Source organism: Antechinus flavipes, chromosome 1 (genome assembly GCF_016432865.1).
Source record: "Antechinus flavipes isolate AdamAnt ecotype Samford, QLD, Australia chromosome 1, AdamAnt_v2, whole genome shotgun sequence".
Lineage (NCBI taxonomy): Eukaryota > Metazoa > Chordata > Mammalia > Dasyuromorphia > Dasyuridae > Antechinus > Antechinus flavipes.
The window spans coordinates 484,130,160-484,202,248 of record NC_067398.1 but is presented as its reverse complement, the minus strand read 5'-3'; the positions used below and the strand labels follow the sequence as shown (position 1 = coordinate 484,202,248).

At 33.1% G+C, this 72,089-nt stretch overlaps 1 protein-coding gene across 1 annotated transcript; it reads left to right on the top strand.

Moving 5' to 3' along the window:
- Positions 1-22,399: 22,399 nt before the first annotated feature.
- On the top strand, positions 22,400-56,096 carry DSG4 (desmoglein 4). The gene is made up of 15 exons (XM_051970293.1): positions 22,400-22,432; positions 24,324-24,455; positions 27,544-27,699; positions 28,557-28,701; positions 34,747-34,913; positions 35,255-35,389; positions 36,940-37,125; positions 41,450-41,721; positions 43,133-43,272; positions 44,637-44,855; positions 45,934-46,239; positions 47,969-48,108; positions 48,311-48,374; positions 50,096-50,313; positions 54,888-56,096. Exons 1-15 carry the CDS (start codon positions 22,400-22,402, stop codon positions 55,650-55,652), a joined length of 3,078 nt encoding a protein of 1,025 aa, XP_051826253.1. The 3' UTR covers positions 55,653-56,096.
- Positions 56,097-72,089: the final 15,993 nt, after the last annotated feature.

Below are 72,089 nucleotides of genomic sequence, written 5' to 3'. Positions count from 1 at the left end.
TTATACATCACCACAAAATCCAACAGCAAGAGATACAAAGAGAAATTCCATTCGAAATAACTGTTGACAGCATAAAATATTTGGGAATCTCTCTACCAAAGGAAAGTCAGGAACTATATGAGCAAAATTACAGAAAACTTTCCACACAAATAAAGTCAGACTTAAATAATTGGAAAAATATTAAGTGCTCTTGGATAGGCCAAGTGAATATAATAAAGATGACAACACTCCCTAAACTAATCTGTTTATTTAGTGCTATACCAATAAGACTTCCAAGAAAATATTTTAATGATCTAGAAAAAATAACAACAAAATTCATATGGAATAATAAAAGGTCAAGAATCTCAAGGGAATTAATGGGGAAAAAAATCAAATGAAGGTGGTCTACCTGTACCTGATCTAAAACTATATTATAAAGCAGCAGTCACCAAAACCATTTGGTATTGGCTAAGAAATAGATTAGTCAATCAGTGGAATAGGTTATGTTCACAAGACAATATAGTCAACTATAACAATCTAGTGTTTGACAAACCCAAAGATCTTAACTTTTGGGATAAGAATTCATTATTTGACAAAAACTGCTGGGATAACTGGAAATTAGTATGGCAGAAATTAGGCATGAACCCACACTTAATACTGTATACTAAGATAAGATCAAAATGGGTCCATGATTTAGGCATAAAGAACGAGATTATAAATAAATTAGAGGAACATAGGATAGTTTATCTCTCAGACTTGTGGAGGAGGAAGAAATTTGTGACCAAAGATGAACTAAAGACCATTACTGATCACAAAATAGAAAATTTTGATTACATCAAATTAAAAAGCCTGTGTACAAACAAAACTAATGCAAACAAGATTAGAACGGAAGCAACAAACTGGGAAAACATCTTCACAGTTAAAGGTTCTGATAAAGGCCTCATTTCCAAAATATATAGAAAATTGACTCTAATTTATAAGAAATCAAGCCATTCTCCAATTGATAAATTGTCAAAGGATATGAACAGACAATTTTTAGATGATGAAATTGAAACTATCTCCACTCATATGAAAGAGTGTTCCAAATCACTATTGATCAGAGAAATGCAATTTAAGACAACTCTGAGATACCACTACACATCTGTCAGATTAGCTAAGATGACAGGAAAAAATAATGATGAATGTTGGAGGGGATGCAGGAAAACTGGGACACTGGTGCATTGTTGGTGGAGTTGTGAACGAATCCAACCATTCTGGACAGCAAACTGGAATTATGTCCAAAAAGTTATCAAACTGCATACCCTTTGATGCAGCAGTGCTACTACTGGGCTTATACCCCAAAGAGATACTAAAGAAGGGAAAGGGACCTGTATGTGCCAAAATGTTTGTGACAGCCATGTTTGTAGTGGCTAGAAACTGGAAAATAAGTGGATGCTCATCAATTGGAAAATGTTGGGTAAATAGTGGTATATGAATGTTATGGAATATTATTGTTCTGTAAGAAATGACCAGCAGGATGAATACAGAGAGGACCGGTGAGACATATATGAACTGATGCTAAGTGAAATGAGTAGAACCAGGAGATTATTATATACCTCAACAATGATGCTGTTTGAGGATGTATTCTGATGGAAGTGGATTTCTTTGACAAAGAGACCTAACTCAGTTTCAATTGATTAATGATGGACAGAAGCAGCTACACCCAAAGAAAGAACACTGGGAAATGAATGCAAACTGGTTGCATTTATGTTTTTCTTCCTGGGTTATTTTTACCTTCTGAATCCAACTCTCCCTGTGCAACAAGAGAACTGTTCGGTTCTGCACACTTATATTGTATCTAGGATATACTGCAACATATTTAACATATATAGGACTGCTTGCCATCTAGGGGAATGGGTGGAGGGAGAGAGGGGAAAAATTGGAACAGAAGTGAGTGCAAGGGATAATGTAAAAAATTACCCTGGCATAGGTTTTGTCAATAAAAAAGTTATTATAATAAAAAAAAGTCAGAACTCTGCAATATATTGTTTATAGGAAACACATTTAAAGCAGGGAGATACATACAGAGTAAAGGTAAAAGGCTGGAGCAGAATCTATTATGCTTCAGGTGAAGTCAAAAAAGCAGGGGTAGCCATCCTTATCTCAGATCAAGCAAAAGCAAAAATTGATCTAATTAAAAGAGATAAGGAAGGAAATTATATCTTGCTAGAGGGTAGCACAGACAATGAAGCAATATCAATACTAAACATATATGTACCAAGTGGTATAGCATCTAACTTCCTAAAGGAGAAGTTAAGAGTTGCAAGAAGAAATAGATAGCAAAACTATAATAGTGGGAGATCTCAACTTTGCACTCTCAGAATTAGATAAATCAAACCACAAAACAAATAAGAAATAAATTAAAGAGGTAAAAAGATTATTAGAAAAATTAGGTATGATAGATCTTTGGAGAAAACTAAATGGTGACAGAAATACTTTCTTCTCGGTAGTTCATGGAACCTATACAAAAATTGAGCATATATTAGGACATAAAGACTTCAAAATTAAATGCAGGAAGGCAGAAATAGTAAATGCTTTTGTTTCAGATCATAATGCAATAAAAACTATATTCAACAAAAAGTTAGGGGTAAATAGACCAAAAAGTAATTGGAAAATAAATAATCTCATCTTAAAGAATGATTGGGTGAAACAGCAAATTATAAACATAATTAATAATTTCACTCAAGATAATGACAACGATGAGACATCATATCAAAATTTGTGGTATGCAGCCAAAGCAGTAATAAGGGGAAATTTTATATCTTTAGAGGCTTACTTGAATAAAATAGAGAAAATGATAAATGCAATTGATTCCTTACAATTCATTTCTGACACTAAATTTGGAGCAGTGTGTTGATAATTACCCAGGTCTTTCTCCTGCTGTTTTTATAAATTTATTTCTCAACAACTTTAACAGAAACCTAAGAACTTGTAGAAATTTTGAGGGATATGGTCACTAGCTATTTGAAAAAGGCCTTTGAAATTCTCTTTTAAACAAAATATTTAGCTAAGTCCAGTGAGACAATGTTATCTGTTTAATAGAAAACCCCTCTTAGAGACTGGAAGAACAGTTTTAGTCCTGGTTCCATGACTTTGGACAATTCCCCTTTCTAACCTAGCAACTCTCAAGCTTTTAAATTGCAGAGCAAGTACCAATCTGGGTTGGTAAAAGAGTTTCCTCACTAGGAAATTACTTACAACAATGAAATCTGATAGGATAGGTCCTGTCCAAGATATCCTTAGATACTTGGCAGGATCTATTGTTATCTTGTATATTCCCTCAATTGATATAAAGTAAAATCCATCCATGCCTGCCCCTGCCTATAATCATGATTCTTATCCATGGTTTCTTATAAATCCTCTTAAAAGGACTACCTAATATGCTGGTAGCCTTGCATTCACACTCAAAATCTCTTGACATTTTATGGATAATAATAGAAAGTAAATACTATCTTTCTGTTAGCTTTTATTCTCTCTGAATGAATGACTCACTTTTTTTCCAGTCATAGTAAGCTAAGTACTAACTTTATTTTCTTTTGACCCAATATTCTCTATCAGTGCCTTTGCACATATGTATTAGATGCTCAAGAGTTGTTAAGTTTAGTTGATTTGATACCTGTTTAATTCTTTTTCTTAGCTAAGTCTCATTGCAATAGAGTATACCAGTACATCTAATAAGGCATATTATAATTTGATTCCATATCTAAGATTGTTTAATTTATATATAAACTAAGCTTCAAACCATCTGAACTTCACAGTTAGCTCTTAGTTATTTCTCAAATAAATTTGAGATAATAAATAAGCAGATTGTTCAGCTGTTTACTCTTTCCACTATGATTATTCAACAATCTCAATCATCTAACTCTCTATTTTAACTTATTTTCTTTTATTGATTCCTTTTTCATTCTTCTTTTACTTAAGGGATTTTTCAAACTCTATAACATTTTTCAAGCTTCAACACAAAGTTCAATTTAGTACATTGTTTGCTTCTGAGAATAATTTGCTTGCAATTTTAAAAGTTGGTTTGTAATTTCCAAAGAGTTTATATTTCATGCAATAAAAATAAATTAGCCATACAGATCTCTTGGTTTTTGTTATGATTTATGGATGTCTAAAGCTATCAAAACTACAAAAGAACCCTTGTTGATTATTAATCTCATTTCCTATGACCTATCTCCACTCTATTTCAGTCACCTATGGTAGTATATTTTATTCTCACTCCTTAACTTTTTGATTATCTTTATTCTCAATGTCTCAATATTCTCTTGTCTTAGAAACTTAGAAACTTCCATTCAATAATTCTAGCTCTGCTTTTGAGAATCCAGTAGAGTAATTTTTTCTCAAGACTATCCTTCAAATACTCTTCCCTTTCCTAAATCTCTCCTCCAGGAATAACAGCTTCATTTCCATCAACCAACTCTGATATGGCATCATCTCAAAGCCCCTTACCAACTTAGATTCTTCTCTCTTGAATATTCTCCATTTTATCATTGTTCTTCCTGAAATGTTGTGTCCAAAACTGAACAACACTCCAGTTGTGATCTGACTAGAACAAAGCACAATGGCATTATCATGACCCCATGAGGGATAATGGAGGAACAGTTCAAGTTGCACTGGTATCCATAAAAGAGAAATCTCAAGGATAATTCCCAGACTTTTAAAATAAATCTTTATAAAGGATCTACAGGAAATTGTCCTTCTGTTTACTTTACTGAATTCCACCCAGTATTCTAGCCTATTAAGGGGTTTTGGGTTTTTTTTGTTTTGGTTTGATTTTTGGATCCTGACTCTATTAACTGCAGTTAATTACAGTTAATACATTGAATTGTATTGGTAGTTATCTCTCACCAGCTCTTTTCAATTTAATAAGTATATCATCTGGGCTTTTAAGGCAGCTATCAATTTAGCAATTAGAGTACTGGTGCTAATGGGAGTTCAAATCCAGCCTCAGACACTTACTGGCTGTGTGTGACCCCAACCAAATTACTTAACCTATTTTTGTTTCAATTTAATCATATGTAAAATGAGGATAATAATAACACCTACCTCATAGGATTCATTCGAGATAATATTTATATGAGAGAAACATTATCAACTCAATATTTCTCTTTTTTTTTTCATCTAAGCTGAATCAGTTCTCCCACTTCACCTACAATAAAAAGTTTTCCAGTATAAAAAAAATTTATTGAGGATGAAGACTAATAATTAGGGATTTGTCAGGTGTTTAGAAGGAATTTCCTAACAAATCAGATAAATGGCTGGGGCAAAAGATCTCAAAAGAGGGGAAAAGTTTATGCTAATTTGGAACCGTTGTTGGTTGTGATTGTATAGCCTAAAATTATGTGGCCTCAGGCAAAGCCCAGGACTAAAGTAGCTTTAGCTCTGGCCAGAGGAGATATTTCCTAGCAGATATATCTCCAGGTGACTCAAGCAGAAAACAAGATGGCATTACGGAGATAACACAATCAAGGACCAGCAGATGGTAGCAGAGAGTAGCTAATACCAGAGACCATTGTAAATACAATGATGTAGCATTTAGTGGAATATAACTTGACACCCAACAGAGTGTCGATACAGTAAAGACAATGTGTGTCCAAAGGAGAATTTAGATACACAAGCCTTACAGAGAGAAGCAGAAAAATACACACTGACATCATCCACTGAAGGCTCTAGGACCTCAGATAATGTGCCAGTTGTTTCTTGGTTTGGGAAATTTTGAACAGCATTTGTTCTTCTCCAGATCTAAAGCACCTCTTTCTCTCCCAAAATCTTTTCAAAGATTACTGTTGTCAGGAGCCCCATTCCAAGGTCACCTCCTCTTTTTACTATTAGAAAACACTCTTTTCCAGAAATAAACCTAGCAAGCAAACTGCACTGAGCTTAGTATAACAACAATTCTTTGTACCACACTCTGGATGAATTCTGCCATAGCAAAACCCCAGAATTGTTTCACACCAGTACTAGATGGTCCCTGAGATCAGACAAATACCTGCAGAAACTATGCTTCAGTCATGAAGTTTTGCTATGACTCAAACTTGTCACATTGTTGTTACCCCTCATCATCAGGGCTCAGCTCACTAGGGAGTCACTGCCATGTGTATGAAGATTTGACCTATCAAAGGGGACTTGCTTCTACAGGAGACTCCAGAACATGTGTCTAGTTTACATCCTCCAGCAAAATAAAGCAAGTTTTATGCTTTTGATTGCTATTAGCTCTTTGGTTTTATTTTATTTTTATTTTATTTTATTTCTTGGAATTAACTATGACTGTGTGAGTTCTTTGGTATTTTTTAAAGTTAATAGTGGTTGCATAATCTCTGTGACTTTTTGGGCTTACTAATTTGTAGCTTTCCCCAACACCTAATACAACACTCTACACAAAGTAGGGGCTTAATACATGTTGAATTAAACTGGATTTCATTTCTAGTAGTGATGGAGAATATATCAGGCTAAAAAATAACAAAGGAGGGAAAAAGTTTCAAAATTTCAAGAAGGCTCAAAATTTCATAATCAAAATTTTTCCTATAATTTATTGGAATATAAGCACAACTATTCCTTGATCTTTATTAGTGTATCTTCACTCCACAGTTATATTTTTAATTTCATAACGATTCCTTTCTTTGTGATTTTTTTTAATTCCCTGCAAAGCCTGCAAAAGCTAAAGAAGTTTAGAGAAGGGAGAAGTTAGCATGTTAAACATTAGTAAGCAGGTGAGACCTGAAAATCAGGTAGAATGTTGACAGAACTAGAGAAAATGGGAAAATATTCCAATGGAGGAAACAGCTTAGTCACAATCACAAGAGTGAAAATGAGTATAAAATATTTAGAGCACCAATCTGTCCATAACGGAATGGGGAGATAAAGAGGACAAAATCGATTTGGCAAGTTGAATGCTTGAAAGATACCTTCAAATCATGAGGAACTACTGAAGTCTTCCAAGGAGGGCAGTAAGTGATTAAAAGTGTATTTTTAAAGATTCATCTCAGGAATGCTGTATGTAATGAATTAAAGTTGAGTGAGAGCATAGGCATGGAGAAGTTAGAAAGTAGTTGTAATAATAGATATGTGAAGTGATAAGGTCTTGAACTAAGTCTGTGGTAGTTGAAGTAGAAGAAGAAAGAAGTATTAGAGAGACAAATAAAAAACAAAAAAAGATGATCATATGGATGTGAGGGGTGAAGAAGACAAGAGAATCACAATATTTCTATTCTGGGAAACTAAAGAAAGGTGATACCATTAAATCAACAGTTTTATTTTAAACCTATCACATTTCATGCCCTGGACACAAAGAATGCAGAGACAAAAATGAAAAGATTTCTGTCCTACAGGAGCTTTTGTTCTAATTGTTATTTTTTTTCTGGAAGGGAAAAAAGTTTGTTGTTGTTGTTGTTTGTGTTGTTGTTGTGGATTTCGTTGTTGTTAGTGAAATAAGATGATGGCCATAGGAGAAACTGAACTTGAAGTGATAAGATATTGATATGGAGATGTCTACTAGAAATAAGACAATGTCTTAAACAATAAAAAACTAGAGACTTGAGTTATCCCCATAGTTAAGCCAAGTGAATCCACAAATGAAAGCAAGAGAATGAATAAACTCTTTTAAAAAGAGAGAATTAAGGGGAAAAGAATAGGGACCAAAGACTGAGTCCTAGAGGAACACAGCTCTAATTATGGATGGGGTAGTGAAATGGTTAAAGAAGTTGAAAACTTCTTCAACCACCAGTTTCTGCATCTGCAAAATGAAAGAGTTATATCTGATGATTTTCAAAATTCCTGCTAATCTTAAGATTCTATGAGTCTACATGAAACAGAAGTCTGGTATTTTAGAAGCTAAGGAAAAGTTTTAATATGGAGAAAGTAGGCAAAAGCTTCAGTGATATCAAAGGGGAACACAGATTGAAAGAAAACTACCTTTTCCTGCTATCTTCTTTAGAGATTGTTGATTTTTTTTAACTGTAATATGAAATTCACTTACCTTTTCACAAGCTGAGCTTACCAAGAAGCAGATAACAGTTCCCCAAATAGCCAATATTCCATCAGAGTAATTTTTTTAAAAATAGGGACACTTTCTCTCAAGAGCTAAAGATTTATGATTCAGACTAATCTGAAGAGGCAATATAATACTATAATCTTATATTCTTATTCTGTCAGGCCTCTTTTAACTCTAAATCTATTTTTTTCTTTTTTTTACATTAAAGCTTTTTATTTTCAAAACATATGCATAGGTAATTTTCAACATTCACCCTTGCAAAACCTTGAGTTCCAAATTTTTTCCCTCTTCCCCCTAGATGTCAAATAATTTAATATATGTTAAACTTTGCAATTCTTCTATATATATTTCCACAATTATCATGGTGCACAAGGAATATCAAATCAAAAAGGAAAAAATGAGAAAGAAAACAAAATGCAAGAAATAACAACAAAAAGTGAAAATACTATGTTGTGGTCCACACTCAGTTCCCACAGTTCTCTCTCTTGGTGCAAATGACTCTCTTCATCATAAGATCATTGGAACTAGCCTGAATCATATCATTGTTGAGAAGTAGCTTTAAATCTATTGTTCTGTGAACTTCTGTGCAAACCATATGAGTTCACCCATGTGATATGATTTGGGAATTCCAGGAAATCCCCCAATATGTCTCACACTGTTCTGTCACATAGTTCTTAAAATATCATTAAAGATTCATTCCTTTGGGGTCAAATATTGCTTCCAGAAAATCCTCTTTTAAAATGTGGCCTTAAGAGTAATTACAATTAACTCCTAAAATATGGCTCATTATTTTCTTTGGTCAGATTTTTATCATATCATTGTTTTCTGGATAGCATGAGAGCATTGGAAAATTGCAGAAGAGTAAAAGAAATAGCTTTAATAGTGTGGGGGGGAGAGAGCAGATTACAACTGAAAGAGGAGTGCAGTGAAAAAAGGAAGTGGGAGATGCTAAAGATACAAATCTCACTAACTTAGCCTGACCCTGTCAGTGACACTAATAGCCTGACCCTGCCAGTGACACTAAGAATAAACAAAGACATATCAAATTGTGGAATCTGATGCTTGTCTTAATTATTGTAAACCTTTGGATCAAGTCGGATATTTCTCCATGACAGTCTCTGAGATTAGATCAACCTGCATATAATACATCACATGTGGCATAGATCCCAAAGGTACCATAGTGAATTCTCAGCCTGATTTAACAAGGTTATTTCCTAATGTGTAAGTTTGGTTTGAGGTAGGTATAAACTAAAATTATCCTCGTGGGTATTAACATCACTATCCTTAGAAAAAATTTACCTTAATCTTTGGTGTCTGCTACCACTCACTGACTAGCCAGGTTTTCTCTCTATCTGCAGCTAGAAATCAATTGGCTTCAATGAAGAGACAGAATGTTTAACTTTGGGACCATTATCTCAAATTGTGCAGATAGGCAAGTATTCACAGCCAGTGCTCTAGGTCAAAAACAACACAAGCTTTATTGTTTATATGTCAGATCTTCTCTTAAGGCCTGTGGAAATGAGAGGTTCTGCATCTGCAACATTTTATGAAACCATTCAACAACCAAAGCTGAGGGCCATGAGTATTTTATATTCCTTCTATATTTATATTTTATATTTATAGTTATATACTTTCCTTCTAACATCTAAATAGTTTCTGAAGACCAGCATGCATCCTTAGAAAGCAAAGAGCTCCAAATATATCATAAATAGCATCAATCAGTTAATCAAGAAGCATTTATTAAACATTCTACTATGTATCAGGAACTATGCTTTGTTGTTATATTTCAGTCATTTAGTTATGTCTGACTCTTTGTGACCCCATTTGGGTTTTTTTTTTGGCAAAGATCCTATAAAATTTGCCATTTCCTTCTCCAGATCTTTTTACAGATGAAAAAAAAAATTGAGGCAACAAGATTAAGTGACTTGTCCTGAGTCTCACAGAAAATAAAATGTCTTAAGCCAGATTTAAACTCAGGTTTTCCTGATCCTAGAGCCTGGATTCTATCCTCTGTGCTAGGTAATTATCCTAAGTATCATACTATACCCCAGGAATGAAAAAAATGAAACAGTTCCTGCTCTTAAAAGACTTACATTCTATTTGCTGTTTTTTTTAAGTTTCTGCCAAATAAAGCGATATTCCAAACGCTAACTACAGGACATAATAAAAAGGCAATGCAAAAATATTTGAAAACTTGATATGTAGAAGAAAAAAAAGTACTTATTCTACTTGTTAAAAGAGGAAACAACTAGGAAATGCTGCTAAAAGATATAACTGGAAGAAGTTGCTAAAATATTAAGATTTTCCTTGCTATAGAGGGAAAAAAAAACTACCAAAAATTTGGAAATATCCAAAAATGAAATGGGATGCTTAAGAAAATAATGGTAATCCTTACAAAATAGGTTCTAAAACAGAGGCATTATGACATCTAGGATAGTATTTTCTGGAGATATTTTAAAATTTTGTTGTCATGTACAAATTTGGACCTCCATTCTCATTCTTAGATTCAATGGAAATATTCTTCAATAATGGGATAATCCATGGATTCAACACCTAAGTATTCAGGTATGAAAAAATGTTAGCAATTCAGCATCCAATTATATGGTACTGACATTTTGGATAAAAATTTAATGTAAAATGGTAGTCACTTGACATTACTATGCAATATATATATATATATATGTGTGTGTGTGTGTGTGTGTGTGTGTGTATACATATATGTGCATATATTCCCTAAATATTTATCATAAAAGCATTAGATTATCTTTAAAAGAAAGCAATCTATATCAGAGAATGAATGAGTCTACAGTGCCTGCTATCGAAACAGTTGGATATGATTTTTCATTATACTTTGCTATCTATTGATTTAAAAAAAAAAGGAGGAAGCAAGAACTTCTCAAACAGAAGAAAACAAAAATAGATACAGATCTAACTGATGACTGGGTTGAGAATGGGCTAGGGAAAGAAAATATTCTTGAAAATACTTCATGCCAGAGTATTCTTATGTAAGGTGGTAATCAAGGCATCATATAACTAATATTTCTGTATCCCTTTTCTCTCAATATAGTGAAATTCATTAAAAGTAAATGTAAATAGGATATGATTGATAGTATTATAATGAATTTTCAATAGGTATTTTGCTAATTTCTACTAATGAATAAGTAACATTCTGGAAACTGATCACCAAAAGCTATGAAAATTTGGGATAATTCTTACAAATAATATTATTAACATTTCTTGAGCTAGTGCTACTTAAATTGCAATGAAATTTATCCACACCTTCAAGAGACACTTTTCTTTACTATTTGGTATACTGTTCCTGAGACAAGTTAGGAAATGACTCCTGAGTTTGGGTGCTCTCACCTTACAATGGCAATACTTCAGATGATAGTAGTAAACTTCTATGCAGAGTTCCAGATCCAATTCAATTCAACAAGATATTTTAAAACATCCACTATGTGTCAGTTGTTGTGCTAGAACAGAGAATAAAAAGACAAAAATAAGGTAATACATAACTTTCAGGAGTTTATATTTTACTGGAGCCCACTATAATTTAACATAAATCATAAAAATCTTAGATTTAGAGACAACAAATTATCTAGTCCGACCTGAAACATGAGATGAATGCTCTCTACAATGATAACAGCAAATTATGGGGAACTCAATTCCTACTGAAGCAACCAGATCCATTTCTGTATAACTCTTTCTTTCTCATAGTGAACTACAATTTGCAATACCTTATAAAACATTCATTTCAACCAAGCCATTGTCTATTATATGGTTTCCTATAGGTACAATGATGATTCCTAATTCTGAGAATTTGTAGTCGCCATTTACTTGAATCAAAAACATTTTCAAATTCAATCAAGGTATTTTCTTTACATAATGCTGAGCTTTTAAAGCTAAGATCTGTAAATATTTGAATTATGACTGCATTTTTTCACTGTAATTTCAAGTGTTTATTACAGTATGCCCAACATCTTAATGATGCCTCTACCTAGGAATTAAGTTTTTTTCATATTTTAAAATAATGCCTTTTTCTCATAAGTTGGCACATGTGCCCATTATCTTACTCTTTTATTTTAGAACACAATGTCAATCCTCTAATTATTTTAATTCTCCTCCCTATATTCTCTCAAATGTATACATTTCTTTCTAGTAGGAGATTCCCAGAAGACAGGAAAGTACTGTAAGTACAATCCACTTCTATATAGAAAATGCCTTTTTTCATGAGCAAAGGAACTTATAGAGAAGATGTACCAAGGACTCTGAATAACCCCAACCAATTAATATTAGCTTCATTTCCAATTCAATTTCCTTGCGAGATATTAGCAACCTAGTACCCCTTGACCTAAGGAAGATAAATGACTATAGAACTTCTTAGGATGCACATCTTGTTCCTTGAACTTGGTACTCTAGTAGATATGTATATTGGTAGACAGTATATATAATTTTGCTTTTTTAATGCTTACAGTAAGAAGAAACCTACTAATTTTATTCAAGATGATGATAGGTGCTAGCATTTTAATTATTTTTCATGTTGTGAGTAATTTATTATTCATTGGGTATCTTCACTGTAAATCTTGTCCTCACTCTGTAAAATTTTCTCTTTGGTGTCCAACAAAGGGTTTCGTTGCAATAAGAAGCAAGGTGTGTCTACGCTTTTACCTGGAGCAATAACGATGCAAGTCTTTCAGACCAGCCCAGGGGTTTGGGGTGGAGAAACAGAGTCATTATAGAGCATCTTTAGTTTTTCACTCAGAGGAAGTCAGAATGAGCTCCAATGCCCTCTTGGAAAAGCATCATTAAGTACACCTTCCTCTTCAGCAAGACATAGGGTCCAGGTTCCCAGGATTAACAGTGAAAATCAGGTGGATTTGTATGTAAGAAAAAGCAGAAGCAATGGACTGGCTCCTTTTCAGGACTATTGGCATTTTAATCATTTTAATGGTAAGTAGAAAATTAAGAGGAAGAAAATTACTATAGACACCTGCATCTTTCAGGTCAGTCAATGATCTTTATTTATTGAATTGGCTCAATATTCATTGTCTTTCTGAAGAGTAACTTTCACTCCTAAAGGCTCTAAGAAATTTCTAAAGATGTTCCCTTCATAGAGAGGCTATGGAAATGAAAGGTAGAAGAATAACAAATTTTTTATGGATTCTATTTAAAGATCATTGCCAAATGATTTATACTATAATTCAGATTATTATGGAAATTTCATACTATTAAAAATGAAGGTAAGGGCTTTTAAAGTAAATATTTGCAAAAACTGTCCTTACAAATGTTGCATGACCAAAGAAAGAAAATGGGACCTACCAATTTGGGAAATTACTTTGATTCTCTCAGCCTGTAAAATTTTGTTTTACAAAGTGAATTTGGGGTCTTTAATGCCTTATGAATAGTTATTTTTTTCATATTATTTCATTATTCTTCATGTATAAACCAGTATATTATCACATTTTTAAAAACATAAAAAATTTCAAATATCCCAATTTCAAGAAAAATGTCAATTATTTTATATAGATGAGATATTTATTTTATAATTTTATGAAAAGCAGGATGTTAATTCTGTGTGAGCAGAGAAAATATGAGAAAAGTGATTGTATGCTATATGAGGAAAAATAATCACATTTATCCTTTTCTTATATTTTTTTTTACATAACTTATATGGGTAACTAAACTATGTTAATCATTTTATTATTCCTAAATTTTCTGTTCTTTGCTTTAATGAGGTTTAAATTAAAGACAAAGGATCGATACCTTTAAAGAATTTTTTTAAAATAACTCAATTAAAGTTCTAGGAGAATTGTTAAGTTATTCTAAAGTTAGTTTGTGTAGATTTCAAAAGGATTTTTTGAAGAGTATTGGTTATTTTAAAAAGATATTAAGAAATGAAGAATCCTAGTTTCCCACTCGTTAAAAAAAGGCCTGCTTATTTACAACATGTGTTTGGGAAGCACTGTAAAAAACCTTATGATCTGGCAAAGAAAAGAGGTATGATTAAAATTAATGGGCAAAGAAGCAGGCATTATGCCAAGTCTCCAACTTCTCAATATCTGGGAACCTATTTATGTTTATTTATATAACAAATGATCAACTTCTGATCTTTCGGGTTAAGCTTAAGATAAAATACTAAATAAATAAAATGAACACCAAAAAATACCAAATATGAAATATTTCTTTCAGTCATAAAAATATATATAAAGTCACTTTCTTTGAACCCTAATTTCTGAGAGGGCTGGACTTAATTTCTGTAGCAACTTACAGTTTTAAACCTTCTTAATCCTTTTTCATTTTTTTTTAATTTTAAAGCTATGATAGTTCAGTTATATCATTAATAATAGGCTTTTGTGGGCTATCTTGGAAGTCTAATTATAATTTACAATATGATTTCTATAAGAAAATTCCTAAAGTGAAGGTACTCTGCATTGGAGGAAATGTGTTTGTCCTAACTAGTGATCTTCAGACAGTAACTAGGTGACCTTTTTTTTTTTTTTTTAACCAGGGTTCAGATTAGGAGGAAATTCTTGTTCAGATATATATTAGACTAGTAGCCTCTAAGGTTCTGTGACTTTTTAATCAATTTTTCTTGATATTAAAAATAAGTAAAGCTCTTATGTTTAGATTCACCCATATTCTCCTTTTTTTTTTTTAAATTGAAGGCTGAGAATTACATTTTGCTCTAGGCAAATTATTATCATTTGTAAAATTGAGAAAATAAATTTTTAAAGATATTAATTCTTGGGTTTCAAACATTGCACAAAGCCGCATGAAAGAATTACTGATTCAATGTCCTGCAATCCTTAGACCAGAGTTGTCAGAAATACAATCTCCTGCTTGGGGCTCACAACCAACTGTAGAACTACAAAACTAGATTAAGTGCAATTGGGAAACATTTTACAAAATAAATAAGCTTACAATAAAAATTCAGTCAATGTTAATATGTAGTTTTCTAAGTCAATATGTGCCTTCATGGATTCTTATGCATGCTTTAGTAGCTTCCTTTTCAACTTGAATTTGATCCCACTTCCCTAGATTATCATGAAAACCCTTTTAAAAAATTGTTTCTATTTTAGTGATTTATTTTCTATTTATTTTCAAAATAGCAATGATTCAGCAACGTCAAAGTTTCCAATCATAAATGGGTAGGAGGTAAAAATCTGTTTTTAAAAGTTACTTTTGTAACTTGGATCTTTTAAAAAGCACAGGGGAAGAGGAAGAAAAGAGAGAAGATTGGCAAAATGAAAATATGATGAAATAAGAACTATCTAGTCCTATCTTGAACATTTCCAGCATCAGAATAGTGGGTTCAGTTTATAGATTTGGAATTCTAGCCCCTTAATTTACAGTTAAAGCAATTCAGGCACAGAGAACTTGTAATTTTCAAACAAGTAGAAAGAAGCAGAGTTATGATTTGAAGGAATCTCTCTTTTATTTCAAATCAAACATCTTTTCCTTACATCCATGTTGCTTCTATCAGAAGGCTCATTAACTATAAGTTTAGGTATAAGGAACCACTTGATTCTGAAGCAGTCATCCCCCTGGGAACCAACTACAAATAGGAATGAAGTGGGCAACCCAGAAGTGTGATCCAATTCTACCACCACTTACCCCAAAGTAATAGGCAGAGTATGAGCTCCCAAAAACTCACAGGCAATCCCTCTATAGGGTTTTTGGGAAAAGGGAGAATGGTCTCTATTGTAATCAGGCACACTGAAAGAACTGTGCACTATGTCAAAGTAAAATCCTAGTCATACAACATTGAAAAATATTAAGGATGATGAAGAAAAAGTAATCGATTGTTCTCCAAATCACAAAACCTTATCCCTATTTTGCCAAAGAGTTTCTGTGACTTCAAAATCAAGACAGAAGAGGCATTGATAATACTCACTTAGATTAATATTGGAATTCAAAATGAAAAAAGCCAATTTTCTCCTTCACGCTTGTTTCACCCTCTTGAGAGATCTATTTTCTGGCTTGTTCTGCAGTAAAAAGGATTAATTACTGGTTCATTACTTTGGACAGTTGGGGGAAGAGCTATTTCCATACTATTGGTGCAAAAGAGTTTTCAGTTATCTGTAAGGAACTCTATGGTAAATGGGGTTTGAGAGCCAAATGAGCAGTGACTTTTCCCCCAGGGTGGTCTTTGCACAAACACATTTTCATGTTAATAGCCTTCTTAATTAAATGGCTAATCTTCTCTTCTCCTAGGGACTTGTTAGATTGTTTAGTACAATTACAACTCCCATTTCTATAACACTTCAGGGTTTACAAATACAGCCTCATGAGGTAGGGCAGGTACTACAATCACACCCATTTTTCAAATGAAGAAGGTAAGTGATTTGCCTGAGGTCACAAAACTTGTAAGACTAAAATTCTGGGACTGAAGCCCAAATCAGCCAATTCCCACATCCAGGGCCCCTTCCATGGCATTATACTGTCTCTACCTCTACTTCATTATCACAATTGCTAAATTTTTATGAAATTCTTTTTGCAATTTCACTTTCTACTTCTTGGAAAATTTAGTTTTGTCCAACTGGATTGGATGTTACTTTGTTTTTCACAGTCTTAATCATCATAACCTTTATGATTCCAAGACTTTTTCACTTTAAAAAACATTTAAGCCCTTTCCTAGGCTGTGGGAAAGATACAAATTTATTCCATTCAATAAGTAATGTCAACAATAGTTAAAATCATAAGAACAGACTTCTGGCATGTTTCAAGACCAAGAAAACAAGAAAGAAATTATTTGGGAGGGGCAATACTAGGGGTGTGTTGAAAATAGGAATATTACTACCTTTGTAGTTAAATTCCTATGCTTGAACTCTTCCACTGTTCATTAAGATCTAAATCAAAGACCATTTGTGCATTATTAGAGTTTCTACTAACCTGGGAGTGGTTCACCTTTCAGTCTGATGGGCACTTTGTATAATGTAGATGCCAACCACAAAGAAATACTTTGAACAGAGTTATGGCTGTGACTTCATCCAATAAAAAAGTGGCCACTGGAAGACAAAATGGTGTTCTTTTTGTATTATCTGATGATATGTGGTGTGTCATGTCTTACTGTTTTAAAAATTCCAAGACATAGTTTCAAGTCTTCATTATCTCAACTGAATGTATCCTTCAAAAGATGATCAGATGGCACTGATGAAATACAAAAACATTAAGTCTAGGTTTTGAGGTTTATTTTTAGGGAGTGCTATGATTTATGTAATGTACTAGGGAGTACATTAGAGCAAGCCATAAACAGGATTTACTTAAGGCTTAAGATCTTTGATGGAGATGGGAAACACAAAATAGACATTTTGTATCTGTTAGATAAACAGTTGAGTCAATATAGCAGTGTTGGCTACTACCTTGTCACCAAGGATTGCAAAAACTTCAATCAGACATTCAATTTTTTGAAAAGTCTAGTAAGTAGATGTTTACAATGCAGTAATTTGTCTATTTTGAGGAGAAAATACCAGCCACAGGTCATATGCAAATACAAAAATGAAATATCCCAGGACCTCAAGGAACTTACAATTCACTAAAGTTTTTAAAAAAAAACAAAATAATTTTGATAGAGGAACTAATTAGTGGGGGAATCAACAGAAGTTTCTCAAAGAAGGAGGCTCCAGAGATGTCTCAATGGAAGCAAGAAGTTCTGTGAATTAATGAAGAGTAGGGAGCGTCTGGGTGGAAGATGGAAAACCATATGATGGGGAATGTTAGCAAGTGGGCCATATCACTTGGAAAATGGAGGTCAAATGTCAATTGTGCAAGGACACAAAGGTAAACTAAGTTTCTTGGCAAACCTCATTTTGGCTTCAATATTAACCAAAAGATTCCACATAGGATCTTTTGGATGGTGTCGGGATTACTTATCAAAGAATTTTTATAAGTTGTAGAAGTTGCATGGATGATGAAACTTCAGTTGTACTTTACCTCTTTATTTATTTTAATTGATAGTAGTTTTGAACTCACCAAGAATTTTTAAGCAAAAGTGTGAAAGTGTACACTTGCCATTTGGATAGCCCACAAGAATAATTTGTCTCAAATCAATTTGTAACATTATAGATCTTGAGTTGGAAAGGACCTCAGAAGTCATCTAGTCTAACTTATTTCGCAGTTAAGAAACTGAGACCCATATAGGTTAAAGGAATTGCCCAATGTCACAAAGGTATTGAGTGGCCAAGCCAAACTTGAACTCAGATTCTTTTCTCTGTACCGTGCTAATATTACATATCTTTTTCAAAAATGCAATTAGAGAGTATTTAGTAATAACATCATAACAAATAGTTTTGTCTGAACTCCTCAACACCATTCATTAGCCAGTTAGAAGCAAGGTGAGATTTATTCTTTCTTGATTCCAAAGAGCAGATCTGGGTGAAGATTCATCAAAGGACAAATTCTAGCTCCACGTAAGGAGAACCTTCTGAAAACTGCAGTCATCAGTAAATGGAATGAGTTAATTTAAAGAGTAATGAACTCCTTCTTATCAGAAATCATCAATCAGAAAACATCAATCAGAAGTGAGTTGAGAATTTTTTAAGAATGGTAGAGGAAAGATACACACTTCAGGTATAGGTTTATCTAGACAAACTCACAAGTCTTTTCCAGTTCAATTATGACATAATTCTATAATATCATATAATTTACATATTGATTCATACATTGAGTAGCTTAGAATAAAATTCTGGACCTTTATGAAATTTCATTATTTTAAAAAGTTAGGAAGTTCACCGCAACTTAGTGAGAAAAACATGGATTTTCTCTTGCGTTTAAGAGCTCAATGACTTGGAGAATGAATAGTCAGCTTTTCTCTGGGATTTAAAGACACTAGGAAGATTTCCTTTTAGACTAGAGCAATGAAACTAAAGGACTAAATAGCAGGAGCGTTTACAAAGGGGAACTGTTGAGATTCTTTAGTCTCTAGCTATTCATACTGATCACAGGTTTGTGAAGGAGTGACTGGAAGAGTATCCTTGGGATATTGCTTGGGCTGTAGATTTGTTGCGCCTCCCCTTTTAATGGAATAAATTATTAGGCTCTCCAACTTGGATTCCATCACGTACTATACGTCCCTTCAATTATACAGTAAATAGGTATAATTAGATTTGAACTTGACACTTCTATAACATCACCATATGGATACCAATTACTTTACTCAACCATTTTATAATTATTATTCAGGAGGAGGAGGAAACTGGTTGTTAATAAACTTATGGGTAGTGAGAGCACTAGTGACTTCAAAAACTTATTTCAAAAAGAGAAGTCAGATGAGGAAAGAGCCTGTGTCCAACATTTGATGCTTCAAATAATCCAAATGGAATAAAGAGAATATCATATATGCACATTCCTCCTAAAGACATACAATGATTTTTCAACCAGTCACAAGATCATAGACTTATGTCTAGAAAAAACATTGAAGGTCAGCTAGTTTATGACCTTAATTTTATTAGTAAGGAAACTGAGACTTATGAAGGTTAAATGATTTTCTAATGGACATCAGAATTAATATATAAACCAAGGTCCTCCAACTACAGAAGTCATGGTTCATGTACTATAAATACAACTGTACCCTAGATCAACTTCCCACAACTTTAGTGAGAGGTATATTTATGGAGAAAGAACAAAGAAGCTTATACAATGATCATAGTTTTAAATTAAGTTCTCCAAGGAAGCTTAATGATATATATATGTTTTAATAGAGATATTTAATAAAGTTTTATTGATTAATGAACCAATGTAGTACAGAGAATATTCAGCTAACAGCCAAGAGACTTCTGGATTCAACTTAATTCAATAAATGATTGTTAAGAATCTGTGTCCTTCACTTTTTCCAAGTTTCAGTTTCTTCATCTTTAAAAAGGAAATAATATTTGTACTGTCTTATAAGGCTGAGAGGAAAGTGAACTGTGATTTTTACAATGCTTATAAAGCAGCGTCACTACATGATATTAAGTATAAGAGTCATTGTATTATTGAAAGACAAATGGAACATCCAAGAGTTAGAAATGATGCATTTTTCACTTTCATGTGTGTATGAATAGGTATGGATAGTGTGAACTTAAACTTGAACTTGGCATCAGGAAATGTAACATCTAAGATTTACATAGCACTTGAAGGTTTATAAAGCTGTTTGCATATGTTAATCATTTGATCTATGAGGAAGGTGTTCATATCTATATTTATTATAATATTCACAATCATTTTCAGATGAAGAAGCAGACTGAGAGAAGTTAAGTAACTATACTTAACCAAGTTACAAAGTTAATAAGTGTCTGAAGCAGGAATTCAAACTAGGATTTCCTGATGCCAAGTTCAAGTTCAAGTTCACACTATCTATACATGATAGTAACATAAGCATTATTTCCATTTTTCAAATAAAGTAAACTGGAACAGCTTTCAGAGCATATATAGCAATATATTACCTATATACATATACCTGGACACATACACAAATATAAGATAAAATATGAATAGAGTTTTTTCTGACATGAAGCTTGTCTTCCGCTCATTATGCCATACTGTGTATGTCTATAGTAGCTGTCACATAATAAGTGTTTAAATAATGCCTTTAAAATTTATTTTAGATTTATTTTATACTTACTTCAGACATATGAACACAGAGAATCCTAAATTTATTAACTGTTACTTTCAAATCACTTAAAAATGCAGACACACAATCATGTAAAATTCTCACCTACACACACAACTTCTGCTAGAATTATAAATATCAGGAAAAGAAGCATCAAGGGTACAAGAAACTAGACTAAGGACTTTTCTATCCATTTTTAATAGGATAGGCACCTATTGATTTGAATTTATTTTTCCTTAAAATGGATTCCCTAAAAAACAGAAAATGCCATTTTTTTCCTCCAGCTCTCAAAAGCATCTGGAGAACAGTCTATAATGATATTGGCAAGAAGTAAAATAATTTTTGGCATATTCTCTTTAATAATACTGATATGGACTAGAAGTATGATAAAGGTTAAGGAGAATACACACACATACACACACACATACAAAGACATACATACATGTGCATACACATAATACTCTATTTATCAAATACTAAAGAACTCAATTAGTCATTGAGTAGAAAGAGGAGTAAAACTGAGCCCTAAATAGGCAAGGAATAAGTGTTTATAATTGAGAAAGGTACTATGATCTTTCTATTCCCTTACGTAAAATAGAAAACAATTATGTGATGTAAGAGAAACAGACTGTGATGCTAAGAAGTAGTATTTTTTGCTTATATTAACGGAAATGTATGTTAGAAGGGAGAATGCTAAGGACCTGATAAATAATTAAAATTTGTTATGATCTATTTACAGAATGAAAATCTATGTAGAAATCCAAGGAGTTTGGCCATTTTTGCCTAACCAAGAGAAGGAACTCCACTATGCTAATTTTCGTATGGAACAGTGCTTGCTATAGTTATTTCATGGATAATGAAGAGTCATTGTCCATTAGCATGATTGATTCAGTGAAAGGGAGGAAGAAAAGGACAATGTACCAGCTAAAAGAAAGGAGAAGTGAGGAAAGAAAAGAAAGAAGATAATGAAAAGGAAGATAGGGGTGGGCCAAGTAAAAAGAGAGAAGAATGACAATGGAAAACATGAAAAGAAAGAAATGTATTTGGTTTATATTAGTAGAGTTATCAATAATTATTCCACTCATCAGGCCTTATGTCACCATTTTTTTATTATTATTCATTTCAATTTAATTATGCTGTTTGAGATTGTACGTAATAAATAGCATAAATTTGTCAGCCATAAGAATTCATACTTAATAGTTACAGTAGGCAGAAGGCTTTCCTTGATGTAAAGTAATTACTTTGTTACTTTATTAACCCCATTTTTATAGATGAAAAAATAAAATACACTATTCAAGGTCTTTCATGATTTGACTCCAATCTGTCTTTATGATCTTCTCTTCCACAATTAAGCCACATTAAGTCAAATTAAACATTTTTACCATCTCTTGAGAATATTTTACATTTATTTCTCCTTATCATTCCCTTCTCCTAGAATGTCTCTCATTATCTTTACCTGCTAAAATCATACCCAATTTAAAAGAACTCTTTAAAGTTATTTCACCTGTGAAATCTTCCCTGATTCTACTATTAAGTCTTCTCCTTCCCCTAAGCAAACATATCAAATTGTTCATAATTTTCTTATTGCTCTTATCATATGACATCTTGTGTCCTATTACCTCTATTCAATTGTAAATTCCTTAAAAATAGGGATCGTTCCCTTTTAATTTTTGCATTCCTCACAGTGTAAGCATGGTAAACATTCACTAAATATCTATTGAATTTGCATTGCCAGTGTTTATAATTCTATATCCTTTTCAATGCCCAAATTTGTATTAACCTTATGTATCCAATTACAGGTCATGGAGGAGGTTTACAGTGAATTCATTGTAGAGGTAAAGTATAATAAAATTATTCTATTAAAGACAATTTTTAATGTATAAACACTAATGAGGTCAGATTGTTATCACCCTTGACATACAGGACCCCAAGCAAGAAATAAACACTTTGAGTGTTTATAAGATTAACAGTAAACCCACACTCTGAATGATTTATAGTCAATCTACCAGGAAGTTTCAACTATCACAAAATTTTAAGATTAGTGATCTAGTTTCTAAGCTGAGCTATGATTAGAAACAGCATGTTCAGTAGAAGGGAAAGGACTGCTAGAGGGAAGCACACATTGAAAAGTGCCATTGCCTCTTGACGGAGAAGTGATATAATCAGAATGTAAAATGGACATACATTTTTGAACAAACTCAATTTAGGAATCTATTTTGCTTGCATGTGCATATTTGTAACAAAGACTTGGTTTTTCTTTCCCATACCCCAATGGAAGTGGCAATAGAGAGGGCAAAGAAGGGTAGGGATTTAAAAAGAAAAGAAAAGAAGGTCATTGGAAAATTTTTTAATTCAGACAAGAGAAGGAAAGATAGAAAGAAACAGACAAGCAGAAAACTTTGAAAGCTGTTGATTGATTTTATTATATGCTTTAAGAACAAAAGCCATATGCACATAATTTCATTTACAATCCTCTTTTTCTATTTGACTATGGATATGAATATGTGCATTTTATTTGGTGCTTAGTTCAGAACTATAAAAAAAAAAGAAAAAGTGTGACAACCAACACTAATAGAATAGCTAAATATGAGTTTTAAACTGTAACATAAAAAGAGGTTAAGGACAGCATTTGATATTTCAAATAATTCAAATCAATAAAAACATGTTAAATACACACATATTATATATACAATGATTCTCATTCCAGGAGCTTTTTATATGTCATGGGATCATGTATTTAGGGCTTCTCTTGTCAAAAATTAAGAATATTTTAGCTCTTGGGCTGGGTTAGTTTTGATCTTTTTGAAAATATACTCCTAAATATCTCAAAGATGCTAGTTATAGTTAGATATAGCCACTACTATACATAAAAATATATATGTATATCAAAATTATTATTACTTCTGTATAAGTAGGATGATTAAATGCCTATCAGAAAGATGCTATTACTAGCCCACAATGGGGACAAGAGTCTTTAACCAAATAGTTTATCACAAGGATGTTGATGATTAGTCCCAAGATAGATAATCTAGGGGATTTTAGGTCCATATATTTAAGGTTATTATTAACACACTTAATGATTACTATTATTAGGATTTAACAATTAAATTATTAACTTTATTTCAATATTAAATGATTAAATTAATATAATCAATATATCACTATTCCTTTGTTCTCTGCCATTTTGTAGTTAGATATTTGGATGTAACACTTTTCCCACAGTAAAACCTCTCTTGCTATTTTCCAAAAGATCATGTACATGATCTTGAGTATGAACAAAGCATAAGGCAAGTGTTTCCAAGTATACCAACTTACCTAGTCCATCTTCTAAAATGGACTTACATGTGTGATTGAATGTGTGACTTATTTACTACAGAATTCAGTGGTATGGAGCACTAGTAAATGTTTGGCTTGGGCGCTGATAAAAGTTTAGGACTCAAAGAAGAATAAGATGGAAAAAGAGTCTTGGAAACTTTTTTTTTAAATGCTAGGTATGAAACAACATATTTTGATATCTACATAGTAGCACCTTTATAAATATATCATTAAATCTAGACTACCTTTCCAAAGATAATTTGATGGTTGATGATATCTGAGTTATATTAATCAACATATAAAAAGTGGGCATTAATTTACTTTGTCCAGCAAATTCAATAAAATTCCTTTTTTCCAGAGCTTTTTTCAAAAACTTATTCAAAATTTTTTAAGCTGGATTTTTTTCTCAAGGTGAAAGAGTTAGACAGTGAAAATGGAACTGCAAAATGGCAAACCGTCAGACGACAAAAGAGAGAATGGATTAAATTTGCAGCTGCCTGTAGGGAAGGAGAAGACAATTCAAAAAGGAACCCAATTGCCAAAGTAAGTGATGAAGCCATTGAGTTGATTATGTACCGTTGTAAACACTTCTCTAAAGTTTGAGAAGCTCTTTCTAAAGGACATGATTGTGGGAATCTTCCTTCTAAACCATAAACAAAATGTAAGGTAAAATGTCAACCATCCTTATTATAATCCAATCTATAGTTTATAAGGCCTGAAAAAGATGTTAATTAAATATGTAATGATCCAAGTGAGGAGGAAGCAGAAGAGAAGGAAGACTAAATGAAGAAAGAGGGCAGAAAACTCAAGCAGACCACAGCTGACCCATCTAGCTATTCAGTTTTTCTTATTCATCTCAGTTTCATAAATTCTTTCTGGATTCCTGAGTTAGAGTTCAAATACCATGATGTCTTGTAGTAAAGAGTTAATTAAATCCCATTCTATACTTTAACACACACATACATATACACATGGCAACACAACACAAACCCATTCAGACTAATGTAGGTATTCAGACGTTTACCCTTAGTTCAGAGGAAACAAAACAAAGAATTTTTCAAAAGGACTTTTTACTCAGAATTACATTTAATTCAATTCAAATTTATGAACTATGTATTATATATATATAGCACTATACTACATAGAAGAGAAACAAAATTTAGATTTCATAGGGTGATGTTACACAAAAACAGATATCCAATATGCCTAATTGTACATTATAGAAGTAAAAATAAAATGCTTTATGGGGTCATGGAAGAATGGTCTTTGCAACCTTGACAAGGTGGGATGGAGGAGGGATTTAGGGACAATTTTATATGAGATCAAAAAAATCTTTAGTCACTGATCCATTCTAAAAATATAACTACCATTATAAACCATTATAAACAATAAAAAGTTTTAAAATTGTACATTTTTCATTTTTTTTAATTCAAATTTTTCACATTTAAAGTATGGGTAGAAATTCAAGAAAAGAGGGAAAATATTCTGGGAATAAGAAACAGTGTAAGCAAAGGCACAGAAGTGGGAGCAAAGTTGTCCCATTTTTGTGAGATAGCGATTATATGACAATGAATATTAGAAAGTAAGGTGGAAAAGGTAGGTAGCATAATATGGAGAACTTTGAGTGATTTTGAGTTACACGAAGCAGGCAAAAGAGAACCCCCAAATATTTTTAATTGTGTTGATGTGACCAGATCAATGCATAAAGAAGATCAGTCTGGATTGTCATAAAGTTGAGTGTAAGTAGAAAGACTTGTTATGATGTAGTCACACTGGTCTGAGTAGGTAGCAATGAAAGCCATTTACTAGACATAATTACTAGGCAGTGTGAATTGGAAAGAAAGGATGGATGAAAGAGATAGAGTCAGAATAAATAGGATTTGATAACTGGTTTTGAGAGGTGATGGTAAAAGAGGTGATAGAGATAAAGCCAAAATATCAAGCATGGGAGGCTGGGTTAGTGGCAGTGGCTTGGATAGAATCAATTTAATTGTAGGAAATGGACTTAGGATCATACATTTTAGAACTGGAAGAATCTCTAAAGATCAACTAGTTCAATTCCCTCATTTTATAGATGAAAAAATTAAGGGTATGAAAGTTTAAATGACTCCACCAAGAATATATATACATATATCCATAGAAAGAGAGAGACTAAATAAAGTTCAAACCTAGATCAATTGGCTCCAAATCTAATATTTTTTTCATTACCTCATTCAAATTTATAACCCCAGATAAACTTGAGTTGATAAACATTATCAGAACTGGTAAGATTTTACCCAATGCAGCTTCTCAGCTTTGCCTCGGTGTGTGTCTCCTCACTTTATTTGTCTTCTTTGGGCTTAAACTACATTGTAATTTTCTAACTTGAATGCAACAAGTTAGGAGTAATGGGTCAGTCAATGTCCTATCTGCCAAATACTATATTAAGCATTGTGAATAGAGTACTGCACTGTGAATAAAGTCAGGAAAACCTAAATTTCAATCCAATCTCAAGCACATATCTGCTAAGTGACACTGAGCAAGTCATTTTACCTCTCTCTACTTCAGCTTCCTCATCTGTTAAAATGAGGATAATAGCACCCCCAAAAGTGGTAGTGAGGATAAAATGAGATAATATTTGTTAGGCCCTTAGCACAGTGCCTGACTCATAGTAAGCATAAATGCTTACTATATAAATACATAAATGCTAACTATAAAAATATTGCAATAAATTATGTAATTTGGAGCTAATATTAGTAATATTTTATGAAATCTCTTTCCTCATAGTTTATCATTTCTGCTTCAAAGTCTCAGTAGTCATTACTAAAATCTAAAAACTTTTAGGCAGAAGATATAAGATACAGTAAATGTATAAACAATTGTGACATTGACACTTCTTGAATCTAGATCTATAATCTTTGATTTTCTTTGGGGAGGGGAGGAACATTAAATAATATACAGAGCTAGAAAAGACATTAGAGATTATTTATTCTGATCACTTCATTTTCCAGATGAAGAAATTGATGGTGGGGTGAAGTAAGTTGTCCAAGTTCATAAAAGTAGTAACATGCATTCTTATGTTTTGACTTCAAAACAAAACAAGGAATGCTGAATTCATGTTGATTCATGGTTCTCTTTTCATTTGCACCTTAAGTTAAAGGCTAGTCAGGCATATGAACAACATGATAGATTTTATTTTTACAAGGAAGTAACAGAAATTATTTGTTTTGTCACACTATGTGTGTACATGTAGAATAAATTTTAAAACTGAGACAATTATTTAGTTAACTCAATGAAGAAAGAAATAAAAACCTGTTTCTCTTTTCTCTTAATAAACCAGAAGAATCTCAGCTTTCCATTCCTCTGAGTTTCTTTTAATCTCTAGAGAAGATGATCAATTCAAAACAATTAATTCAACATGAAAGAGAATCTAGTCAAAGTGCTTTATTTGAATCAGTTCTGTCCCAAAGACTAACTTGTTAAATTTATGCAACCACAACTTGTTTTATCTATTCTAAAAGATTAAAGTCATTAAGATTTGTAAAATTCCTGAGACTTTTAAAAGGATGGAGTATTTGAAAGTAAGCACGTCATGATTTATGGTTGATATATGTGTTCCATGAGAAATCATAACATAGCTTTTTTCCTACAGATACGATCAGATTGTGAAGCTAACCAGAAGATTACATATCGTATCTCTGGGGTGGGGATTGACAGACCACCTTTTGGAGTCTTTACTATTAATCCCAGAACTGGAGAAATTAATATAACATCAGTGGTTGATCGAGAAATAACGCCAATGTTCTTGGTAAGTCAAATCACTGTGCTTTGACTTATTTATTTAAACTTTCCTCACTGGAGATCCCCAATACCAATGAAATCTTAAGTCTTTACCAAAATATAACACAATAAAATTCTTTTTTTACACTGTAATTCTTTATATTTTCTAAAGGCCTATTGTAATGGATAATGTTTCACTCAGAAACTGAATAATCTGTAGTAAAAAAAAAGTGTGAAAATAGTCATACAAAAAGACTTCATATTTATTAATATGCAAGAAGTCAAGTCATTCATCAAAATATAAATTACTGAACACAGAGAGTCACAGAATTTCAGTTTTAGAAGCAATTTCAAAAGTTATCTACTATTCCGTTTCCAGTTGGAGACTTTCAGTGATTAACTTCTTTGTCACTTCATGATTTTTCCTTAGTATTTCACTCACTCACTCATTCATTCATTCATTCTTTTCTCTTTTTTTTTTTTTTTGTAAGACTGAGTCCTCATATCTCTGGTTAGAAGTGCAATAAAACTTACAGGCTCAACCCCACTACTAATCATCAGGGAAACTTTGACCTGCTCTATCTTATCTGTTCTGGTTCCCTACTCTTTAGAGAGTCTAGTATACCTTTCATCCCAGAAGCTTACCATATTTGTGCCAGACTTAATATAAACACCCAGTATATCCTAGCCCTTCTTCAGCTCAGAACCCCCAAACTCAAGTGATTCACCAGCCTTAACCTCTACTAGGTACTAGATGTGTCTTACCTCATCTAGTCATTTATTCAGACATTAATTCATTCAACATTCTATATGCAAAATACTAAGCTGTATTTCATTCACTTCATTTTCTCTTATGAAAAATTACATTTTAATTATTTAACCTAGATCTATTGTCGTGCTCTGAATTCCCGAGGTGAAGATTTAGAAAGACCACTTGAGCTTAGAGTCAAAGTTATGGATGTAAACGATAATCCTCCAGTATTCACACAAAATGTATATACTGCCAGTATTGAAGAACACTGTGCTACAAGTAAGTATAATAGTGATTTCTGACATCCTCCCCCCACCCTGCCCTTGGTAACATTGTACCTTTCAAAGATCTTATTCTAGCCAGACATTTTAAAAGATTTTATTCTTTTCTTCCAAAATATAAGTAGCATGAAGCTGAGTGGGAAAATTAAGCTATTGAGAAACTTATCATTTCAAATAGTGTCTGCAGTGACTAATTTGAAAGGAATTTCTATACAAGATTTTGTGAGGTATTTCTTAGCATAAATTTTAAAGAAGTCCCTGGAGATATGTTCAAGATGATCAAAGTCAATGATCAGAATTACAGTTGTAAGCATTAAGAAGAGCTCTATAAAAGTTTGTTTTTTAAGAAGGCAAATTTAAAACATGTAGTTCTTATGCTAACAGGTAAAAAACATTTGTAGAATTTTTATCAATTTATGAAATGGCCCAGACACTGGAGTTGAACAAGTTGTTCCATATACATTCATTTCTACAAAGATCCATCATTTTAATATATATCTGTTTCATTCTTCAGGGCAGAAAAAATCTCCTCCATATATTGGGCATCATTTTTTTATAATTTCTGATAGTCGAGGAATTTATAACCTATTGTCTCACCAATTGGTGAGAACTTTCTCTGAACTTAAGTAGAGTGGTTTTGAACATATATCATCCAATCCCAGGCTATTTATACCGGGATTTATGTTCCACTGGTACAGTTTTCAAAAACCCAGTATCAACTTCATGACATAAATATTACAATGTCTTTAGTAGTGATTCATGACATCTTTAAAAAATGGTTTTTTTTTAAATTTTCATATGTATACTTCTTCTTTCTAAGTATCTTACTTTCCAACTTTAAAGACTGAATCAGCAGCATTGAGAAAAAGATAAAATACTACACTTTGAAGTAAGATAATCTGGGTTTGAATCCTATTCTCCTTACTAGCTGTGTGACCATGGGATAGTCAGTTATCACCTCTCAGTCTTAGTTTCCTTAAATGTAAAATAGAAGTTATAATTTTGTTATACCTCCTTAGTGTGGCTCAGAGGACAAAATGAAATATGTAAAATGTTCTGAAAACTCCATACTGACTCTTCTCCTTCTATATCCCTTTCATTCTTCCAGTCTTCTTCTCTTTCTTTGCCCTCATTAATCTCTTTCAAATGACTCAGTATCCCCTGAAATAGAAATTGAAAAGAAGAGAAAAATAAGAAGGGGACTCAGAAGCAAAGAGATAGCTGGAGGATGGATCATTTTTCCTTCAGAAAGAGGAAGGAAAGAGAAAGGAAGAAGATAGGAAAAGCATGGAAAATATGAAAACAATAAATACAGGAAAGAAGAGGGTCAAAAGAGGACAAAAGTGAAAAGATACATGCAAGGGGAATTGAAAGAAGGCACAAAGTCATATGCCTCTGTTAAATTATGTGTTTAAAAATTCTATATATGCTATTTTAACTCCCATTTTACAATTAAAATTGAGAGGGGAAAAAACAAGCCTTGATAGGGAAGAAAAGAATGACTGAAGAGGGAGAGAGAGAATAAAGGACTATTTTACTTCTTCCAATAAAAGAAAGAGAGCTGAAACTCAAAATCACATCAGTTGGGGATTTTATTCACTACACTTGTGATATTGATAGCTCCTCTCTTCCTATCCTTAAGATTATTACTTAAGAAGACAGTTTGGCAATCTTTTTGGTGGCATGTGGGGCAGCATTTACTGATGAGGATTATAGTAACTAATAAATGATTATAGGAACTAACATTTATATAGCATCTTAAAGTTTATAGAACAATTTACAAACATTTGTTCAGGGATATGCTGAAACCAGCTCAGTTTAAGAAACTGACATTCTGCAAATGGCTTGATTTATTACTTTATTGATCATTAACTTAAGAATGTGATGGAGAAAGTTTTTTAAATGCAGATTAAATTTTAAAAGGTATTGCATTTTTTGTGTGTCACTTGTTAAAAATTTACAAGCATACTATTGTAAATCTCCTTTGATCCTTAAGACAATCTTGTGAGACTAGGTTCATAGATGTAACTTCCTCACCTTATAGAATATGAAAATAGGACTGAGTACAATGAACTGTCTTATTCATAAGAAAGGAGAAGGGAAGAAGCATTTATATGCACCTATTATAGATCAGACACTTGGCTAAGCACTTTTTTTCAAAAAAAATTTCAAATTTGATCTCATTTGATCATCGATAACAACCCTATAAGGTAGAGCACATTAATATCCCCAATTTACACTTAAGATAACTGCAGCAAACTTTAAGTTTAATAATTTGCCCTGAGTCACACAGCTAGTAAGTGTATGAGGGAGTTTTTGAACTGAAGTCTACTTGTCTCCAAGCTCAAGTGCTCTATCTACTGTACTACCAACTGCTATGCTCACATAGTAGAGTAAAAGTAGAGTGTTGAAATGGATAGAGTGAGTGTCAAGGAAAGGATCTGAACTCATGACGTCCTGGTTCCAATTCAGAAATCTTTTCCACTATTTCACTTTGTTATAAGAAGCCAAAAACTTCTGAGCTATCAACCTGGCTCTGCCATAAGTCTGCTATGTAATCTGGGAATGTATTTTGCCTGCCTCTGTAAAATGGGGATAACGATATTTGCTCTGTTTATCTCACAGAAATATTCTTCAAAGCAATCCAATTCATCAGGTGTTTAGTAAATGACTATCATGTTCATAAAGAAATCAATAACATATGACTGACTTTGAGATAGTGACAAAGGCTCTGACTTGAAATCACAAGATCTAAGATTGCCCTACAATTACTAGCTGTGATTGAGCAAGTTACATAACCTCTTTGAGACAGTAAAAAGTAGAGATACTGCTTGTTGAGCTATCTATCTTACAAGATATGTAATGAAAAAGGTATTACACAAACTAAGTGCTTTATAAAGATGAGCTATTTTGTTGCATTCTGTTAGGTGAAACTAGACATGAACACAAATTACAATAGCATAAAATGCAACATAAGTACATAAGATATAGATAGCTAGACAGACAGACAGATAGAGGCCAATGTGTGAGATACCATTTCTGACTGAGTGGATCAAGGGTTTCCTTGAGGAAGTAGTATTTGAGTTGTATCTTAAAAGAAGCAAAAACAGACATGGTGAAAAAGGACAGTCCTGAAAAATGGATCAGTGTGAAGAAAAGTATGAAATGAAGATTAAGTGATATGTAGTGTTGAAAAGATAAATGGTCAAGTTTGACTGAAATATAGAACTCATAAATATATATTTTATACCTATATTATATATATATATTATAAATAAATAGAAATATGAGAAAAGAATATAAAAGGTTGTTTGTGACAAAGTTATGAAGGGTTCTGAATGACAATACAAGGACCCCCTACTGTGTCCTAGATGCTATGGTAAGGGCTACAGATAGAAAGTAGGATAAAAGATAGTTCTTGCCATGAAGAAGCTTGAGTTTAATGGAGGAAATGGCATGTAAACTACTCTGCACAAACAAATCACATAAAGGATAAGTTAGAGATAATCAACAGAGGGAATTACTAGTATTAAAAGGGACTGGGAAAGGTTTACTGTAGTAGATAGAATTTTATCTCTGTTTGTTATATATTAGAGGATCATTTTGTAACAAGAAAATTTCTTAACAGAAAAGAGATTGGCACAATCAAAGCCAAATTATACAGATAACAATATATAAGATAGGTTTGGGTGAAGAGAGAATGAAGGTTAGGAAATCACTTGATGGGTTACTGTAATAATCCAGTTAGAGGGCAATGATAACCATAGTAGATATGGGAGGAAAAGGGATAAAAGTGTGAACCATTAAATAAGTAAAATTAATTAACATTTGGTAACCTGATTGGATTTTAAGGATAAGAGGGAGAAAGATGACATTGGGGTTTCATAACCAATGGTTAGGAAAATGAAAGTGAAAAAAACAAAATATAGAAATCAGACAGAAAAGCAAGTTTGTGAGAAAAGATGGTGAGTGTAAGTGTCTGGGGTTTTGAGATGAAGGTGTTCCATATGCAGTAGAAAACAAAAGATTGGGGCTAGAGATTTAAATTTAGAAGTGGTTATTTGAAACCACTGGAGTATATAATAAGATTTCCAAAATTGCCAAGAGAATTTTAAGAGGGAAGAGATTTAAATCGGTTTAATTAGAGAGTATAGTACCTATGCTAGGTCCTAGAAGAGAAACAAAGCTTAGATTAAACAGGTTTCCTTCCCTCACAGAATTTACCAACTTGTAAGGGGGCATGACATATACAGAATTATTGTAGTACCAAAAAAAAAACTATACTATAAGTATGAAATCAAATGTTTTGTGAAATTGAAAGGGAAGATGGTTAAAGACAAGAAATTTAAAGTTTCTTTAAAGTTTTAAGTTTTAAAGTATGAAGAAGAGAGACTGAAGGAATTCACATCAGATACTCCAAATCATTTCAGTAAAGGAGAAGGGAATATTTTCTGAGAGTGTAGAGCAAAAAGGGTATAATTAGAAGTAAATATGAAAATAATAGGTTATAAAAGAAAGAGCTACTTTGGTCGCATTTTGTTTAGAACTGGTCATATTATACTACTTTATAAGGGAGAACTGAACCTGGAAGGTTCTTGAATAATTAGGATGCTGATGGAAGAAGTAAAGCTAAGTAACATAAAAAAGTTTAGTCTGGTCTCTGTAAAGTGTGTTCCTAGTCTACAGAATTGGGGATACCTGCTTCCCACAAGAACTGAAATAAAAGGAAAGAAAGAAAGAAAGAAAGAAAGAAAAGAAAGAAAGAAAGAAAGAAAGAAAGAAAGAAAGAAAGAAAGAAAGAAAGAAAGAAAGAAAGAAAGAAAGAAAGAAAGAAAGGAGGAAGAGAGGGAGAGAGGAAGAGAGGGAGGGAGGGAGGGAGGGAGGGAGGGAGGGAGGGAGGGAGGGAGGAAGAGAGGGAGGAAGGAAGGAAAGGAGGGAGGAAGGAAAGGAAGGAGGGAAAAAGGAAAGGAAGGAGGAAGGAGGGAAGGAAGAGGGAGGGAGGAAGGAAGGAAAGAAAGAAGGAAGAAAGGAAGGAAGGAAGGAAGGAAGGAAGGAAGGAAGGAAGGAAAAAATAGGCTATGTTCAGAATACACACTGAGAAATTTAATAGGGTGTTGATATATTAATAAAAATTAGCAAAGAACGGTGAGAATTTGAGTAAAATTAAATAGCATGAATTTATAAGGTTCATTATTGGTAAAGTTTTATGATTTTCTCCAATGATGTTTTGCAGAACCAGGCCCAGAAATGGTGAATATTTGGGACTTATAAGTATAAATGAGTTCAGAGCCAATAATCAACATAAACATAGGCACAAAGTCATAAGGTTGCACTGTATGAAGAATCTGAAAAACATGTGACCAAATATATCAAATGTTTGCAAATACTTGCAAAAATTGGCAGGAGCTGTAGAAATAGAAGCTATTCATCTTGTAGAGACTCTATAAGAGATAACCCTTTAACTTAGACTAAATTTTTTCCATGAAGAAGATGAACATCTTTGATGAATACCTTAGTGTTTCATGTTTCATTGAATTTTAATAATCAGATGACCATCAAACAAGGTTATTTTTATTATGTCTCTCTAGGAATTTTATATAATTCTGACATATGCATGGGTGCTAATTATATCTAGAAATAAATAACTGCAGAGTTTCTTAAAAGAGATCCATATCACTCAAATTGTTTGGCATGACTATCCACATGGAAAAAAACAACAACAACTGAATGAAAAATGTCTATTTTCTAGGAGTTGTAAAGATAAACTATAGAACTGTCAAGTAATAGATAAAATCAGATGCAGAAAAACAGTTCTCATTAATTTCCTCACAAAGGATAAGGATGAAATCATTGTTCAATTAGTACCCTTTTTTCTGCCCCCATTACCTGAAGTTGTAGAAGCCACTTTGAAAAAAAAATGACAGAAGTTTTAAAGTAATTAAATTATGATAATAAAATAAGGGAGATAATTTATATTTTCTATGAATTCTGTACATTAATCTAATCTATTGAAAACTTTCAACCACTTTCTTTTCATTACTAGACACATTGGTGATAAAGTTAAGTGCTACTGATGCAGATGAAGAAAATCATTTGAATTCTAAAATTGCTTACAAGATAATATCTCAGGAGCCTGCAGGTTCACCATTATTTATTCTGAACAGATATAATGGAGAAATCCGCACCATGACAAATTATCTTGATAGAGAGGTAAAACTTTTTACAAATAATTAGATTCTCATTCATTCTCTCTCTCTCTCTCTCTCTCTCTCTCTCTCTCTCTCTCTCTCTCTCTCTCTCTCTCTCTCTTGTCTCATTCCTCCCACCTTGATTTAGAAAAGACAAAAAGAAGATGATGTCGTGTGTTCATCACTTTTCTTACCCCATGATAGAAAGGAGATTGGGGGAGAAGGGAAATCCTTTGAATAAAGTTTATATTCCTTTTCCTTTTTGAAATCTATCTTTGATCTATAAGAAGAAAGATGAAGTGATCCTAATTGATTAATCATTGCATAATATGTGACCCAATCTTCTTATTCATCTTCTTTTAGGAACACAGTACTTACAACCTTGTTGTCAGAGGCTCTGATCGGGATGGAGCTGCAGATGGGCTATCTTCAGAGTGTGATTGTAGAATCAAAATTATAGATGTCAATGATAATTTCCCAACATTAGAACAAACTTCAGTAAGTTTTGCTCTTGAATATATACTGTTATCTACAAGTAGAAATTATATCTGTTTTTCTAGTCATCTCTGAGCCTGACTCTGATGATAGGCATTTGTAAACTTTTTCTGAATATTTCTTGGAATTTTCTGGTAAATAATGCTTTATAATGTCACTTTCATTAATTCATGCAACCAATTATTAAACTATTAAATTTCAAATATATTCAAAACATCATTCAAGACACAGGAATAGAGATTCACTTAAATAATACTGTGAGATTAGACTGTTTAAAAAAAAAAAAAAAGGTCATGTCCAAAGCCACATGAAAAAAATCAATTTCCTATTTTACTGTCCCATACTGAATAAAACCAAATTTACTTATATTAATACTTCCTATAAAAACTTGGTTGTCCTCTTTTATTTTATATCATAATAGAATAGTTTTAAAAGATCTGAATTCAAATCTCAGCTACAACATTTATGAATTGTATGATCATAGGTAAAACAGAGTTATGACTAGGGGAAGACAGATGTCACTCTGCTCCATTTACCACTAAAAATTAGAAAATACAAATAATAGCTTCCAAGAATAGTTTTTAAATATTGCACAATCTTAAACATTACATCCATGTTTTTACTACATTCTTTCCAATAGAATAGAAACAATTAATAAGAAAGAATAATAGAAACTACCAGATGTCATGTTAAAAATACCTGTCTGAGAATGTAGTAATGAAATCTTCTCTTCCACTCAACTGAATTTGTCTCATTCTATGAACCACAGAATAGCTTTAAAGCAGGGGTTTTTTTTTAAATTAATTTTTTATTTTATTTTCCCCAATTACATGTAAAAACAATTTTTAGCATTAGATTTTAAAATTTTGAGTTCTAAATTCTCTCTCTTCTCACTTCTGTCATTGAAAAGACAAGAAATTTAATATAGGTTATACACATGTAGTTATAAAAAACATAGTTCCACATTACTCATGTTATAAGAAAAAAAAAAGACTATGATCCTTAACCTGGGGTTCAAACACCTCCAAAAATCTTGTGGATAGATTTCAGGAGGTCCATGACTTTTGATAGGAAAAAAATGTATTAACTTTATTTCTACTTAACTGGTTTCCTTTGTAATTCAATGTGCTTTATATTATACTCTTAAAAGCATTTTTCTAAGAAGAGCTCTAGACTGCCAAAAATACCATGATATTAAAACAATTCAGCAATCATTTTAAGGATAGGTTTCAGGCTTTTTGCTGTGGTTGCCAAAATTGCTAGTTAAAGGTCTAAAGCAAAGTCAATTAATATTTATGAATTTTATAGTCCTAAAAATGGCCATAATAATATAATAATAATTTCTCTGACAGTTATTGTGAAAAATAAACTTTGTAAAACTTTAAGCTATTTATAAGTTGTATCTACACCATGAGCTTGTTTTGAGAAAAGTATTTCACAAATCTTCAAGTGTATAAATGTGAATGAGGATAATGAAAATTATGTCTTATAACAGGTTTTGTTTTTTGAAAACATTTCAATTTATGGTAATGCTGTTAGTTCTGTCATTTTAGTATTCAGCAAGTATTGAAGAAAACTGTTTAAGTCCAGAATTGATACGATTTCAAGCAATTGATCATGATGAAGAAAATACTGACAACTGGTTGGCAGATTTTTTCTTTGTCTCTGGAAATGATGGAAATTGGTTTGAAGTACATACAGACCCAAGGACCAATGAAGGAATTTTGAAAGTTGTTAAGGTATTGTATGGGTTTAAAAGGTGTTTTTTTTTAATTACATTTTGCTGAATTATCTCCTTTGTTTCCTTAACACAAAAAAACAAAGGACTATCTTTCTTTTTGCTTCTTCTTCATCCCAGATTCCATTTTCAGAAAATATTCACTTGGCACAAACTCCTGGGAGGAAAAAGTCATATACTCCTGTTTCAATATCAAATGAGTGGCTCCTGCACAAAGTAGCTATTCAATAAATCAACGCATTTATTGAGTTTAATATGTGCAAAGCCCTTTTTGGGTTTTTATGAGGGGTACAAAGAAGTCATTTAATACATGATCCCTAACCTCAAAGAACTTAAAGTCTATTTGGAGAGAAAAGTAAATGATATGAAAACTTAGATAAAAATACAAGACTTAAATGTTAATACAATAAAGGTCACAAGGCAGTTAAGTACTTAGTAATTGTCAAAAGAAAAGTATGGCCAATAAAAGCTAAGAATTTTAAAAGGGTAAAGATATTGTAGGTTTGGAATGGTAAGGGGAAGATTCGTGGTAGGAAATAGGGTAGGTATGGAAATGTCTAAGATTTGAACCGTCAGCAGTGAGAAGGAATTCAGGAGAAGAGGTAAGGAATAGAGTATGCCTAAGGCACAGACTCATTTGAAAAAAAAAAAAGAGAGACTTAAAGGTAGTTATGGAATATATTATGAAAGTCCTTGAATGTTAATCCAAGAAGCAATGACTTTCTTGTCTTTATATTTATATTCCAGTGTTTAACACTGTGCTTTGCATACAGGAAGCATTTTTTTGTTGTTGTTCATTTATCACCACAGGCAATGGGATCCAACGGAGATTTTGAAAAGAGAGATGATATGATTAAAATTGTTTCTTTAAGAATATTATTTTGATAGCAATATAGAGGGTGACTTGAAAGGTTACTTTTATTAGAAAATAATTTTAAATCTTCTAAGAGACTAAAAGTAATTAACAAAGCACTGATGTTTAAAACTATAACAATGATGAAAAAAGCATAAAATCTTTTTAGTTCATTCAGCACAGCTACATTGCATTACTTCTCATCATGTGATCTCATCATTTCTATGAATGTAGGTATGATGTATAATATGCATTTATTTCTATTTCTGCTGATTTAATATCTCAGTTTCCCAAAAAAGGCGGTCCTGAGAAAATTGGCCTCATTAAAAAGCTTTTGCACAATTTAATAGGAAAAAAATAGGAATATCTCTTCACTGTTTGCTCTTAATCCTATTAAAGCAAAAGGCTTAAATATGATCCTATGATCTGTTGTGGTCAGTCTTTCTTAGACTTCTCATTTAGCAATCTATGGTCCTTTGGTGTATGGGTCTTGAGAAAATTCTCCTTTCTATTAAAATAATCTTTCTTAATAGTAGATATATACTGTGGAAGTCAGAAGACTGCACAAGTCTCAAGAATCAGGACAAACTATGTTTATTGACTTGTGACTCTGGGCAAGTCATTTAATTCCCCAAGATATTTTATATGCCTATAATGTACAGATCATATGTCTTTCTTCTTGCAAAGAGGGGATCTACTCACTGGAAGTTCCCTAAATAAAATCACAAGATAAGATCCCTCCAAAACATTGTATATCTTAAAGGATCTTTATTATTCAGGGCCCCATTCAACAAAGAATAAAATATTCAATAGTCTAGCTTCTCAGAACTTTTTTTTAATTCCCTAAGGGCAACATAGAAATACAATATTTTGAATATAATCTTTGCCTAATAAATATTTGTTGAAATTAGAAGATTGGTTTAGATGGATTCTAAGATCACTTACAGCTCTATGGTCTAAGGATTTGGGAGACCCTGGATAATGAAAAAATACTTATTTAAACATACTAAACATAAACATATGTTTAAACATAAGACCTATTCCATTCAATATGCTTTACTTAATATTAATCCACATAACAGCTTAGTGAGCTCATTTTCAGAAATGTTTGACTGAGGGGTCCTTTCCCACCCTGATTCAGAGTATGAACCTGACTGTTTTATTGACTTAATATATGGAAATAAAAAACTTTTTTTTAACTGACAAATGATATAGTAAAATGTCATTTTCTTGGGGAGGAGAAAGAAGAAAGGTGAAATAATAATAACAGTGGTCTCTTCTCACTAGACTAGGCATTCCTGTGGGAAGCAAAAGAATGGCATTAAAATTGTAAAATCTTCAAGGAAACTTAGTTAAAGTCTAAGGAGAAAGCACTAGTTTGCCAAACAATATGAAACAAGAATTCAACCTAATTCCTGAGAGATCAATTATGTTTTGATGATGCCTGTGAAGAATTTACCTTGATAGAATAAGCACTTAACCAAAATATTTCATGATGTCACAAATTTGAGGGAACTTGTGTATGTTACTTACTACTGCTGAAAAAACAAGCTTTGTTTGCTTTTTATTTATCTTTGTTTAGGAATTCCATTATCTTTGCTTAGGAAATTTATTAAAAGCAATCTTTAAATTGGTATCTTTAGTTCTCTGAAATAAAACTGTTGATCAAACAGTTCAGTCTTCTTTAACCTCTTTTTTATTCCTATTTTCTCACCTGGTAGTTACACTATCAGTGTGAAACCACTTAAATCAACTACCTCAGTTCTCTGAAACATATGCATTTCCTAATTGTCTCAGCTTCCTATTTATTCTTTATTTTAAGTTTAACCTGATCACAATTACTCTTGAAGGTTAAGAGTATTAGATTTATAATTTAAAGAACTATATTCAAACCCTGACTTGACTATCTACGTGTGAACGCATTGGTAGAGTTGCTTCTCCATTTCTGGACTCATTTGATCTATTTGTAACATAAGGAGATTGAACCAGATGACTTCTGAAATTCATTTTTCAGCTACATAGGACCTCATAGTTTTATGAAATTTAGTCAAATAGTATATCATCTTCCTTATGCCCAGGGAATCTGTATTATGGCCACTTCTCCTGGAAGGTGACCCATTCTTTTCTGAGTGTAACTTTTGATGAAAACTCATGAAACCAACCAATCCACAAGCATTTATTAAGTACCTATTTTGCTAGGGCTTAGAGATACCAAGGCAAAATCAAGAGCCTCAAGAAGCTTACTTTGTATAGGAAGAAATGACAACAGGTCTTCAGGAGGTCTTCCTGGGACCTTGAGTTCTTCCTTCATTTTTTTACTTGGGATGTCATACTGACTGACATTAAACTTTATTCTCCTTTATTCTGAAAATTATGTGTGTACATTTGTATATATGTCTGTGTGTCTCAAATGTTTCTCCCTCCAGGAAAAATTAGGGGTACTTTTTAGATTTTTTAATAAAACTTCTTTTCCCTTGACAATAGAGAAGCAGTTGGAGGGGAATTGTCTAGAATGTCCTAGTCCTAGTTTAAAAATGCAATTTGGAGAATGAAATACTCATCAAAAAATAAACCAAAGAAATTATTTCCTTAGTAGATAGTACAAATTAAGATGTTTTGTCTTTAGGTTGTTTTATCTAAAATGGTATAACTAGGTGGTATGGTGAATAAAGCACTAGGGTTAGAGTGAAGAAGACCTCCATTCAAATCCAGGCTCAGAAACTTTGTAGCTGTGTGAGCTTGAGCAAGTCATTTAATCCATTTGCCATTGGAAGGAAATGCCTTTCCCAACAAAACCCCGTGGACAGAGATCCATCTGGTCACAAAGACCCAGATACTCCTGAAAGGATTAAACAAAGGTATTTAGGGCTTTATTGAAATCCAAACACACCTCACATCCTCTTAGAAATGTATACACAACTTCTCTCTCTTTCTTCTTTTTTTCTCTATCTTCTGTTTTGCTTTGTTTTGTTTTTAACTGAGACCTTTGATTTCACTAGTTTAGGAAATTTCCAATGAGGAATTTCTATCAATGCATATTGTCATTATTATCCAATCAAATGAATGTGTGCCTGGTCTACATAACTTCCAGGTGCTTTTCCCCTAGCTGATGAACGGCAAAACCATAAAAAGCAGGAAAAGGCATTTTTTATATCTCCCATACCAGCCCATCACCTAGCACATAGCAGGATTTCCAAGAGTACTTGTTTACTTGCTTGATAATGTCTGTATGGATTGTATGTATGGGTTGTAAATCAAATATTCTCATTAGCCTCAAACAATACTATTTCTGCTCCAGGACAGAATCAAAGAATCACAAAATTTATGTGCTCAAAGGAAATTTAATAATCTCATTAGCAAATGAGTAATACTAAAGCAGAAGGGTTAAGGAATGGACCTGTTGACCTCATTACACAATTAGTGGCAGATCTATGACAATATCTAATAACCTTCTCACATTTTATCATTTCAGATGTTGGATTATGAACAGATGCCCAATATGCAACTTAGTATTGGTGTTAAAAACAAAGCTGAATTTCACCATTCTGTTGCCTCTCACTACCGGATCCAGGCCACTCCTGTCAGGATACAAGTTATTAATGTCAGAGAAGGACCCATATTTAATCCAAATTCTATGACTTTCAGAGTACAAGAAGGCTTAAGAGGAGATGCCTTATTAAATTATGTCCTTGGAAGATATACAGCCACTGATCTGGATACTGGAACTGCAGCCACAAATGTCAGGTACAACCAATTTTTGCCCATCACTTAGTGTGGTAGACCATTGTTAGATTAGTTATTTACTTATGCAGAACACAGATAGGATAGACAGACAGACAGACAGACACTCAGACAGATAGATATATAGATAGATAGATAGATAGATGAATGGATGGATGGATGGATGGATGGATGGATTTTTTAAAAAGAGGTTATTGTAGCATTTGAAATCCTCCATGAAATTGTCAGAGAATCATTTCTAAATAGCAATAATCTGGAAGTTATCTAAGCCTATGACCTAGAGGTGAAAGAAGATGGAGGAGAGAGGATCTTAACTGGTATCATGTGCTGTTAGAAATTGAAGAAGCCAACCTGTTATTCCATTACAGTCTTTAATCTTCCAATCTAATGTGCACTATAAGCATTGAAAAGACCCTAAGAGCAGAAGTACCTTAGCATATTATTTAAAACAAACACTTAACACTTGGCAAAGGTTTTGATTTAAGCACTCAGCCCATGTCAAAAGAAATTCCTAAAAGAAGGACTTAGGACAGAGATATTTCACAAATACAACCAATTTGAAGAAATCTCTAAAAAAGAGTGACAAAGAAGTAGCTAGAGTAACTGGGTAAAAAAAATCAGCACATAGTAGATGTACCTTGTCAATTCCTTTGTTGAATTATAAACAAGTATTTTGTCTTTAAATAGCTCCCTCTTATCCTTTGTAATTTCCTTCACTCTTCTTCCTGATTGAGAAAGTCCTTCTTTGCAACCAACCAACCAATTAATCAAAATTGTTAAGTACATAGTCAGACACTGTACTAAATACTGGGGATATACAGAAAGGCTAAAAGGCATATCTATTGCCTAAAAGATTCCCTTTCCAATGTGGTAGACAATACATAAATGACTAGTTACATACAAAATATATCCAGAATGGAAAGGACAGATATCAGCACTTTGAGGGATCTGAGAAGATCTTCTGAAAAAGGTAGGACTTGAGTCTTGAACTGAGTCTTGAAAAAAAAAACAGGAAGCAAAATGGCAAAAGCAAAATTTTTGAACACTATTTCCAATATTTACTAACTAGGTGACCATAGAAAAATCACAAATTCCCTAAACCTCAGTTTCTTTGCTCATACAGTAAAAATGAGTTGCTATATCTGCACCACTTTCTTCACAGGATTCTTATAAGGATGAAAGGAGAAGAGTCCTTATATGTGAAGGGTTTTTGCAAACCCTAAAACACTATAGGTTATCACTGGTGTTCTACTAAGGCATGAATAGGTTTTGTCATATCGCAAATATGACAATATGATAAGAGGGCCTAATCTACCTGCTAAATCTACAGTATATTTTGTCACATTAGAGCTTTTTGAAATTTACAGTGATTCATCAAAGCACAATACTAAGCTTTGTTTAAAATCAAAAACAGATATATCATGGGACACGATGCAGCCAGCTGGTTAAAAGTTGACTCAAGGACAGGAGAGATTCAGTTTTCCAGAGAATTTGATCCAAAATCAAAACATGTTATCAATGGGATATATACAGCTGAGATTCTAGCTGTTGAAGGTAAGAACATTATTTCCAATTTGTCTTCATAGTAATTTCCTTTCAAAATTCTAAATACAAATGCTTGCATTGGAACTAATGCCTATTTTTTCAAACTAAGGAAACTTTAACTATAAAATTAAATGATATTAAAATATTAAAGCTTTTCTTAGAAAACATGAAGTGGCTCTAAATTATGAGGATCAATCAGAAACGGCTCAATGTGGTATCAAACCCCATGATGAGCTTAAAGTATATGGAGTATAATTAAGATAATGAACTATCAGTTATTACAGTACCTAAATAGAAGTGTGGGGTCTCCTCTATGTAATCTTTAATCTAAGAATGACTTTATGTATGATGTTACATTTGTTATATCAATAACTCCATTAATAATTGACATTGATTGACATTTCAGTTTAGATTCTACCTTTTCTGTGAAAAATAGTCCTCCCTTTTCCAGACAAAAATGGCCCCTACTATTTAGCACAGTGCAAGGTATACAGTAGACACTTAACAAATGCTTGAATAACTAATTTAATTCCTTTAAATTAGAAGTAGCAATTATTTCCTATCTCAATAGGTGGTCACCTTCCATTTTTAAAAAAAAAATTATTTGTCTGAGCCCCTTATTCCCCCATTCATTTGTAATTCCCTGCAGGAAAGAAGTAAGACCCATCATCTTGCACATGGTAGATGCTCCATAAATACGGGTTGAGTTGAACTGAAAACAATGAACAATGCATCAAACAATAGTTAAATTTATCCTTTAAGGCATTTTTTAAAAGTCTAATATATAATTTATACCTCCTTAATCCTTATCTGTAAAGACATCAAGTTCTAAAATTCTATGATTTTATATTCAGTCCCCAACAAAACATTAAGTTGTTAATTCATTTTGCTTAAATTCAAAAGTTTTTCCCAGTAGCTTATCATTGCTTCAACTTCTAGGCAGCTCAACATCAGAACACCTCTACCTACTTATCATAGAAAATGTGATTTCTCTAAATAATTAAGTAATTAGTAATTACTAAGTAAGTAATTTTTTTAATAGAACAGACTTGGTTTGCAAATATTATTATAGATTTGTAAAATGTAAAAATTTACAAATTGAGAAAATAGCAGTGAGAAAAAAAATTTTATCTAAAGTCCAAATAACCTTCTGTTTGCCTTTGAAAACAATTAGCTGTCAGTTATGTGACTGCTAATATCTCTACCTCAATATTACAACTTTAGCCTCAATCATTCCCAACCAAAAAATTCAATGGATTATCCATTACCAAGGCGAACCTGTTTAGCCCCCTTCTTATTTCAACAACCAGTAAGGTATAAGATATGGCATTGGATATTACCTATCTGAACTATTTGTAATACTGTTGTTTCAGATGGCATTGGGAAAACTGCAACAGGAACAATATGTGTCGAAGTTCCTGATGATAACGATTTCTGCCCCAGAATTTTTTCTGACAGTAGATATATCTGTGTAGCTTCCCCATCAGTTATTATTTCAACAAAAGATGATTCCTTTGGCTCACCCTTTACATATTGCGTCATGGATCAACCACCAGGGACTGCTGATTTATGGGATATCAGATCAATTAATGGTAAGCAGAATGCGAGCTTAATATCACTTTAAAATCTAAAAAGTAGTCATCCCTTTCTCAAAGTTTTGGTTCATTCTAAAGAATTCATTCAATTCTAAATTAAAGTATATTGCACATAATTAGACTACTTATAGGGGAGTTTTAAGGATATTATTTTACTTGAAATAGAAGTACAAATGATTTATTACTAAGGATTAGAACCCCTTTGTAAGAGATAAAATTAATTCTCAAGTTAGAAGTTAGCTAGTTTTAAATGAATGCAGGTGATATGAGCAGAGATTATATCACAGCATGATAGACCTGGAAGGTTTTTTAACAATAATCTTCATTGAATCCCTCATTTGCCAGATAAGGAAACTGTGAAATGAAATTATTTACTCAAGGTCAAACATTTAGAGACAAATCTAGGTCTTTGTACCCTGAATGCTAAAACCAGTTCTCTTTTTTACCATGCCCCACTGCTTCCCACAACACCTCATCTCAAAATCTTTTATTCTTTTAAAAGTCATGGTTTAACCCATTATATAGCAAAGCCATGAACATAAAATTCTTTTATAACATGCATATCTGGCATTTTGGATTAATGGCTGTTTTTGCTAGTTTGGTGTTGTACTTATTTTTTTTTAATTTCCCTTGGATTGATATTTAATCCCAATCCAGAAATTCTAAATCCTTCCTCTACCATCTATTATGTGGCCCTGAGCAAATCAACTAAACTCTCTGGATCTCAATTTCATTATCTATAAAATAAGAGGACTAGACTAGACCTCAAAGGTCCCTTTCCACTCAAAATCTATAATCTTATAACTCAATATTTTAAGCAAACTTTGCTGAGAAAGTAAAGAGTTATGTAGCCTAAGAAAGCAAGCTGTAATTGGAATGAGTCTAAATTAAAGGAAAAATGTTTGAATGAAGGATTTAAAAAACACCTTTTACTTCTAGACAATGTTGCGGTACACTTCTAGGAGAAATAAAAGTATGACCAGACAGGTATCTTGCAGACATCCCTTCTAACTGAAAATTAGATGCTTCTATTAAGTAAAACTAACCTTCCATTTCTTTTCTTCCTTTGTAAAAGCTACCTCGGCAATACTCACTGCTGTGCAAGAGTTATCACTTGTACGTTATCAAATTCCTATCTTAGTGAAAGACATCTTCGACAGAACTTGTGAATTGCCACAAAATATAATATTAGAAGCTTGTGAATGTGATGTCAACCACATGTGCTCCTACTACAGCACAACCGGGATCTACCCTGGGAGCCCCAGCATCACTATAATTACTGATGACAATTATGGGACTATGGCTGGTGACAGAGATGGCAATGTGGGACTTGGACCAGCTGGGATTGGTCTGATTGTCCTAGGTCTCTTATTATTGCTATGTAAGTATTCGTTTGAGCTCTTATATACCAAATTTTCTAAACCAAAATACAACCACTGGATTACCTTCACATGACCATTTGATAGTTTTAAAAATAATATTTGTTTATTCATTTATTTATGTATACTGTGTATATATATGGACAAATGCATATGTGCATTTGTGTGTCTATGTGTCCATTATATACAACCATATATGTATAATATTATTGTGATAACAAAAAATGTCTTGGCAAATAGTTATCAACACTAGAACTTAATGACCAATAGACAGGTCAGACATTTTGAAACTAAATAGTTTGTGAATTGGAGGAGTATTAAAGCAGGTTAATAGAAGGCAATCTAGACAGGCAGGTGGCAAGGTTAGGGAGGTCTAAGACTGACCAGCACAAGGGTTGTCCTGAATGATAGAAGAGAGTCATGGTAGTTGGATAGCAGGCAGATATGTGAGGGAGGTCTGGAAGCACTTAGCTGGGATTCAGCCAAAGAGATACAAAATCATAGCATGAGGCAATGGATAAAGTACTAGTCCTGGAGTTAGGAGAACCTGAGTTTAAATCTGGCTTCAGATACTTGAGACTACCTTTGTGGCCTTGTTCAAGTCACTTGATCCCAATTGCCTTGTTTATAAAAAAAAAAAAAAAAAAAAGTCATGTAGGGTTGAGATTCTGTAAGAGAATTATTTGAAGAAAATTGTCACTGAATTAGAAGTTAGAAGTGGTGGATTCTAGTCCTGGCCTTTCTACTTTTTCAATGAGGGATGTTGGACTTAACATCTCAGTACAGCACTTGGTCTCTAAAATAAAGAGGCTAGTTTGAATAATCTGCAGCATTTAGCTCTGGCACTGAATGATCTTTAATTCTTTCTCTGAACCTGCCACCAGAGGGTGGCATAATCACATATATTTGATTATATCTAAGGCAAAAAATATAAATTAAGTGGTTACTTTAAACAATACTGATATTCTATTATTAAGAATAGGAAACAACTCTTTTTTTGACCAGCTCCCTTCTTAGTGAAAAGTATTGTAAGCATCTTCAGATCTACTAGGAGAGCCAAGTATAACTTGCAAAGGGTTCTAAATAGGAGTTTTTATATGTTGTTGCTCTTCTTGTTTTTCCTGGAAAACAACTCTATTACTATTTTAGGGTTCTGACACCATTTTAATTGTGAGCAATAAAATGATTTCTCACAGTAAGAATCAGGTTCCTAGAAATTTTTAGTTCTATCCCCAGAAACTTGACCTAAAGAAGACTTAAAGAGAAAATATGAAAGACCTCAAGGATGTTGCCTATTTTTATGGACTGTTGGTCATTTTTTCACTTATGTTGATTTTTTTTGTAACCCCATTTGCAGTTTTCTTGGCAAAGATACTGGCATGTTTTGCCATTTTCTTCTCCAGCTCATTTTACCGATCAGAAAACTGAGGCAGAGTAAAGGGCTTGCCCAAGTCCCAGTAGAATTTAAGATCCTTGAGAGCAGATATTGTTTCATTGTTTGTTTGTCCCAATATTTGGTACCTGAGACATGGTAGATATTTAAGGAACATTTGCTGACTGTGTGACTGAGTGTTTGAAATTTTAAAGTTCTATGCATGACTCTGTATGCATACATATGTGGGGGAAGAAGAGTTACCATTTTACAACTTTACCTCCCTTCTAAACTTTTTTTAAAGTAATGCTTAACTTTGGAATTTACAGATGTTTTTTAATTGTCCATTTTCCCTTCAGTAATGCCCCTCTTGCTGCTCATGTGCTGCTGCAAACGAAAGGCACCAGCAGGCCTGGGAACTCGATTTGCTCCTGTGCCTGAGGGGGGAGAAGGAGTGATGCAATCGTGGGGAATAGAAGGAGCCCATCCGGAGGACAGAGTGAGTTTCAATCTTCTTTCCTTCATATATAAACCATCAACATATATGTAGGTAGAAATGGAGAACTGAAACTTTTGGGGCATCTTGGTAGTTTTTCAACTCCCAAAAAACAAATGAAGAAGAAATAATAATAAACAACCTTGGAGAAAGAGAAATTGTATCACAGTATTTATTTTATTAACTAATATTTTGTTTCTTTCAGGATGTCTCCAATATATGTGTACCAATAACAGCCTCCAACACACAGGATCGTCTAGAATCCTCTGGTTAGTAGATGTTAAACTCTGTACTGTTTTTGAAGTATAGGAGCCTTAATCAGGGGGTTATACAAGTACCAGTCCAAACTCATTATTTTATAAATGAGGAAACTGAGAGCTAGGAAGTTTAAATGAATTTTCTGAAATCACACAGAGAGCAAGTGGAAGAACCAGGCTTTGCACCATGAAGTCCTTAAGGGCAGGGATGATCTTTTTGTACACTCAGTTTTAAGCGCAGTGCCAGGTGCATAATAGGCACTTAATATCTTTGCATTAATTATTTGATTAAACCTAAAAGATAGAGTTGGAATATACATCTGCTTTGGCTCCATTTACAGGGACATGTGCTTCTATCATATCAGGAAATCCCTACAATCATACCTATTACAGAAGCAGCCTGAAAAATTAAGTTGCCCTGACTAAACTTATGATGAAACTACTATTTATCATAGTATATCAACCATAGACTACAATCATGAGAACTATTCTAGGCTTAAGATACTCTATTTTTTTCTGTCAGTCAATAAGCATTATTGACAGCTTCCTATGTTCCAGGAACTGTGCTAAACACTAGAAATATAAAGAAAGGTAAAAAAATAAAAAAATAAAAAAAAATAAAAAAAGTTCTCTGTCTTCAAGGAGCTCACATTCTAATTAATAACTTCCAGAAATGTACATATAATATGAATATTAGAGTGGAAGTGAAAGAAAATATCTAAGGAAAAGGTACTACTCAGTAAAGTGTTAGGAAATTATTTTTACAATAGCAAAAGGAAAAGAAATGGGAGCATCTTCTAATAAAGAATTTACAGGTTCTCCTTGTACATATGGACCTTTTGTGCCAGTCATTTGCATGCCCAAGACCCCCTTAAAAATCCACTCAGGCTGGTGGATAGCATTAGGAAAGATGAAAATAATTCCATAGCTCTAAAACAAGCATATGTGTCTGGCGTGATCATTGGGAAACTAATCCAAAATTGCTCTCTTTAGAATTCAAAGAACAGTCCTCTCAGGAAAAAGGTTGTAACTGAGATTGCTAGTGGAAGGCAGACCACTCATCCCAGTACTGGGCAAAGACTTGTTTTTGTCAACATCCCTTTAGATTAAAAAAAAAAAAAAAACTCTCAAGTAGGCAGGATAGTTTAATCAGCCCACAAAAAGAAGTGACTGTTATATCCTAGATGCACCACTATTCCATTAAGTTCTACTGCAAACTATCACTTTAGTTTGCAGATACAAGTCTAAATTATCTGGATACCTTCATATGAATTAGCAACATATTTGATTTCTATGTCCTGAGATCTCAGAGAAAACTTGGGATATTAGAAACATAAGATCACGATTTGGGAGCTAAAAGAGACATCATGATCATTGAATTCAATAAGAGGGGACTTCAAAGTCATCATCATCATCATAGCTAGCATTTATATATTGCCTTTTATGTGTCAGGCATTATGCTAAGTATGTACTTTACAAATATTATCTCATTTGATCTTCATCATAAAAATGTTAAGATAATTGCTATTATTATTCCCATTTTTAGAGATGTAGAAACTGAGGCAAAAAGGGGGTCACACAGCTTGTATACCATTTCCCCTAGTTTTTACCTGCCTGTCAATTTTTCCATGTGAAAGAACTCTTTCAGTCAATAGGAAAAAGACCATGTATTTAAGAAGATGAAGAGTTACAACTATCTCCATTCATACAACATGAAAATGCATTCTTTCCAGAAATCTATACCAACACATATGCAGGCGGAGGTACTGTTGAAGGAGGCGCTTCTGGAGTATCTGGTGTTGAGTTGAATACAGGAGTTGGAGCAGCACTGAGTCTTGGGGCTGGGGGACTTGCAGGAGCAGTGAGAAGACGGGGCTCGGCCATAGGAACACTGAGGGAATACGCAGAAACAGGCGTGAACATGGCTTTCTTGGACAGCTACTTCTCTGAGGTAAAATCCCTTTACAGACACCAGAATCAAGGTTCATAAATAGCGATATGCTCTGTTTGGTCTGGGTTCTTTTTGGTATGAGTCTGATAATCATGTTGCATAATATGGTTTAAAAAATTATCACAAAACACCTCACTAAATAGGATACTACATCTTGAATTACAGCGAGGTTTTAAATCATACCCTCTATGGTAGGAATTTAACGAAATTCTCATTATAATAAGGAAAAAGTGTTTAGAAATGTGCTCCAACCCTGCTAATACTAGTATTACTATAATCAAACAAGAGAGTTGGTCAGCCTAGCATTTGTACCTACTGTACATCAACACTGTGCTTAATGCTAAGGATACAAAGAAAGCAAAAAAAAAAATTCCTGTTCTTAAGGAGATCTCACACACACACACACACACACACACACACGTATGTGTGTACACATGTATATGTGTGTGCATACACGCACGTATATGTATTGTGGATAAGTGTGTGGGTGTATGCATGATGTATATGTGTATGCACACTGAGTATACATACAATATATGGTATACATGTATACACATGTGTATATATAAATATATGTGTGTGTGTGTAAATATATCCTAGCTTGCATTTAACATTTTAAGTTTTGCAAAGTACTTTATAAATATTATCTCATTTTATCCTCACAACAGTCCTGGAAGGTCGATGTTATCATTGTGAAGTTTAACTGAGGTTAAGTTACTTGCTTACAGTCATAGGGTCAGTAAGTATCTGAGACTGAATTTGAGGTTGGACTTCCTGATGTCAGGCCCAGTATTCTATCCACTGGTACCTAAATCCCTCTATAAATCCAAACTTTTATTTATAAGATTGTGTTTTTAATTTATATTCAAGTATTATAGTAAATCTTGATGCCAGGAATAGTTTTTAAAAAACTCTAAATATTATTCCATTTCATCCTCTTTCTAGTTTTTCTTCCTTTTAACTCCAATAGCTACAAGAGTCTTTTTCCTACCCATCCTAATTTGGAATTTTTTACTTTTTTCCCCATCTCCCACTTGATAGAGCAAGAGCTGAAGTACCCTGAACTAGTATGATATATCAATCCAAAGGAGGAGAAAATTTCACAAGATGGAAAGTGATATTTTGTAGTACAACTTAAGAAGAGAGTTTCATAAGCAAGAACAGGCTTGAATCTTCAATTAAAACAGGGCTAGGAGGGAGAAAGGGAAGAAAACTAAGATTAAGAAAGGAGTAGAAAACAGAAAAAAAAAAAAACAGAGGGACACAATGGCATATTTTAGAAAGAAGAAAACCATATAGGGGCATATAGAAATCTCACTGTGAACTTGGGCATATAAAATGCAATGTTTATTTTGTGTTGGAACACAATAAAGCAGTACATTCCAGGAAGGAGAGTGAAGGAGAAAGAATGGGAATGATGAAATCAGACTCAGGAGATTCCACAAAAAAACTAGCTATTTGCCTTGGGGTAATGCCTAAGCTTCATCTTCTCAGTCCATAAAAAAGGGATAAATAGCAGTCCCAGACCCACCTCATCTATTTTGTGAGTATAAACAAGATAATAAGCATGTATACCCTTGGAGCTCTGGAGACAAGAACTCCATATAAATTCAGAGTATCATCATCCTTATTATTTCCCCAGAGCAAGTAATTTAACTAGATACTTATGTCTGTTTAGAACATGTGAAGGATTTTTTTTTTTTTAATATTAGTGTTAACCTTTTACTCATTGAATCTGAAAATTATTTCTTTGACCATGATTTGGCTAAGTCTAACTTCTGGGAAATACATAGATTTACAAAGGATTAATTCAACAAATACACAATATGTTATATGAAATTATTTCTCTTTTGGACTAGCCCTTCTTGACCTTGAGCAAATATTCAATAGAATAGGGAGATGAGCTCAAGCTCAATCAATAAAATAAACTCAAAGCATATTTAATGGAAACTTAGTAACCCTCAGAATATGGGGGAAGGAGTAAAGGGTTTGAATTTTTAGTTCAATATAATTATGCAAATCCATAAGAAAATGACTTCATTGAGATTATAACTAACAATACTATCCCTAAAGATACAAATACACAAGAAGGAATTCTGCCAAAATCACAGAACTAATTTATAATAATTGATATGTTGCTATGTAATGAGCAAGAAGTGGAAGAGAAAGAAAGAGAGACAAAGAGAGAGAGAAAGACAGATATACCCAGAAAGATAAAGACAGAGAGCAAGATAGCAAAAAGAAATACAGAGATAACAAGTAATAGAGAAAAACAGTATGTAGCTAAGCCTTTGTTGAACCTGGTGGGGGCAGGAAATCTTTAAGACAATGTTCTATGGGCATTTCATTCCTGTGTTCTTAAACTCCTTCAGATCTAATCAGATCACTTATTCTCTCTTTTTTGAATCCTTGTAGCATGTTTCCCAATTCCCCTAAGGGTGGAAGATAAAATCAAAACTGCATTCTAAAATTTTCAATAAATTTGACTGTTGTCTGGAGCACCTTTGCTTTTATCAAGAAGGCCCTGCCTTGTCAACAGGAAGCTTCAACCTTAATCTGGCTGCATAATTCATTGCTGCCATCTTTTGTAAAACCTATTGTTCTGGTTAAAACTGGGATATAGGTGAGCATACTTGCTAAATAAAAAGTGATAGTTTTAACTTTGGAAGCTTCTTACCATATATCCAGAGGAAAACAAACAAAATTAAAATCTAACTAATTCCAAATTCAGATTTTCCATCACTGCTCATAAACCATTTCCTGGAAGGAAAAAAAAATCTTTTTTAAATAAAGCACTTGCTCAGTTTGTCTTTGTAAGTAGAGATTTTCAGAGATAAAGTAGGATAATTTATAGTTTGAAAAGTATTGAGAAATATAAATTTAGAGAAAATACACAGGATCACAAAACTAGATGCAATTTTAGAGAATGGGGAATCCAACTTTTTCATTGTATAGGTAAGGAAAATCCAGCCTAAAGATTTTAAAGTGTATTAGTATAATTCAAGTGCTTCGATATTAGCAGAGCAAAGACTATAGTCCCCAGAATCCTACTCTAAAATTCTATGTCATATCGCTGTTTCCAAAAGAAAAGATTAAATTTCTGTGATCTTAGTAAAGCGAAACCCCACTCTCACCCCAGTCAATCATTACATTAGCCTAATATCATATCATTAAACAGCAAATAATTCATACTGAGTTTCTTTTAATTAGTCTGACCTACTTAATTAGCAGCTCATTTCAGCTCACATTCCAATTTGCTTCAGTGTTTTATTATTCATGGGAATGGATAAAAGGAATGGAGGAATTAATATGGCCTATGCAATTTACAACCATGAATACTCTGTGGACTCTGGCTGATAACATCCTCTAAACCCAGCAATTAGAGATGGATTTAGCTGCCAGCACTATTGAGTATTCATCAGAGAATGCCATCCCTGAGCAGTAGTTTGACAGTATATTTGAAATTATATTTAGCACAAAATCCCCAGGAGTGTGTTTAAAAGGGGGGAGGGGGATTACCCCTGAGGTTTATCCTTTTTTCATGAGTGTTTTCCAAAATGAAGAAAATCAAGGACTCCCTTTTTAATATGTTCCTAAATATTATTGTTGAATCTAGTAGAGATGATAATGGCTTAGAAAATTCATGATACAGAGGCAGCTAGGTAGTGCAGTGGATGGATCATCAGTCCTGAAGTCAGGAGGACCCGAGTTTAAATTTGGCATGAGATACTTAACACTTCCTAGCTGTGTGACCCTGGGCAAGTCAGTTAACCCCAATTGCCTTAGCAAAAATAATAATAATAATAAAATAATGATAGCCATTGTCTTCTCTGAAAACCTTATCACCAAACATTCAATTAACTCTAGGAAAAAATTTAAGTGAAGCATGTTTTGTCTTAGGCACCCTCTCACTTTCCCATGCAGTCCCCTTTTTTCTTCCTAGAAATCTTTTATACTCTGAGCCAAGAAGCCATTTCCTCTCAGCTCTTTGTCACTATGAGAAAACTCATTGCCACACCAGTCCAGGGATACTCTTGGGGCAGACAAGCCTCAAGAAACCTAAGGAATTATTCTTTAATATTAGAATTTAGACAAACCCTTTCTGATTCATCTAAATAATGTCATGAAAGTAATTTTATTCCTATACATAATAATTAAAATCTTGGAATTTTGCAGTTAAATTTTCTTGCCAAGATTGCATTGACTCTATTTCATTTCTTCATGGGAGAAAAGACCAAATATTTTACGCTTCTCAGAAAACATATTGAACATATTATTTCAGATATACAAGGGGACAAATCCCCAAAGTCAGAATTTAGCCTCTAAATAGAACATGGAAATTATCATTAAAATCATTTCCAAACATTAATACTCATTAAGTGTTCCTGCAAATATAATGCACCCATGATAGCCACTTCCCCTTACAAAAAGATCTTAGCTGTTTTTCAGTCCATCATTCTGCTGCACACAAAAAAAAAAAAAAAAAAAAAAAAAAATCACATAAACACCAATGTTACTATTGCTTGGTAAGAAAAGGAAACAGTTTTAATTCCTTGTCTTTCCTCCACCTTTAGAAAGCATATGCTTATGCAGATGAAGATGAATGTCGACCTGCAAATGACTGCCTCCTTATTTATGATCATGAAGGAATGGGGTCTCCTGTGGGCTCCATTGGCTGCTGCAGCTGGATCGTAGATGACCTGGATGATAGCTACTTGGAAACTTTGGGTCCAAAGTTTAGGACTCTAGCCGAAATCTGCTTAGACACAGAAATTGAACCATTTCCATCTCCTCACCAGGCCTGGATCCCAATCACTACTGATCTTCCCCTCCTTGGAACAAATTACATTGTCAATGAGTCTTCAGCAATGTCTCTTACAGAGGCAGGATTCCAGGCAGAAATGGCAATGCCGGATCCCATGATTCATGGTGACATTATAATGACAGAGTCATATAGCACTTCTGACCAGTGTGTACAACCAACTACCATTATTTTTGAACCTCAGTTGGTTCCCAATGTCCTGGTTACAGAAACAGTGATGGCGCCCGCTTATGCTATGCAAGGAAACATTTGTGTGCCGGCTGAGTTAGCCAACACACATAATGTGATCTACACTGAAAGAATAATACCAAGTCCAGGTATGACTGCCATGAGTAACAGCAGTATGACCAGTGGTTGCATGGGCACTGGGATGAGTGGCAGTGGGATGGTAGGCCCTGATATTCAAGTGACCCAAATAGTAAGCCCAGATGTTCACGTCTGCCAAACCATGGGATCCCCAATGACATCTCGACGTAGGGTAACACAGCACAGTACCGTACAGTACTTCCAACCGTGAGGTCTTTACTAATGATATTCTCAGTAATATTAATGACATATCCATAATCATCAAAGTTAACTGTCCTAAAACCTATTATCATACTCTTTTTGCTTAGTGCTAAATACTCTAAGTTCATGCTCCATCTGTTATGGAGACTTTGGCCAAACGCTTTGAGTGAAGATTTCTTCTTCATGATTTTTAATCAAGCACCAAAAGTGTGTTAAAGATACAGTATGTTCTTTAGCGCAAGGCCTAGAAACTTACTCCTAAAACAGAGTTCCTAAAACCTTCAAATCTTCCAAACAAGTTATGAAAATGCTCTGTCCTGATGCTTGAATTTTGCAGCAAATAATTACTTTATTCTATATTCACCTGCTTTATTACTGTACCTCTAGAAAGGAAATTGCACTAAAGGAGTTCTTTAGAACGAATTTGAATATTGAACAGTCTTATTTGGTTCATGAAAACTACATTTCAAAAGAGGGAGATCAAATAGTGAATCTCCTCCTTAAAGAGATCATTTGAGACTAGACTTCCTCTTCAAGGATTTTCTCAACAGCTGAAGTAGTTAGGATAAGCTTAATAATCTGGGAAAAGGAGTTTTATTGCTGAATGTATCAAAGGTAAAGATTCATTGAATGGAATAACATAAGGAAACCATTCAACATGGATGAATTTAAATTGCACCTTATAATTTCATATCATTACCTATAAATTAAACTGAAAATAACAAAAGCAGCTAAAGGAGTGGAGAAAAAACAATTAATGTATAAGTGTGGAATAGAATAAATTCCTGGAAAAATATTTCTTTCTTCTTCACAAGAACTTTTCTCCCCATGTTTAACAAATTATATTAGTTCAAAACTTAAATGGGATAAAGTTAGGCCCATGCTACTGACCCTGAACATTATCTTGTATAAAATTTTTTCTGAAATGCCTCCTTCAGACTCCAAAACTGAGGCAATATGGACATACTCAGAATAAGCAGGGGGGAAAAACTCTTTTGTCCTTTTATTAATTAAAGCTTCCATTCCTAACTTTGTCATTCATGTTGAATGAACAAAATGGAAAGTCTGCACTGCACAGAAGTCAGTTTCTGTTGGTGTAAAGACAAATGTGGGGAGAAGAAGAGGAAGGGAATAAACAAGGTAGTTTTATTTTAATTCTGTAAAATATGTAAACTATACAATAGTAATTAGTGTATACAGCAAGTCTAAGTTGTAAATATAATAAAATTATTTCCAAGGCCTTGCTTCTTTTTTTTTATTTCAGTAATCAAGAGATTTTCATATTTCTATTTCTGTAATGCTAATAGACCTTAGAGAGATCACTTAACCCAATACCTTCATCTTTAAAATGAAAATTACAAAAAAATTAATAGCTGCTTAAAGTTGTCAATTGCTTTATAGTTTATGAAAGTTTGGGAAAATCAAATTAGTTTTGGTTTCCTTGTCTGCAAAACAGAAAAAGTAATATTTGTACTGTCTACCATTCCACTACAAGTATAGAATCTTAATAATCTAGAAAGTATCCCATAAAACAAAATTACTATTAATGATAATAATAATGTGAGGACAGGTATTATTAGCTCCAGTTTATGGATGAGGAAACCTATATGGAGAAAATATGTGACTTGTCTAAGATCACAAAAATAGTGCATGACAAAGGAGACTGGAAAACAGATCTTATAACTTTATGTTCAATGTTTTTTTTATTTTAATTTTTCTTGTTTTGTGATATTCTCTCCCATAGGATAATTGGTCACAAAGCTGCTTAGCCACAAAGTTTGCCCTTAGTAGAAAATCCAGCTTACTGCTTTTCTACTATATTCTCTTTGTTGAGTTAAAATTTTGAACTATTACCTACAATTTGGTATGATCTCTCATGTAATCTGAAGAGACAGCGTCTCCTCAGAAAGGTGGATTTCTGAGATCCTTGTACTGACTAGCTAAATCTCCCATCACCTAAAAATTCTTTATAATTAGTAATTGTTTCCTAAATCATTTTGTGGTTTCTAATGAGTTCTACACATTCCTTACTATATGTAGTTTTCACCAACATGGCTTATGGTATACTTTTCCATATTGGAATTCAAGAAAAATCTCTTCTAAAATTGCCATTATATTAACGTAAACATTTTTCTTTTAAAAAAATGTTTGCTTTTACACTTTAGATATTTTACACTATAGATATTTCTTCTGAATTCTTGTCTTCCTTATTGAAACCTTCCTTGTATTCCCCTCAGGAAACTTTAAGTAAAGCCAATTTACACAGAACAGATTTCTCACAGAGTATATTGTATTCCAGATCTTTACCTCTCTGTAAAAACAGAAAAGTATATTTCCTTATCAGTTCACCAGGTCCATCATTATTCATCCAATTCAAATGTGATAGTCACTTAACCTTACTGGGTTCGGTTTTTTCATCTGCAAAATGAATGGATCAGAATATATTGCCTCTAAGGCCCCTTCCAGCTCTAAGTTCATGATACTGCAATCTATAACTCCTTTTTTTGGTGGTATTATTATTTACATTATTGTAGTCACTGTATATACTGTTTTCATTCTGCTTTTTTCCATTCTGTACTATGGCCATATATCTTCTCATATTTCTCTGAATCCCTCATTTTCTCAACTTATTTTAAGTAATCAACTAATGATTATTTGTTTACTATCTTGTACATGCCAGAACACTGTTCTGGCATACTACCGAGGAATACAAATGTATAAAGAAGAGACTCTGTCCTCAAGGAATTTATTATAATATAATTGAGGAGGTTTGACTAACCCAGTTGTTGAACTATTTGAATAGAACTGAATGCTGATTGCATGGTATGTAGTTGAGCAACAGGAATGGGGAATTTGTTTTTCTCTTCATTTCATGGAGTAGACTTTTTTAAAAAGAGAAAAAAGAAAAAAATAATAAATCAACAAGGAAAGAAGGTAGGAAGGAGGGAAAAAAGGAAGGAGGGAGAGAGGAAGAGAGATGTGGAAGGAGAGGAAGAGAAGGTGAGAGAGGGAGGAATGAAAGAGTAGAAGAAAGGGAGGGAAGGAACAAAGAGTAAAGGAGGAAGGGGAAAGGGAGGACAGAAAAGAGGAAAAGAGGGAGAAAGAAAGGGAAGAAGTTCTAATCCAATTGTTGAACTACATGAGTACAATTGAATGCTGATTGCATGAGTCTAATAATGTGTTTGTAGTTGGGCAACAGGAAAGGATCATTTGTTTCATAATTTCATGATGTAAACTTTTTTTAAAAAGAAAAAGAAAGGATAGAAGGAGGGAAGGAGGGAAGGAGGGAGGGAAAGAGGAAAAGTAGATCAGATCTAGTTCTGGTCGGTATATTCATACGTGTGATTAGTGAATCAGTCAGCCAATAAATAATTATTAAGGGCCTTTTATGCCTACTATGAGTGAGGTGGTATTCTAAGCACTAGGAAAACAAAGACACAAAAGACAATATCAGCTCTTAAGGAGCTCTCAGTCTAATGAAGGAGACAATAAGAAAACAACTATGTAGCATAAATTGGAAATAATCAATAGAGGGAAAGTTTTAAAGTGTGTGTGTGTGTCTGTGTGTGTGTGTGTGTCTGTGTGTCTGTGTGTGTGTATGCCTGCAAGCTATCTGTGAAGTTCCCAAGGAAACTGATGTTACAAACAGAATCAGTTGCTTTTCTCTCAAGAGTTTTATCATTGAAGAAACTAGCCAGAGCATCTATAAGAGTAACCAACAAATTTGCTTAGAAAAAATAGGTTCTTGTTAACGAGTAACTCAAGTTTGTATAACTTCCTTATGTCTGTAGCCTGGCTTTAGAATGAAGAGTAGAAAGTAAGATTTTCCCTTCACTGGTAGAGAGATCATTCAATTAGGAAACAGAGATTTATGGTCATATAATGCCAAGACTTAAAATGGATCCAGAAGACTTGGCAGAGAGACTTATCTGAGTCAAAATATTTTTTTCTCCCCTGGCAGTCCTTGATAAAATGAGAGTTCTGCAAAGTCAAATGCTCTTTCAAATTAGATCTTTAAATTAAAATTCAGTCCAAAAAACTCAAATGTTCTATTTTATGTATTTCTCCAAAAAAAAGAAAGAAAGAGAGAGAGAGAGAGAGAGAAAGAAAGAAAGAAAGAGAGAAAGAAAGAAAGAAAGAGAGAGAGAGAGAGAGAGAGAAAGAAAGAAAAAAAGAAAGAAAGAAAGAAAGAAAGAAAGAAAGAAAGAAAGAAAGAAAGAAAGAAAGAAAGAAAGAAAGAAAGAAAAAAAGAAAGAAAGAAAGAAAGAAAGAAAGAAAGAAAGAAAGAAAGAAAGAAAGAAAGAAAGAAAGAAAGAAAGAAAGAAAGAAAGAAAAAGAGAATATGATACAAATGGGGACATGGAAAAGAAAAATGTCTTATTTTGTCCTTCATGTATTATTGTTCTATAAAAAGACTCACATATGGGAATACATACATACACACTGTGATGGAGAGAGTCATTAAATAGGAAATATTTTGCAAAAATTATCACAATAATAATAATCATTAATTACTGACATTTATTTGAGTGCATTAAGGTTTGCAAAATACTTTCCTTAAAACAGTTCTACAAGATAAATAATAAGTAATCTAGCTATTATATCACTATTTTATAGGAGGAATCTCAGATTCTAGGTTCACAGACAAATAAAAATCTAAGGCAATAGTCATAGGCTCATACTTGGAGCTAGAAGAGAACTCAGAGCCCATCTAATCCAAATCTCTTATTTTAGAAATGAGGAAACTAAGAGCCCATATTCAGGTGGGAAATGACAGGGGCAGGATTTTAATACAGATCCTCTGACTCCAGAACACATGTTCTCTCTGTTATACCAGATATTCCTAAGAAAGGAATGTGATATGGTAGAAAGAATACTAGACTTGGTATTAGGGAGATCTGAATTCCAAGCCCTTCTCCAAAAGGATATGAACAGATAAATTTCAGATGAAAAAACTAAAACTATTTGTAGTCATGAAAAAATGCTCTAAATCATTATTGAACAGGGAAATGCAAATTAAGACAACACACCTCTCAGATTGGTTAAGATAACAGGAAAAGACCATGATGAATTTGGAGGTGATGGAGGAAAATTGGGACACTAATACATTGTTGGTGAAGTTGAGAACTGATCCAACCATTGTGGAGAGCAATTTGGAACTACACCCAAAGGACTATCATATCCTTTGATCCAGCAGTGTCTCTATAAATCTGAATCCCAAAGAGATCATAAAAAAGGGAAAGGAACCCACATGTGCAAAAATGTTTGTAGCAGCCCTTTTGGTTATGGCAAGAAACTGGAAACTGAGTGGATGCCCATCTATTGGGAAATAGCTGGATAAATTATGGTATATGAATGTTATGGAATATTATTGATCTATAAGAAATGACCAACAGGATGATTTCAGAGAGGTCTGGAGAGATTTACAGGAACTGATGCTGAGTGAAGTGAGGAGAACCAGGAGATGGCAACAACAAGATTATATGATGATCAATTCTGATGGATGTGGCTTCTTTTCAACAATGAGATGATTCAGGCCAGTTCCAATGGTATTGTGATGGAGTCATCTACACTCAGAGAGAGGGCTGTGGGAACTGAGTGGGAATCTCAACATGGCATTCTCACTCTTTTTGTTGTTTGCATTTTGTTTTCTTTGTTATTTTTATCCTTTTTGATCTGATTTTTCTTGTGCAGCATGAAAAATGTGGCATATGTATAGAAGAATTATATATATTTAACATATTAGATTACTTGCCATCTAGGAGAGGGGGTGCAGGGAAGAGGAGGAAAACATTTTGGAACACAAGATTTTGGATGTTAAAAATTATTTATGTATATGTTTCAAAAATAAACAGCTTTAATTTAAAAAAGGAAGATCTGAACTCAAATGCTAATTCTAACATATTAGATCTATGCCTATAGGTGAATGACTTTAGGTTTCTGAACCTTAGTTTCTTCATCCATAAAATGAGTATAACAATGCCTGTACAACCCACAGGAAAGCATAGTTGGGAGGCTCACAATGTACCATGTAAGATACTACAGAAAAATCAGATAGTGTTCCAACAAAAAACTGGGGCTGTGTGATTACTAGGAGTTCCTAGGAGTAAGGTAATAAAAGAACCTCCACAGAAAGGCTGATAACTTTTAAAACAGAGTGTCAAAGCAAAATTATATAGTTTATTTTTTAGTGACATTTCTAGTTTAAAGACAGGCATGGACTGTACCTCTGATTTCATGGATGCAAGAAATTCTTAGTTGAAAAAACTCCCCTCTAAAGTTCCAATTTTTCTGCAGTATATAGCATCTTCCCCTCATTCTGCAAGGAGATGCATTGGATAGAGCACTAGACCAGAAGTTAGGAAAATCTGAGCTCAAAGCAAGTCTCAAATAATGCTGTATGATCCTAGGCAAACTACCCTATCTTTGTCTAAATGTCCTCATATGTAAAATAAGGACAATAATAGTACTTGGCTCACAAGTTTATTTTGAGATCAAAATTAGCTAATATTCATAAAGCATTTTGTAAAGCTTAAAGTACTCTCTAAATTTTAGCTATTTTTATAGTTTTAGAGAATTTTGGAGGGGTACAGACCCAGTATGTGTTAGAAGCTTTCATGATTCTAAGACCCCCTGACTACAAGGCCAGCTTTCTGTATACAAACAACCTATCCTAACCCTCCCTCCATCAAAACTTTAGTTATATGCATTGTTATCCCTGTTGTAGATAATAAGAAATATATCTTACTGACTTTCCCTAAATATTCTAAGCATCACATAAAATAATTAGGCACAATTCCTGCCCATTACATTTAAACTCTAAATAGAATGTATTGTTAATTTAATGACATAACATTAGAGCATCTATTAAAGATGGAAAGAGCAACCTATCAAGAATTCTTTTGGTGAACATTTGGTATCAAGGTTGATCTCTAAGTCTCAAAGTTATCACAATGCTTAGGATAAGATGACTAAAGCAAATATATAACTGAAGCAAATATAGAGCCTGGATTTGCCTTCCACATTAGTCTTAATATAAACTAGTAAAATATTGTGTGACCTTGCTATTTCAGAGGTCACCAGTGAACTGGTAACAGCTATGTTAGGTTGTTTTATGTACTCTCAAATATTTTCTGATTATTTATATGATGTTTGTTGTCACTTGCATTGGTTTTAGCTATCATTGTTTTTCATACAGCCTGCATCCCAATAGATCACAGTTATGTAGTCAGTAATAATGTAGTCACATATTCTCTCCCAGTATTTTCTTCTAAATGCTTCTGTCACACCCACTTCACTTGCAATCCTTTTCAGCAATAAATAAATACAATTTGGAAGTCAGTGCAAATTCAAGAATGTTAGAATCAAGGAATACAACCATGAAAAGTAACCTTAGAAACATCCGGTTTAATACAAATTTAAATAGAAATCCCCTCTAATCTGTACCAGAGGACTTCCACTGGGTAGAAACTTTTGCTTCTCAATTCCTTTGAATTGAGTCATTTTAGTCATGTGGAAATCTTCATGACCCCATCTGGTGTTATCTTAGCAAAGATAGTGAAATGGTTTGCTATTTCTTTCTCCAGTTTATTTTACTGATGAGGAAACTGAGGCAAATGGGTTTCCCTAAGGTTACACATCAAACAAGTATCTGAAACCAGATATGAACTCAAAGAAGTGAGTCTTTCAGACTTTAGGCCCAGCATTCTATCCATTGCATCATCATTGTCCAATTCCTTTTTAGGATAGCTTTTGTCAAAACTACATATATTTACCTCTATATAACTTCCTCTTGTTCTGTCTTCAAGAACAAAGGAAAAAAGTAAACCTCTTCTCCCTGAAAGTCATTAAAATATTAAAACTATAACATGTCTTATTACTTTTTCCCACAAATCTCTTTCCCACATAAAATATCCCATTCTTTCAACTTTATAGCATAGCTTCATATTCTCTTACTTACCCTCCATTGGAAACATTCTACTTTGTCAAAATTCTTCTTACTATGTTATCCAGAACAAAATACAACAGCTGACATCCAGTGAGCTTACAATCCACTAAAATCCCCACATCGTTTCATGGAGCTGTTGTCTAGCTTTGCCTTTTCCATCCTATAGTTGTAGAATTTATTTTCAGAGAATTAAAGTCACAGAATTTAAAATTTGGTAGGAACCTTAACAGATACAGAGTCCAAGACGTAGATAAAAGGATAGGGAGAGGAATAGAACCGGACCTATGATTTCATTTGTATAAAGAACTAGCAGAGAAAGAATTCCTCTTCTCTCACCCCTCCCCAAAAGGTAGATCAGTATCTTATCTATAACTGAAAGTCTTGGTGAGTTCACTGGAGCATTGGGAAACTAAGGAACTTTCCCAGAAAGATTTAGTAGCTGTGTAAGCTTGACAACTCACTCCTCTTTTAGCCTCTGGGGCTTAGACAAAGAGGCTCCTGACAAGGGTTTGATATATATATTATAATCTTTCTCATCTTTTCTTGGACTTTCTCAGAAGATGTGATATATGTTGTAGATTTTCAACTTAATTTGATCTAACATTTTGCCTAGTATTACATAGTTGACCTTTAGGACCCACAAAATAACTCTTATTTTCATTTCCTAATTTTCCATTTACTAAAATGAATAATGTCAAAAAACCTAACTCTGCTGATACTTTTATCATTTCATTTTTTCCCATTACAGCACCAAGAAACATGTTTTGGAAAGAATGATCTGGATGTAACTAATTTTAATAATAACAAACTATCTATTTATATGTTCTGAATATTGTTACTTAATGTAAAGGAAAATTGACTAGGAGATCTAATTCAATTTATTTCATGTCCTCTCCCCAATCCACTTGCTTATATTATAGAAGATAAAGTTTATGTAAAAAAAGACTTATATGTTATTTTAAAAGAAATGTAAAGAGAAAATAAGATACTAAGATTTTAAAATAAAATACAAAGAAGTATCTATGCTTTACATAGATGTTACCTTGATATAGCTAAATAATCATTAAATGGTCAAAAGCCAATATCTCTGATAGCCCTTTAAAGAGCAAAACATGTTGTCTAAAGAATCATTGAAACTTTATAAGGAGTTTTGTGAGTTGGGGGAGAGTAAGACCCAGTTATCAAGAGATCAGCTTCACAAAAGATCAAATCCAGGGATACTAACTAAATAACCTATCTGGCAGAGATGGTGTATCTCAGGAGAGCAAACAAAGACACACAATAAGAGAAAGACATCTACGCCCTCCAGTGTAGGAAGTTTGACTTGTTTTGGCCACATGTGTTTTTTAGACACATTATTGTTATTGTTGTTATAGTTAGCATGTATACAATAATTTAAGGTATGAAAAGCACTTTACAAATTATTTCATTTCATTTTATTTTATCATCTTATTACCATTTTATCATCACAACAACCACAGAACCTAGCGTAGACATCTCGTGAAGAATTAAACCTTTAAATGTTAAGGTGGGGGGGCACATATCAAAAACTATACTATATTAATAATAATGACTTATATTTCTATAGTGCTTTAAGGTTAACAAAGGACTCTGTAACAAATCTGTGATATAAAGAATACAAAATTATTACAGATAAGGAAACTGAGGCACAGAGAGGGAAAATGATTTTTCAGTCATACAGCTAGTAAATATCAGAGCTAGGATTCAAACCTGGTTTACTGTTTCTAAAGATAGTTTTCATTTTACTATATATATTTATATCTAAGCCTCAGAAAATGGAATAATAATAATAATAACAATGTAATTATTATAATAGTAAAAATAACATTTGGCATTTATATAGTACCTTAAGATTTGCAAAGTACTTTACAAATTATTCTGATACAATCCTAGGAATTAGATATTATTCTTTACTGATGTGGAAACTGAAAGAGACAATGGTTAAGTGACTTGCCCAGGATCACACAGGCAGAAGCGTATGAGGCAAGACTGAATTCAGATCTTCGTGATTCCAGGAAGGTATCATAGATCTCACAACCTTATAAAAAGGTTTCATCATATGTAAAAGGCAGTTAAGTGGCACAGTGGATAGAGCATTGGGGTTGGGATCAGGAAGATTCATCTTTCTGAGTTCAGATCTGAACTTAGACACTTACTAGCCATGTGACCCTGGACAACACTAAACTCTCTTTGCCTCAGTTTTCTTATCTGTGAAATGAACTGAAGAAGGAAATGACAAACTATTCAAGTATCTTTGTCAAGAAAACCTTAGTGTCACAGATTGTAGTCACAGATAGTGTCACAATTGAAATGACTGAAAAAATAGGGATGATATTATCTCTAGCACTATCCTCATAGTGCATATTGTGAGTAACATGAGAGAAAGTATTTTTAAATTTATGTTTTCATATGTGTGTATGTCAATTATGATGATAATGGTGATGATTTCTAGCATCTTTATTTCTCTTCCTTCCAGCTTTCTGATCACCTGATTTTCCCAAAAAAATAACTCAACAAAAAGAACCACAAAGTTGACCATCCTCTGTTTAAATATGTTTATATGAAAAGTTGAATGAGTTTTTCTTTTATTTTTATTACATTAATACATATTTATGGAATAAAATAATCATTTCCATAAGATAGTACAATTTAAAAATGATTGTACATGAAACTTCAAATATACAACAAAATTATCATGTAAATTTTTTTTTCTACTCTCCCACTGACCCTAGAGACAGTTAACATTATACACAAAATTTTATCAGATAATTAAATGAGTTTTTAACAAATTTTTGAATGATGCTTTTTATACAAGTTTTCTCTTTATTCTCCAGATACAATATGCAGCTCAATTATTAAACAAAGAGGAAAAATTCACTTATAAAAGAAAGAAAAAGTCGCCTTCTCTATGTGCATTTGGCACTTCATCTTCTTAATCTACTTTCCTAATTTATATTCCTCAATTTAATGAAATCATGTTAGTTCTACCAATTTAATGAAAGTTCATTAGTTTTAACAATTCAAAAATACTTCTTTCAGAAGCTCCAGTAAAGCTTCTAACCTTGGTTTTCTTCTTTGATCCTGACTTCTCATCACTGGTAATTTGCAAGTTCCTGATTTGAATTTGTGACAAACCATTGGATGACAGAAGTTACCAGAAAGGGTCTTAGAAATCATCTAGGCCAATAGGTACAGTGAAAGAGCCCCCTTGCTCTGAAATCAAAGAACTAGCATGTAAATCCCACTTCTTTTATTTACTAGCTTTGCAGCCTTTGTGACCTTTGTCAAGTCACTCAGTTTCCTCATCCAACTAAATGTCTTCTGAGAGCCTTTATTCTTCATATTGAGGTTCTCTAATTTCTGCTCTATTCTAGACAGGTATAAACTGAGTGAAAGATGACTCCTGATCATTGTGGCATTTAAAAAGTTCAAGAGACATAATTTCCATGTAATTTACTTATTTTATTTTATTAGTGATGCCAACATTATTAATAAAAGGATAGTAATCCAGCTGTCTCTCTTAGACCAAAAACCCTTCACGGTTGCTAGACTCATTTTATATGTTCTTGGAAGAGTAGATAATCTTGAGAATGGAAAATCAACTCTGATTGTTTAGCAATTAATGAGAGAATAAATATTGCAATGAAGGACTGGACTGTATTTCAGTGAAGGTCTTGAGGTAACTGTGTTGGAGCCTCAAATCTTAGTGAAAGAGACTTATCAACATACATATCAAAGAAGGAATCCACTTCCACTCCAGACTTATCTGATCAAACACATAGGAATTCAGATAGTTGGGTAAGTTTTAGCCCAGCTTTCTCACACTAGTTCATTTCCAGATAAGGAAGTTGGATTAGTTTTGGCCATTTCCAGATAAGGAAGTAAAAAAAGGGGAAAACTGTGGTCCCCAAACAATAATTAGTTATTAAATACAAGAGATTAATAACAATTTCTCTCATCATTTGACTATCATTCTTTATTAAAATTAAAACTGTAATTACATTGAAAAAAATTTGAAGAGTAAAGAAAGCAAAAGATAATAAAAATCATTGATTTACTAGAAAGTTGAACTAAATGATTTCTAAGGTCCTTTCTAACTCCAAACCTTATGATTCTATCGTTTAAAAGAAAAAATTGGTAATATTAAGAAATACAATAATAATTTTATTAATATCTTGAATAGACAGGAATAAAAACATTGAAAATAATCAAAGTTGATAAAATAGAATATTTACTTAGACAACAGACACTAATAAAAATGGAAGATACAAAAATAAATATATGTATAAATTAAAATGATGATAGAGGATGTCTAAAAACAATCCTAAAATGAATGAAAAAATCACTTTGTGGTAGGCACCATCAAAGCATTAGAAATCTAAGTATATAAGTGAGACAATACTTACCCTCAAGGAACATACATTTTAATAGGGTTAGACAAAAGATAGGGCAGAGTAATTTGATCAGGAAAGTTAATAAAAGTGATAGTGGAGGTATAGGATAGTTGATTAATCTCTTAGGAAGATGAATCTTCAAAACTCCAAGCACAGCACCACTGGTTCATCTAGCTGCCTTCCTATAGCTTGACAAGCCTTTAAAAATAAATAAACAAAAATCTCCTTGGTCTTTTAAAACAGTGATGTTTATAGCCCCAAATCAAAAGGGCCAAGAATACCAAATCATTTCCAGCAGAGGGCAGAACTGCTTCTCACTCTATGTGGGAATGAATATGAAAGCTTTCCACACTATGTGCTAGGGATGTGAAAATTTGCCTAAGGACTTTGGAAGTAATCTAACTGAATTACTCATGGAAATTGAAATAACAAATGGGTAATTGAGTCTACATGTAGATGCCAGCACTGGGTGTACTAAAGATTTCAAAAATGTCAAATGTTCATTTATCTTCACTTAACAAAGAGGAACTAAATGAATCGTGAGAAAGATGTTAATATAGGTTGGAAATCCAAAAATACTTTATGTGGTTAGTGTGATCTTGTTCTTTAAGTGTGAGAGGAACCAAATGTACCTTTAACAGGGAAATATTAAACATGTTTAGGGAATGATATGGGGGCTTTTGAATCAATGAGTCACAAACCACTGGATATAGAAAATAAATATTTAAGAAAAGGCAGTTTATATATTAAAAATTCAATGTATTAAATACAATAGATATGGGTAAACTCTGAATTCCCTACTTTGCTTCAGAATTAATAAAAGACTTTTACACTTGTTTAATACTGTTAGCACTTTTACACTATAATTTCACTTGATTTTCTTAATAAACTATGAAAGAGGCAAAACTGGAATCATCATCCATGTATAAAATGCTATGATTAGCATAGGTGGCCCATGAAATCCCTTCCTAGAATGAATTTTAAAAGTATTTGTTCCAGGTATTGTTCTAGGCACTGATAACATAGATATATAAGTGACATAAAACTTGTCCTCAAGAACCTTATATTTTGACAAGAGGAGATAACACTTATGGGAAAACCAGTAGCAAAGACAAGTTGATGTGGTCTAGCAGGCTCGAGATCTCTGATACTATAAGGCCCATTTCATACATGAAAAAACTAAGGCTCAGAAAGGTTAATATGATGTAACAGATGTAAGGGAGTCAGGGAAATAACAGTGACATGAAGAATCTTAACCTTCTTTAGCACAATCATTTGTAATTTTGTTGTTGACTACTCATTTTAGTCATGTCCAACTCTTCATGACCCCATTTGGGGTTTTCTTGGCAAAGATATTGGAGTGATTTGCCATTCCTTCTCCAGTTCATTTTACAGATGAGGAAACTGAGGCAAATAGAATAAAGTGACTTGCCCAGGATTCTATAGTTTGCAAATTTCTGAGGATGTATTTGCACTGACAACAATAAGTCTTTCTGACACCAGATTTGGTATTCTAGCCACTGAATCACCTTGCTCCTGCATCTGTAATAGAGATCTTTTCATTGACATGAGTGGCTAAAATCAGATATTAAAAATTGAACAACTCTAAAGTGTGATTTGATCACCACAGCAGGAGGATTTCATCATCTCAAATGCATATGGCTGTTGAAAATTAGAGGGGCTGAATTCTGGAACTTCATTATGTACTTGTTAATGTCATTCTTTTTTTTCCCAACTAACTAGCAACCATTTTTTAAATTTTAAATTAATTTTTTTACTGTTTTATTTCATTAGTTATAAAAGAATACTTGTTTTAACAAAAACACTTATGCCCATGATGTTACTAGATCATCTAAAAAGTATTCCTTTTAATAGGACCTCTGTTTTTAACTCTTGGCTTAATCAAAATCTAAGACCATAACTACTCAAAAATCCTTTTGAGTACTTAAAACTATTATGGCTTTCTTGAATGAAGACTATATTACCTTCCTATTTAAAGTTCCATGATAATTTCTATAAAAGAAATGATATTAAACATTTCTACAGGAGGAAATCTAGAATAGGAAGTTAGTAGCAAAGCATATATTAGAAACAAGAACTCCTCATTCTACTGATTTTTCATTGCTAAATAGGACACTTAATGACCCGGGTTTCTCTTTCCATGCATGTATTACAATCATAGGAAAATAAAGCATCATACTATATTGCAGCATCAGATTTTGATTATTTCACATAAATGGCAAGTCTGAATGGTCTATTGTGCCAGCTGTATCTAAAAGATTGCTGCTATAACTGGAACTGATCAGGGGTCTCACAGATTTCAGAAATTTCACTTTTCAACAGTAAGATGATTCAGACCAGTTCCAATAATCTTATGATGCAGAGAGTCATCTACATACAAAGAGAGGACTTGTGGGAACTGAATGTGAATCACAACATAGCATTTTCACTCTTTTTGTTGTTGTTTGCTTGTATTTTATTTTCTTTCTTTTTTTTATTTTTGATCTGATTTTTCTTGTGCAGCAAGATAATTGTATAAATATATATGCATATATTGGATTTAACATATATTTTCACCATGTTTAATATATATTGGATTACTTGCTACCTAGGAGAGGGGATGGGGAGAAGGGGGAGAAAAATTAGAACACAAAGTTTTGCAAGGGTTAATGTTGAAAAATATCCATGCATATTTTTTTGAAAATTAAAAAGCTTTAATTTTAAAAAAAAGAGAGAGAAAAAAAGAATATCATATATCCAGAGGGATAGTAACAAGAATGTCAATTTTTAAAAAAAAAATTTTTTTTAGAAATATATGACAACTAAATAGGTTATACAACATCATTCACAACTATGTTATATGAGATCCCACCTAAATTTAGATCTCCACTTAGCTTATATATACTCATGAGGCAAGCACCATATTAAGTATTTATGAAGGCAGAGCCAAGATGATTGAGTAAAAACAGGAATTCTCCTGATTTTTCACAAATTCTCCTCCACATAACTTTAAAATAATGCCTCAAATTGAATTCTAAAGTAATAGAACCAATAAAAGGACAAGATGAAACCATTTTTGAGCCCAAGACAACTTAAAAAGTCAGCAAGAAAGGACCATGTCACAAGGATGAAGTGGAGCTGGGTCCAATTCAATTTGAACCAGCACAGGTTCTGTCCAGCAAGGCAGCAGCAGGCCTTGGGGGTGATTTAATCAGAAACAGATGAAAAGGGAGTGAGAAGGAAATTAAAAGGACCCGTTTATTGATACTTGGTGCAGGTCTTTGTTGAATTGTCACAGTCCCAGAGTGAGAAGATCATTAGCACATTAGAGAGTTCAGCCCCAGGGGAGCAGGGACACTGGTTACATTCCAAGGCAGAAAAGAATGCTTGTGGCTGCTCACAGACATAGCACAAACCAGAAGAACAATTACCACACCTCTTCTTAGATCATACCACCTTGGAAGAACTGAAAACTTACGACCCACCCCACCAAACTAGCTCTGAAGTACAAAAAAACCTGAAGCTAGAGCTGTGCCCTCTCCACTCCAGAACTTTACTATAAAGTTAAAAGTTAGAAATAGGCTAGAAAAATGAGAAAACAATAACCAAAAACAAAAGAAAAAAGAAATAGACCATAGAAAGTTTTATGGGGACAGAAAAAATCAAAACACAAATTAGAAAATGACAAAATGGAAAATGACAAAATTGATCAATTGATCATATATCATTCCTTGAACAAGCTTGTAACTAAACATGTATAATAACTTTAGACAAAGCATTTTTATAATCATGAATGATTTAGCTATTCTCAGCAATATAATGATCCAAGACAACTCCAAAAGATTCATGATAAAAAAAAAAAATGCTATGCATCTTCAAACAGAGCATTGATAGAGTCTGAATGCAATCAAACCATATCTTTTAATTTAAAAAAAAATTGGGGGGGGGAGGTATTTTTGGTCTGGTTCCTTTCATAACATGATTAATATGGAAATATATTTTGCATGATTGCACATGTATAACCTATGACCTGACAATTTTTTTTAATGAATGTGATTGGGAGAGAAAGAAATATTTACTAGGA

Excerpts from the sequence above, each read along its gene's own strand:
- DSG4 (XM_051970293.1), top strand. The coding sequence starts at position 22,400 with ATGGAGGAGGTTTACAGTGAATTCATTGTAGAG. Across the intron at positions 34,914-35,254 it reads CAAATTATCTTGATAGAGAG|GAACACAGTACTTACAACCT; the intron begins GTAAAACTTTTT and ends ATCTTCTTTTAG. Across the intron at positions 44,856-45,933 it reads GGATATCAGATCAATTAATG|CTACCTCGGCAATACTCACT; the intron begins GTAAGCAGAATG and ends CCTTTGTAAAAG.